Source organism: Apteryx mantelli, chromosome 2, assembly GCF_036417845.1.
Source record: "Apteryx mantelli isolate bAptMan1 chromosome 2, bAptMan1.hap1, whole genome shotgun sequence".
NCBI classification, from domain to species: Eukaryota; Metazoa; Chordata; class Aves; order Apterygiformes; family Apterygidae; genus Apteryx; species Apteryx mantelli.
In genome coordinates this window covers 25,130,597-25,194,297 of record NC_089979.1, presented here as the reverse complement: position 1 = coordinate 25,194,297, position 63,701 = coordinate 25,130,597, and the positions used below count along the sequence as shown (strand labels likewise).

General features: G+C 38.7%; 1 protein-coding gene across 2 annotated transcripts; it reads right to left on the bottom strand.

The window, feature by feature from the left end:
• Positions 1-2,958: 2,958 nt before the first annotated feature.
• On the bottom strand, positions 2,959-36,653 carry MTDH (metadherin). Of its 2 annotated transcripts, none has more exons than XM_013941895.2 (13): positions 36,013-36,653; positions 29,633-29,737; positions 25,976-26,057; positions 25,329-25,508; positions 23,660-23,728; positions 20,863-21,105; positions 18,062-18,148; positions 15,919-16,017; positions 13,496-13,623; positions 12,851-12,967; positions 10,258-10,377; positions 7,319-7,475; positions 2,959-5,631 (listed from the first exon to the last, which is right to left on the bottom strand). In XM_013941895.2, exons 1-13 carry the CDS (start codon positions 36,418-36,420, stop codon positions 5,561-5,563), a joined length of 1,866 nt encoding a protein of 621 aa, XP_013797349.2. In that variant the 5' UTR covers positions 36,421-36,653; the 3' UTR covers positions 2,959-5,560. The 2 variants fall into 2 exon arrangements, with proteins under 2 accessions (XP_013797349.2, XP_067146442.1); XM_067290341.1 differs by having other exon boundaries at positions 20,863-21,114; positions 36,013-36,651.
• Between the last annotated feature and the right edge of the window lie 27,048 nt (positions 36,654-63,701).

Genomic DNA, 63,701 nt, shown 5'->3' with positions numbered 1-63,701 from the left:
TCTTTCCTGATATGTAGATAGAAAACTGGAAGGAACGCTTTCAGGAAAAGATATGCTGGCAAAGAACTGCAAAAGTCTAACTAGTTTTGTCAATTATGTTTTGAAGCTGGGACTTTTTGAAGCTAGTGATTACACTTAGTCAGGAAGAGATTACCTTGCCATTCATGGTTTGGATGTCAAAGCAAGTGGCAGTCATCTTTCTTTTGAACAGGCAAGATGAGGAACTAAAAGATTAATCAAGAACAGAGAAAACAGGAGTTTCGGCTTGTGCTAGATACCTGAAATACCTCAGCTCACAAGGTATGGATTATTATGGATGTATGGATTTACTATTCTAAGCAGCCCTTTCTTTCCTAGACAAGCACAAAATAACAGTGGTTGATATTGGTACAGCCACACTTGGGATACTTCTGGGAGTTTTGTACATGCAGATCAATGACTAACCAGTTGAGGGTACAGAGGAAAGAATGAACTAAATACACTGAGCTCTTCCGAGCATTTTGAAAGGGATTTCTTTCAGTTTTTAAAACAATGTAGAAAAGTTTAAGGAAAGATCCAATCACAATGTTTACACACACAAACAGGAAATTCAACAAAGCTGTTCATTGGCAGACAACAAAATAGCTAAAAGTAGAAAAACTAATTAACTCAGTCTAGAAATAAGGCACTTTTAAATCAAGATGATTTAATAGTTGCAGCTAATACAGAATCTAGCCTGTACTTTTTCATAAATTCTAATGACATGCTCTCTCTCCCCCCTTTAGAAAGGCATACCTCATTCAGACAAGAAAGTTGCCTTGTTTTTAGTATCCACAGATTACAAACCAAATGGGGGCAATTAAACTGATTATGTATCTGAATGGAATGTAATCAAACAAGAACCAGATTTGGGTCAGATATGAACTTCCAGCAAAGGCAACTCCTGGAGAAAACTTACTCTGCAGTAATTTTAGGCATCTGACTGCAGACATTTTTCAAGTACAAGGCCTACATATATATAAAGGTGAAAATGAAAGGTTGCCTAGGCTTTCATAATGCTTTCAGAGACTTCTGAGAACAAAAGCAAAGTTTATGCATCTCTTTTTTGGATATACACCCAGCCTCTCAGTCCCTCAACAGCAGAAGGACCATCAGTTGATAGAGCTCCTATCCTTTTAGTTAACTGGCTAGAGCTTGGAAAGAGATTGATCTCCGGTTTAACACCACAGGACGACTTTACAAAAGACAGTTTAAAGCTTGGCTGTACAAAACAGTGAGCAAGTCCAAGTTAGAGTATCACATCAAAGGGCAGTTGTCCCCTATCCAGAGCTTCATAACTTAGGCTACATCTGCAAGTGATTTTGCTTGTTAGCTATGTAGATAAGGATCATTGAGGAAATACTATAGTTGTAAAAAAGTCATCTGCAAACAGTCCTGGTGATAGCTTTAATCAGAAAGGCCTCTGAAAACAAAGCTCTCAATGACAAAGTATTTGGTTTATACTTCATTGGACATTTGAAATGAGAAGGGATCACTAACTTCAAGTCAGATTCTACTGCTAGCTAAGTGGAAATATTCTGTGTATAAAAGACTGTACTCCTGAGCAAACGTGGACCTGCTTACACTAGTCAGCTTCATGAATTCATTGTGATGATCCAGTTCTGAGTGATCTGTAATTTATCCTCTGCCATGGATTGCTTTAGAAATATTGAGCCAAGTTAAGATGTCCCTTGATGCTACATTTCAGATCAAACATCTACTTGCCTCAAACTGCAGATGTTCTTAAGCATGTTCTTTTAAGAGCACTGTATGAAACCCTGAAACTAGTATTTTTGTATTAAGAGTTTTAAGTGTAACTTTCCACATTCTTTTACAAGATAACACCAAAATTAAAGACACCATGGTTTCAGTAAAGAAACTAAATTTTCAATGAACTAGAAATCTTCAATTTGGTACAACTAACCAGAGTTTAAAAACAGAGAAGTTCAATAATAGTTTCATAAACTGGGAAAGGGATTCTTTATGGAGACCAGATAATGTTCAATTCAACTATGCTTCAAAAAGAGCAGTCCATGAATCATTAATAGCAACATGCTGTACAGTACAGGAAACAATATCCTCCCCCATCTGACAAAATGAGAGTTCTCCCACACCCCAACTAACAGCAGTTTTAATCCTGTAGGGAACAAAATACATGGCAATACCATACTATTTTCAGGTTAAGAACTATTGGCCATGGAACCCTTTCTGGTCCTTTTTTTTTTTTTTCCCCCCTCCCCTCCCCAAATTCACTCGACTGATACCCTTAGTTCTCATCTGTAGCAATTCACTTGGAATTCTAATATTAAAATATGTAACATTATCTTTTAAAACAAAACTCCAGTTTGAAGTCTTTTCCTTCAACCTTTTCCAATACAGCAATGCAGAAATCTTTCAGTATCAGTCTGGAAAACAGAAATTCTGTACTTCAGTGGTATGCATGACTCACCAGAAGGAAACTCACAGGTACAAACAGCTGGAAAAGCCTTACAGCTTTTAACATCGAAATCTTGACCAGAGGCCTATTCAACTCATTTAAAGGCAAAACAATTTGATTAACAACATTTGGAAGACTACTTAAAACCGTGCATTCTTATGTCATCTGCACTCATCCAAAGCCTTATTTCACAGGCTAATCCCATGGCTAGGGAACCATTAATAAAGCAGTTTCCAGTGAGATACAATTCAGTTACAAACGCAACAATACTAATTGTATTTCTATAAAGTTTGAAGTGTTTTTAATATGTACATTCTTTCTTAGTAAATATTAAAGTAGTGCTTTTATCTTGCACTTTCCCTTTAGATTTCTAAAAGGAGATCAGAAATACAGTTTTAATCCCCCTCCAAACCAATGCACAGGTTAACTCATAACAAGCACATATGAATTCTGTACACCTCTCTCTCCCCACAAAGAAATAAAAATATGCCATGACTATCCAGTTACACATCATCACAAGTTTAAATTATGCATACAAATCATTTCAGAGTATTTAAAAACCCCAATATATTGGATTTATGAAACCATTCCATGCACTGAACAAAAAAAAAATTTTTTTAATTGTAGGTTTCTTTAAATGGTGTTTTCTCTTCCTATCCAAGTACCAAAGTCTGGATTCAGTGTATTATTAAGACTAACCACTGTTTTAGTCATAGAAACATGACAATACATAGATAACCAAGTTTCTGTTTATAGACAATATGCTATGTAGTTACTACCTCTTTAATGAATGTCAAATAAAGCAAGTCTAGCTTTCTAAGACATTGAAGCTGCACATAAAAAAAAAAAAAACCCACAAGAAGAGGTGCTGCTAAATAGGTAACAACATTTTGAAAGGAAGGCTATGCATTTATATGATGCTGCCTAGGAGTAACAGTTATTAGCAGGTTTCCTATGTTGTTAGCTAGTTTTTATTCAGAATGACAAGCTATTCAAGAGTTAGAGTTTACTAACCAATTACTATCACCAATTTTATCTTCAAGAGACAAAAAAAAAAAAAAAAAAAAAAAGATTTATGCAGTGAAAGCTCTTGAAGGCAGTCTTTCATACCTAAGATCTTCACATTTTCTACAAAAGAGGCTTGTAGCACAATACACAGATTGGAAACAGACATTTTGGACACACATTACAAACCTGAATTCAAAGTGTATTCGTTTTACCATTACAAAGAAAGAGATAAGTAAATAAAATGAAAGTATTATTTACAAGCAAAGGACTCTACATGATTTTGTAATATGCAATTTTTGTATTTGCGTTTAATACTCCTTGAAAACTGTACTTCAGTTCTAAATTTAGTTTACATAAATCCTGACAGGTCTCAGGCATTAATCCCTCCCAAGTAATAAATCAATACTGTCAATATGCTCGGTTTATTTTAATAAGTTGATTTAGAATGTCACTGAATTAAACAAAACTTCTGAGCATGTAAGCATATTCCTGATATACAGGGGTTAATACCTGTGCAAGTTAGTATCCATTTATTAGGAAAGCTCTCCATTAGCAAGGTGCCTTTTCAGTACAGTTAAACCCAGCTTGTTTCATTAACTATTCTTGCCTTGCAATACTGTTGAACTGCAGTCAAGTACAGTAAGACAAAAGATTTTTGATCTACAGTACCGTGTTACAGCTGTTAACAATTCTGTTTGTGCCACAAAACCAAAAGCCAACCATTAAAAAAACCATGGCTCTTCTTTAACAGAATTCACCAGGTGATGTTAATTACCATCCTTACCAAACAATTTTTTGTAAAGGCTATTTACAATGTACATGGCTGAGCATGCACCATATAGATACAAACGCACGTGCCAGTTTGATAGCATGTAATTACACAGTGCCTGAAAATGACAACACATCTTAAAACACCATTTTAATCAACAGTTTCAAGCGGGAAATGTTCTTTATTTTACAACTGCTATACTTGCATGAATGTTTATTTTTTTATAAAAACACTAACTCCTGTCCAGAGGTCTGGACACATTCTATATTCTACAGGTTAAGGCAGTTAAAAAAAAAAAAAGTGTTCCTGATAACTGGTCTAGACAATGTCAATTAAAGCTGTCTGAAGCCACTCCAGTTCTCCAACAAGTTTTTGAAATCCCATATTTGTGTGTGAGAACAGTTCATCTTGCTTTTTTTGGAGTTTTAGTAATAGAGGACAGAACAGAATTGGGTGTAGTAAATTAATAAATGTTAAGGGAAGGGGACATTTGATTTAAATTCATTCCATGAGTTTAAAAGTTAAAGGGGTACAGTTTTAGACGGGAGTCTGAATCAACCAAGATCTGTAAGGAATGAAGCAGAAAAAACTAGTTTTATGCACATTACTGCATTCTTAAAAATATAGTTATTTTCAACAATTCAAGTAAGGTAATAGACATTATCAAAAATAACTTCATGAACCATACTCAAGTTTCAAATCACATTCTCAAACGTTTAACCCAAAGCAGTTTTATTGTGTTAACTTCATATAATAAACCATGAAGGTTTGCCTGTACAAATGGTTAATGATTTGCACTTGTGATTCCTTTAATAGCTAGCAGACTTGCTAACCAACTTACTATAAAGATATGGCAGATTATGTATTTAATCAAAGCACTTTGATTTAGGCATGAAACAAATTCAAATGGTAGGCATTCTGTGCTTCTAATGTATCACTCAGAAAAGAGGCAAGAAACACCCACTATTGTACAGACAATTATTTTACAGAAAACCCTTAAAATTAATCATTTATCCGCAGCTGTAGATGAGAGTATAATCTGTTGTAAACAGGGCACTGTGTTGTAAAACCAGTTTTTAATTAAGATCTCTCTCCATAAGTTGGAAAAAACACTCTTCAGAATGTCTTTCAAATGTAGCATGTTCTGTTTTCTATATCATAAAGTTACTTTCCTTTGATTCCTTTTTAAAGATGTTTGTGTTCACAGCAGTTCTGTTTTTAAAAATTGGTTGAAATTTATATAAAATTCTGTACATGTTCACAAATTATTGCATAAACAGCATAATCTTCATGACAGTATTCAGCAACACATGTCCATCTCAGGAAATTCACGTTTCCCTTCTTGCTTTTTTCTTCTTTTTAACTTGTTTGGGGGATTCCCAGCTTTCTTCAGACTTTGCTAAAAAGGTTAAACAAACAAAACGTAACTGTAGCATTATGACTGAGGAAGTTTATGTAGAACTGACTTATAAAATACTGAAGAACACACCCTTGTTATTATGAAGCTATTCAGAAATATCAACTAGCATGATTTTTAAAAGGAGAGTGCTTTTTACCCTCTTACCCCAAACAGGATAATTTAAAATGCAGCTAAAACAAAAGCTGGTTTGCTACTTTCAAACTCCTTTTTTACACCACAAATACAAGAAGTGAGACACAAAGGAGGTCATTCATTTTCTTACTTAATGAAGACTTACAATAAGGTCATTATTATTTTTGACTAACTTGAAATTATGTACATGTAAACAATGCACATTAATTGTTTATTTTTATCAGATTATACCATTTTTAATCACTAAATGTAAGTGACCTTGTATGTCAGAAGATTAATTTTTAAAATCAGAAATTGGGTAAAGATGTGGTTATGCGGAACCCAGAATCAAATAAAGCAGCACTGTTATTTTATTAAAACAGATTACCTTAAAACATGCTGGCTACCAAAAATGGTAAGTCAGGTAAAATATATTATACGTTGAAAATAAAAGATGATGTTCTTCTTGCTGAGGCATGAATTAGTCACAAAAACCTTCACGTTTTAGAACCAGAATAAAAGCAGTAAATTGAGGCACTGACTTGAAAGATTTTGTTGTTTCAGTTTTTAATTTCTTCAGAATCAAGAAGCCAGTTAATGTAGTTGAGTGAGGTTAATATTATGAAACCATCTAGTTTCTTCTGCTGTTATTAAAAACAAATTTAGTACTTCAGCACTTAACCAGGAATTTTTTTTTTTTTAATGAAACATCGGTATTTAATAAAAAGTCTAATTTAAACTAAACTTCAATAGTATGTGTGTGGGGTGGTGGTGCTTTGTTTTGTTTATTTGTTTTTAAAGCTTTCATACTCTGACATCCCTTATACTGTCTTACTGTAGTGTTAGGTGAGTATTATGGCATAAGTATCTTTGCTGAGTGCAACAGAGGAGGTGTTTGAGACCTCTGGGCACAGCCTAATTTTAAAAAGCAACAAACCTTCAGTAGTTCAGCTTGAGGTATGCACTGTTAAGCTACAGGAGGAGAGGGAAAAAAAAAAGTGCATCACCTTGCTACTTAGCATGTATCTTCCTCCATGACTACTACATTTCACAGAAGCATTGGGTGGGGGGAGGGGAAGGGAAGATGAATTAAGTTGAGAAGCCAAAAACCAGTAGGTTGAAAAATTCAATCGCTCATACTTTTCCAAATTTCTGATTGCTAAACATCTTGTCAACTGGTATGTTAGCATCCATCTGTTCCACTGAAGACTTGCAAAGAGGACTTTAAAATCATGTTGGCAGAACTATTTAGTCACAGCACGGAACTCCAGTCCTGATGGCAAAGAGTATGTCCAAATGTCTGGTGAGGACTACACAAAGCCAGTAAACATCTCCACAGTCATTCGAGTATATGAAGCCAGTTTTCCTCACAGTGAAAGGACATTTGTTAAACTACTTCTACCAAAGTTAAAATATAGCAAGATACAAAAACAAAATACATAAATACTTGACTTGACACCCAGATCTCATGGTTAAAGCACATGTAATCAGAATGCTTATGGGAGGAAACCACACACACTGAATTAAGATGAATGAATTGTACTGAGATACTTACTCTGTGGAGGAGGCACACTGTTTTGCTTAATATTGGGACTAGAAACACCTGTCTCTTGCAGCATCTGTGGCACTTGGGAAGTGATCTTGTCAGAATCACTTTCTGATACAATTACAGATGGCTCAGTAGAAACAGCAAGCGAAGGAGCCTCCTCAGGCTATTTAAAAAAATAGAAAAAAAATTACGAAACTTTATTAAAGTCATACAACAGTAAAACATTCTTATGCAGTGTCATTTCTGGCACTACACTTGGCAGATGCTATGAAGATGGCACTGAAAAATTAATATTAAAATCCTTTAAAATTTTAATCAAAGCTGTAAGACTATGACTGCCATCTAGTGCCAAAACTTTTAGTTGTACACAACCAAAGATAAACCAAACAAGTTAACCTGTATTAAAATGCATGGTGTGTAGAGAAAGGGAGAACAATCTAAAGCCACTTAGACCCTAAAAAGATTATTACATATATGCAGAATAGATGCAAGACACAGTGACACATTGTATGCATTTTTGTTCAAGGCTAATAGGTCCAAATACGTAACTCAAAAGATCAAACTTTTATCGTATTCAGAAAGTATTTGCAGTTATTTCTATCAACTGGCCCAAACATGCCCTGTGCTTATATTACAATAACTTTAGACAGTTGCAAAAGCAGTCAAAAATTTTTTCAATGGAAACTACTGTAGGATGAATTGCTATGTAAAAGATATTCTTAGTATTTTCCAATTATCTGTTGCATTTTGAAGGTTCCCACTGCAGAGATAAAACTGTAACCATAGCTTACTGTGTATCACTGGAATTTAAGTTCAGTAAATTGATATTCCAATAGAAATATCAGAGCAAAAAAGAACATAAGAGAGCCATATGATCCCACAGCAGGTCACCTACTAGCAAAAGGCTTCAAGTAAAATTATATTAGGGAACAGTGCAGTCAAGCAAAAAACCCCCAAATTTTAGAATGTCATTAAAAAAATCATGGCTGTAGTGCCACAACAACCAGGACCTGGAACTGTCACAACAAAGCAGTGAAGTCTACATCCAGCCCCTAGTGTTCTGCAGAAGTATACAGATCCTAGATTTTAGTTATCAGTTGGTACCGTTTCCATCATTGTAACATAAAAGCATCTTGCAAAAAACAAAAAAAAAACCCAAAACAAAAAAAAACCCTAATCAAAACATACAAAAGACCAAAACCAGATATATCTATGTTTACCATATCATACTGAGCATGAAGTTGAACAGTTTTTATAGCTTACATTAAAGGTTTAAGAACTCTTTTTTTTTTTTAATGAAAGAAGTTTACTGTGCCATTATACAAGAACTGATTTTTTTTTATTAATACTATAATAAAAAAAACAAAAAACAAAAAATTTTTCATATCATCTATGTTGAGAAAGTAAACTTTCATGCTGCAGGATTTCTGGCTTGGCCAATTCTGTATTGTCTAATGATTAGCAATCATCACCTACACAAAATCATTAATTATAGAAAGATGGATGTGACCTCTAAAGCAGAAAGAGGAGTTACCTTGCACAGCTAAGAGCTCCTTCATAACTGATTCAGGTCATTGGTATCATTCAGAGTTTTGTTAATACTGAGTCACTATGCAACTGCATGTAAAGCAACTCAGTTAAGATTTAAATGGCATACAGCTGATACTGGCAGACCAGTGAACATGTCTCAGCCTGAACATTAAAGCATACAGTATTACTGCAAGGGTAACTGTACAGCTACATATAGCATTATCTGCACATCTTTTCAAATGAGGTATTTTTGTCTGACTTTTGGATGAAGGGAAGTAGTTACTGATACTGAATGCTAAAAATTTGGAACTACTCTTAGCTAAGATTTTCTGTGTTACACAATAACAAATTAGTTCCGAAAAGAAAATTGAAACAAGCAACAAGATCAGTCTGCTAATACAAGTAGTTATATGCACGATTCTAGAGAGTTTTATTAATAAAGTAGTAACTTGTGAAACTTATTACTAATGAATGATTTCTAACAGTATCTCTCAATATAAAAATCTGTGCCTGCTGATAATGCCAGAGGTTTTCCCTAACATGTTCAGCCCAATATAGGGGTGGCAAAGAAGTAGCGGGGAAAAATTTTTTCTTTGGTGATCTCCAGCCTCTGGTAAAAGATTCCATTTTAAGCCACCTGCATTTGAACCTTAAGACCTTATTATCTTAATTACTGAGCATTTGTTACATGAAAATGTAAAATTCAGTATTCTGACACATGCTCTTTGATACCGAACGCTGTCTCACTAGTATTGCCTACTCTTTATAGAAGATAAAACTAATACCACCAGAAAAATTAAATATTTTTTCCTACAATGTGATCCCTGAAGAATAATAGTACCTAAGGAACCTGCTGGCTGGAGAAAGATGAAAGAGATCTCCTATTATCTAGGATATTTTTGAACCATCAGCTGAAGCAAATGGTCAGTTTATGAATTGGTTCAGCAATAGCTTTTATTTTTCGATTGTTAACATTAAGCTCAGCATAGCTATTAAAATTCAAGCTTAGACTATGTGTAAGTGAGAATATAAAGAGTTGGGTTAACATTTCATTCTGTTGCAATGAAAAATAAAATATAGTAAAATATTAGTCTTACTCTCAAGAGCTAGTAGTTCTTAGCTCTCCAGATCTCAGAGTTTTGAAGTATTATTTATATATTCAAACAAGAAAATAAGCTGGCAGTCATGAGAAATTTAGAAAATACTGCTTTTCAGAGAGGACATGCTTTTTAAAACTCAGTGTTACTGACCTAATATCTAAAATTCAAGATCCCAATCACCTTCATATTCATAAACATGTAGCCTGAAGCAGTATCCCTCACTGTGACATTATCATATACAATGTTAGTGCTTCAACGAACCTTTAAGACTTCAAAACTGGAAATTACATAAACCCAGTTCTTCTTTATTCCTACCTTAGCTGGTTCACTAGTACTTATGGTCTTCAAAGAAAAAGCTATTTCCTGTTGTGGTTGAGCTTTTGAGGTATCCTCCTGAAATTCTTCTCCAACTTCTCTATCCAGTTCTTCAGTGTCCTACAAAAGAGGTAAAGAACAGGAGCCCATATTTGTAAAAAGTTCTGACTCTTCACCCTCCAGATCAGTTTTGATGCCATAACCTGTTTCAGTAAGAAAAACAATCTAAAAAAAACCACACACAAACAAACTCAACACGATGTAATGGGCTAACACAGTCAGCCTATGCTAACTCCCAGATTTTATACAATGTAATACAAAAATACCTGTAGAGCCCAAAGAAACCCAGAAAGCAATACTCTTCATGCTATTTCCTAACAAAAAATCCCCCTAACTATCAGAATGAACTGCACTTTACACTACGCAAAATTACAAGGGTGATAAATCAAAAAATTTACTCTAAAAGTTTTGTAAAAGTATCACTAAGGGATTTGATCTTTCTCAATTCTGTGCTTGGTTACTAATAAATTTTTTTTAATGCAACCTTTAAACTAATGTCTGTGTAGCTTTTTATCATATTAAGCCTTTACCAGTATTCTGCAATGCAATTCAGTCTTCAGTGATGCCTGTAAAACTAACTTTTCCATTTGCAAACTGAAAAGATTTCCAAAGTATCTAAGAGTCTTAATCTTTAGTCTTTAAACACTGTTACGGTGGGAAAGTTTTCATTTACACTAGGAATGACAGAGTAGATACATTAGTTTAAAGTACCAGAGGGACCCTGTGGTGGAACAGTAAACGGAACACAGATGTCTAGTTTCAGGCTGGAAGTTTCTTCTACTTCTTTCCTTTCATTATTCTCCCTGGAGCCCTGTGCAAATACAGTCCAAGTCCAAGTCTGTTGATTTCCAAGAGGAAAGACAATATCTTACCTTTTATCTAGCTGTGATAGTAGTTTCTACTCATGTTTGTGACAGACACTCAAGTCAACAAACATGAGAGCGAACACAAAAGTATAATCAATGTGTAAGATGTTATTTATATGAACATATTCAATTTTCAGAGTATAAATATACAAGTTTTAAGTGAATTTTCAAGTAGGACTGGCAAGTTAAATGAATAACTTGCTGTAACAGAAGGACAATCTAGCAGTGATGTATTAGCCATTTTGTTCCTGTCAACGAACACCTCCAATTTTCTCTAAAAATTTAAAACAAAGAAATGTTCACTTTTATGTTCAGACTGACGTATTAAGTGAAAAAGGTAACTCAAAATCAGAACCAAGGGAGACCCATGGGTAGAATAAATGAATTTGATAAATCCTGCTGTCCAAATTAATGTATTGGACACATACAGCTTAAAAGGTAGTTTATGGGCAATAAAAAAATTAATTTCAGAATTCACTTGCTAAATTGAAGACCCATACAAGATCTCTGAAAACTCTCGTTAACCATACCTATTAATCATGACTTACGTCTACAGTCATGGATGGATATAAGAACAGATGGAAATCAGTAACTGGATATCGGAACACGATAGATTTCAAAGATAAAAAGCAATTATTTGCAGTCCTAGTATCCTCTCTTCCTCTTCACCTCAAAAGAAACACTGCAAATTCACATTGACTTTATAGAGTCTCCTGGATTGAAAACATGCTAATCACAAGAAACAAATCCAAAACAAGTATGACTGAAAATAATGCTTTCCTCCTCCCTCCAATTCACCTAGTCAGATTCAACTGTGAAGCTAATGTCTTGTAAAGAATACAAGTTACAAATGGCTGCCACCTACACACAGAAATAGAGACGTATTCTGAGTGTAAACTATTAAAAGCTTTTTTCTATTAGGAAAGTACTTGTTTTAATCTATTAAAGCATGCTTCAGTTGCGAGCAAAGTGTAATCTGCTTTTGCTATGTTTACAATAAATCTGTTTCTCTCAAAGTAATTCTTCAAAAGCTACTAATCATTTAAATGACACAGAAGACACCAACCATTCTCAGTTTGCAAATAACAGATTGTTCAGATCTCCTTTACATAAAATAGCTCTGTCTGCCGAGTTACAAAGTCTTGATATTTAAAATTTCACATAAATCAAACTACAACAGTACTTCAGAAAATTGCTATATCCTAGTGGAATTGTGTTTGAGACAGCCTAAAAGAGAGCTTCAGTTTCCCTCCTTCTCCTAGCCAGCTATGCCCACCAAATAGGTGGTCTTTCAAAAGAACACGAGAGGACTTCCCATGCAGAGGAAAAAGTTGCTGCTAGCGGTATTCCTATGGTACAGAATCCTGATTTGATAGAGCATAAATAATTCAGGATAAACACTTTCCTCATATTTCATGATTTTCATAAATCCAACCACATTGTGTTCACAAGTCAGACATGGAATCACTCAAAATTAAGAAAACGCTAATGACAGTTAAGTGTTTTAAGGATTATTTTAATTTTTGCAAAACGGTAGTAGACTAATCCAATACCATAAAGAAATTAATCTTTCCACAAAAGGATTTTGCATTAAGTCAATAATAAACAAAAATAAAGTAATTTTGTGAATTCCTCACAAAATGCTTTACAGACTGTCCAGATTTTACCTTTGTAGGAGAGTTAGCCTCTTCACCCTGCTTCTTCTTTTTCTTCTTCTTTTTCTTGGATTTCCCACTTCCAGAACTCTGAAGTGGGTCTGCTTTTTCTCTTTCATTATCTGAAGTCTTCATATGGGAATATAAAGGATTTAACATTTAGAAGCGCAATGAAATTAAAGCCTAAAAATAATAGTTAAGGGATTTAATTGCATATACAATTAAGTGAATACAATTGTATCTGTTCAGTTCATTTTAGAAAGACTATATTCTTAACACACTATCTGGAAACATAGAGGAGTTAGGAATGAAACAGGTAATGGAGCTAATGTCATCGAAATAGTGTTTTTCATACAGAATAAAAATATTATTAAAGAGCAATTACGAAGAAGGACTGAAACCTCTCTTAGTACACAGTGACAAGGTAATACCTTATATTAAGATGAGACAGTAAGATTTGACATGGAACTCATTAGAAAAGAGTGGATCCTATTCTCTCAATAAGAACATTTAACATTTCCTTCTCTGTGTACACATTAACGTAATTGTGCTGCTTTTATGAATGCAACAGAAATGAGAGATGCCCTTTACTGTCATTCTTAAGTCATTTTAAGAAAAGGCAGAGTTATGGAGCTTAGGAGAAAATACTGCCTTTACCTTCTGAACATCTGATAATGTCTCTTCAGGCTGTGGAACAGAAGCAACTTTTTCTTCATCTACCCAATTCCCCCACTCTTCTGCTGGTGCGTTCCAGTCAGAGCTGGGATCAGCTGAAGAAAGTCCATCTGCAAAGATTAAAAAGATTTTCAGGAATGCCTTCTTATTCTAATGGTGCTCTTAATAGCTTAGAAAAAAAATGCTATGCAAATAACCATTTCTTGATATCAAGATATAATATACTCATTTGCCACATTTCTGAAAAATATAAAGATTTTAATAGCAAGTGGAGGACTTTGCAAGTAATAAGTAAATGTTAGCTATTTTACAAAGCAATGTGATTACAAACTAGTCACAGCAGCAACTAGCTAGACTTAATTGCTTTGAGACATTTTAATAGATTATGTAAAGAGGGACAAATTTAAGAGTTGTTCTCCATCTTAAGCCTTCTTCCCAGCTGGTGAAGAAATCAAGATGAACTGTGAATAACGTTGATCAATCTTACTTTTGGTATGAATTCTACAGAAGTGATGTATCTGAAAAGGTAAAACTTACAGGATGACTTTTGGCTTAGTATCACTGACATTCTTATATACCTTATTTTTCTCTAAGACTCTGCAAGCCCCTACTCTGTTTTGCCACTAGCGTCCACTTATGATGGCATACATTTATGTTGTCATGAATGACAGATTTAACAGGTCAATTAGTAGAAAGTTACAGAAAGCTGGTTTCAAAACTGAATACCTTATAACAGAATCATAAACACAAAATAAAGACCAACATTACAAATACTTCTTACTCTCAAACTATGCCAAATAGAGGGAAAAGATTCAAAGCTGGTTTGCAAACTGTGGCAGGATTCATTTTAAACATCTGAAAACTTAAGTCAAAAGGAAAAGCAGTAATAAACCCAATTACATTTACTAGCAAATGTTCCAAAACCAAAATTTCTATGATTACTTAGAATACTTTTCCATCTCTTCTTTTTTAAGTATTTAGGTAACATTTTTACATCTACTTTGGACAGTATATGCAAAAATTTACTGATCTGAATAATGAACTGCTGCTTAACATATCTAACAATTAATAGGCTTATCTATTGCCTTCTCACCAGTTTCTTAAAGAAAATTCTCCACTCTTTTTTAGAAAATGAAATATTGGCAGTATCTGTACATGTAAATTTCCTTGTACTCAATCTGCTACCACAGTAAGGTGCATCACAGTAGCTTGAAATTTAATTATTCCCCCATTTCTCTTTTAGCATACTTCAACTACTTGAAATCTATGACAAAATGACTTTATTAATAGAAGCCATAAACATTCCACACTCAGAAATGTGAATTAACTATGCTCTTGCTAATACAGAAAAATGATCATTTTCAGATGATTAACTGAAGTATGCTTTACTTATCCTTAACCCAGATAAGAAAAAAGGTAAGTTCTGAAATTATTTGGTATCAGAGTGGTCATGCCAGAATTGGTGGAATCAGTAATTTCGTCAAGTGCTTCCAATTCTACTTTTGCACGTTATCTTCTCTCTAAAAAGAGCTTCTTGTTTAATGACTGTAAAGCAACCTTTGTGGTCAGTTTTTTCTTTTTCTTTAAAGTTAGTCACCTGATGACAGACACTACATTACTGTTCTTAATTAAACATTCTTAGATTTGATTAAATGAAAATATCAATTACAACACAATTCAAAAGGTGAAGTTGGGCTGAAAGCTTTCTTCACAAGTAGTTTGCTAGTAAATATTTGGATATGCCTGTAACTTCATTATACTACAGCCCTGATTTTGGGAGAGACTGTGATAAGAACTACAAGCATATAATTTGAAATTAGCAGGAAGGGGAGAGTAAACACCAACTTGACTACAACTCCCAAGTAATCCCAATGACCTCTATCCAGTAATTTTATGCCTATTAAAACTTCCTAATGTTTGCTGAATGAGGAAGCAAGTTGCACTACATACAAGAGTCTTATGTCATATTTTCAGTAAGATACAATATAATACAATACATAAAAGCAAACTCAGTTGTTCAAATACAATGTAATACCAACACATCTTTTCCAGTCTTGCAGTAGATTTTTCCTAGAAGTCGCAGCAAATTAGACTATTTTAATTCATTACCAACTTTTCTAGCAAAAGCCAGAACTACCCTAAAAAACATGAGCTTTCTTTCACTTTGAGTTTTGATAACCAAGTATTTTGTCTAAAAATGTAATAATTATTTCTTATCATCCATCAAAATACTTTTCCCTCCAATCTGCTTTCTTCAAATTGATATTTAGCTTTACAAAAGTAAAACATTTAATTTTTTCTTCAGAGGCTAGCTACTGGCTAATGCAAGTAGCTAATAGAAGTAACTACACTTTAAAAAGACGGAAATTACAATTTTTGTTTATGAGCATTTTAGAGGAACATACTTAACCCAGACCATTCGTCATCAACAGGGGGTTGAGCATGACTTAAATCCCACTGAAAATCAGAAGTACCAGCCTGAGAAGCTGACTCACTGTTGGATCCTGGAAGGGAATAAATACAATTGTACTTGTTAGTTACAAACTTCATGAATTTTCTTGGGTAAAGAAATTCAAAGCAAAATAAGAAAGGAAAGACAGAATGCTCAAAGAAAAAAGTATGACTCTAAAGACTGCACAGAAGGACAGGAAATCTACTAAGCTCTTCAAAATGAGATATATTCAGAAAACAAGGGAACTGAAGATGGAAGATGCAAAGTTAAGTCAGGAAAAAACAGGAAAAGGGAAAAAAGAAAGATAAGAAAAAGGACAGATCAGGAGAAGGATAAGATAGATAAGAAGGATGAGAAAAAAAGGATAAATAATAGCATTCTATATGACTTACAGCAGTCTCCTTAAACTGGAAAGCCCAACGAATTTTTATGGGTGGTAAAATTATTTACCCTGTATCAGTAAGAATTCTTACAGAGAGTAGCTAAAAAACCCAACCAAACAAAAAACCAAAACCCAATGATCCAGAGTGCTAGGAAGAAATCTGATAAATTACACTGCATTAAATTATTCATTACTAAGGAAACATCCAATTCTCAAGTAAAACACTTCAGGAACATAAAAGCAGCATGATGCATAACAAGCAACAATAAGGCCAATACCAGTCATGATAATAGGAAGTACTAAACACCTAATATCATTATTTTAAGACCATCTGAAAAATAAGGAGTCATGAAACAAAAACAATTTTGGGAAAAAGGACAAAACCAGAAGAACTTAAGTGTGAGACCATAGTGAAAGAAATTAACATGTAACTTTAAGATGAGACTTATTTCTGAAACAAAGTTTAAATATGAATATAGTTATTTGGTTCTCTCTACTTTATAAACATCTGTGCAAAATGGCCCCTTTGCATCACAACATTGTTGGCTAATGTGCAAAGATGATGAATATACTTCGTTGTCTTTGTGCTTCTCTCTAAATTAAGGTTGCAGTGGTAATATTGAAGATGAATCCCAAACAAGTCATCCCACTTTATTTACTAAATTTTTTTTTTAAGTGTTAGCCCAGAGATTGAACTTGAATTTAAATGGCTCCCCTAGTAAACGTAACTTTCCATATTAAAACCCTTTCTATAGTTAAGACTTCTTTTTTTTCTTCCTGTTCTTTAAAACAAGCTTTCTGTCAGTCTTCAAGTGAACAGCTGTCAGTTCCTTGAAAAGTCTGATAATTATACCTTGGCGTATATAACATCTTTGCTATACTGGCACAATGTACATGTAGAAACTGAAGCACTAATGTGAGCTGTAGGACACTGAGCTCTAGTTTCAGTTAACAGACTACAGACTGCAATAACAACAAGTAAACATAGCCTTAAGTGCATAAGCACTTTGCCAGCTACTTCCAAAAAGAAGATGGCCATGCCAAGGTTGCTAGACCATGGCAGTATACAAGCAAGAGCAGAAAACTTGACATACTATTCCTTTACTAATAGATTGCTATAACACTTAGGATGTCAGTAGTTTTAACATGCAAAAGTTGTTAGGAACCCCGTTCTGTACTTTACAGCAATTTCACCCTTCGAAACAAAAAAGTACAGAGTTCAGATTTCTCACCCATTCTAAAGAGCAAAGACTCAGGAGTTCAAATCCTGCCTAAGGAACATATTTAGAAAGTAGTGCTTCAGTTTCTTGATGAAAAAACAGAAGTTCAGAGTAAATAAACTTTCCTAGAAAGCAAACTTCAGATCTCCAACTTGAGACAAAGCAATGACTGAGCATTTCCTTATGCCCATCATTTAGACTGAACACACAAACAGGAAGGATATGAAAAAGAATAGGAAGTATCACCTTCTGATTTAGCTCCTGATTATGAATTTAAAACAATGACTTTATTACATAATTTGAATGTAACTACAAAAAAAAACCCAAAACCAAAAAACCCTTTCCAAACTCTCATAAAACCTGTCTTCAATTTGTTTACAGCTAGACTATTCTTGAAGAGCAATGGGAAAGATGCAAATTAATAACACTTGGCAAATTCTATTCCTCCTGGCGGGGGAGAAGCGAGGGGAAAGTCTTTGGGAGGGTGTACATACCAGACACTCCAGGAGTTAATCCAAATGAAGAGAAAGACGTAGAATTCTGCTCAGAGGTATTAATCCTTGCATCCACATTCCAAGCAGCTGTGGGGGAAGAAAGACAAAAAAAGAAAAGGAAAAAAAGAAGAGCTAACTTCCCACTGCTGGCATTGTTGAAAATAAAGTTAGCTATTTAATGATGAGTGGGGTCAGAAAAGCAGAAGCAGCTCCAGCCATATTAACATTTCACATAACTGATGGCATTATTTCACTTACTAAGTGACAATCAGTGCTGACAGAGATACGCATGTATGAATGTTCAATTTGAAACAATTTTTCAGCTAAGGTATTTCTCCCTCTATAGCCATTTCTATATATAAACTTTTTCCAAAGGAGAAGACTGTATTTTGAGTCCCATACTGTTACATTTTTCCCCATTATTGTTATCTACGTTATTAAAAAGCATATTTATTAACTCTGTAGAGGGCGCTTGGCTTGGAGCAAATTGTAAATACGTCAAAGAACAGAACTGACTTCAGAATAGTTTATGACAAATAGGAGATACTGATTAAAAAATAAGATATACTTGAATGTTAAATAGAAGGTAGAAAAAAAATAAGCAGAAATAATCAGTGGCACAAATGTGTCCAAAGAAACAGCTGGTTAGAATGCTGCTCTAAACAAAAACTACTGGGGTTACAGTGAACTGCAAACAGAATAAATCAGCCTGGAAGGGACCTCAGGAGCTCTCTAGTACAACCTCCTGCTCAAAGCAAGGTAAGCTCTGAAGACAGACCAGGTTGCACAGAGTTTTATCAAGCTGCGTCTTGAAAACCTCCAAGGATGGAGACAGCACAAACCTCTCTGGGCAACCTGTTACAATGCCTGACAGTCCCCACGGGGAATAAGTTTCTCCCTTCTCCAGACTGAATCTCTTGTTTCAACTTGTGTCCATTGTCTCTCATCCTCCCGCTATGCACCACCGTGAAGAGCCTGGTTCTGTCTTCTGGGTAGAGCAGTACCTCACAGGTACTGGCAGGCTACTGTTTGGCCCCACTGAAGCCTTCCCTGCTCCAGGCTAAACAAGCCCCATTCTCTCAGCATCTCCTTCCTGGACAAGTGCTCCAGTCCCAACCATCGTGGTTGCCCTTTGCTGAACTTGCTCCAGCTGATCAATGCCTTACCTGTAATGGGAGGCCCTAGACTGGATGCAGTGCTCCAGATGCAGCCTAAAGAGTGTGGAGCAGAGGGGGATAATCGCTGCCTCCCATCTACTGATTCCCATTACGACAGCCCAGACCACTGCTGGTGTCCTTTGCTGCCAGGCCACGTGGTGGCTCACATTCAGCTTGCTGTCCACCAGGACCCTTTCCCAAAGGGCTGCTCCCCAGCCAGCCAGTCCCCAGGTGCGGGGTTCTTCCTTCCTGGCTGCAGGGCTTCGCACTTTTGTCCTTGTTGAATTTCCTAAAGTGCCTGTTGGCCCATTCCCCTGGCCTCTTTAGGTCCCTCTGGATGGCAGCCCTGATCTCGTGTGTATCAACTGGTCTCCCCCCTCAGTTTGATGTAATCTGCATATCTGATGTGAGTGACACTGTCACCACCTCCAGGTCATTGATAAAGATGATAAACAGGACAGGTTTAAGTACAGACACCTATGATACTCCCCTTGTTAGGAGCCTCCACAAAGTATGATACATCTACCACTACCTTCTGGCCCTGACCAGATTTTTACCCATCTAGTTTTTCAGCCATCCAGATCATAACACCCTAGTTTGGACACAAAAATATTGTGAGAGACAGTGTTGAAAATCATACTATAGTTGAGGTAAACAACAGCCATGGCTTCCCCCTCATCACCAAATCCAGGCATTTTACCAGAAGGCAATCAGCCTGGTCAAGCATGATTTACCCTTGGTAACGTAACAACCTCAAGCTGTTCACAGTCACTAAAAAAATACTGCATTAATGCAGAATAAGGTTAACAGGAATATGAAACAAACCTTTGCTCTACCCAGCAATAGTAATGCTTCTGATGGAATACCAGGTCCAGTCTCAGGCACCACATTTCAAGATATGTGGGACAAATGGAAGATATCTATATTAAAGCAACACTGCTGACTAAAAAACAAACAAACAAAAAACCCACCACACTAGAGGAAACTAGGACCACTTAGACTAGAGACTGGGCCCATAATGTAGTATTTGCTAATAAGAAGGTTGCTGCAAAGACAAAAAGCAGTCTCCTCTCCCTGTTTATTCTGGACAGTACAAGTGGCAATAGTCTAAAAACTATACTGGAAAAGACTAAAGAAAAACAATTTGTAATGGGAAAAACGGTGAAACACTTCAAGAGACTGTCATGAGAGCTGAACAATCTTCATCCATGGAGCCTAAGCAAACATCCGTCAGAAATAACAGAGATACAGTAGATCTTGTATTGGATCAACAGAACTGATTTACGACCCATGTTCTAAGAATACATTCACATAAAAAAAGTTACATTTCAAAGTTATTTAACATTTACTATCAGAATTTTAGAAATCAAGATTTTTATATCACTTTCCTCCACAGAAAGATTTTTCTTCAGATACACTGCAAAAAACCAGCTAAATCAGAGGCGCAGAAAATAAACCATTACGTCAGAACTTACAACAAACAGAAAATGCTTGAATCGCGTTTCACTAGACCATTCAAAGATTTTTCTCCTTTTTTTTTTTTTAAAAACATATAAGCATAAAGCTATTCAAGAGATTCACTACTAAGCATTTTTACAAAATTATACTTCTTAAATGAAGCAAAATTCTCTCAGAATAGCTTACCAATAGGAGTGAACAAAGAACGTTCTTTCCAGGGCCTGCCCACCAGGGTTACGCCCCAGTCTTTTCCATTGCCATTAGCATCTCCAGTATCCTGGCCCCAGGCTGATGTCTCTGTCTTCCTCTTCCCAGCTGTAGCTGAGGACACAGATGTCCATTTCTCCTCCCCTACACCAATCTGTGAGGAGATTTTTACAGGCTTCTCATTCCAGCTTCCTCCATTTACAGTATGGCTTTCATTCAATCCTGGAGAAACTTACATAAAAGCATTATGAAAGCATTATGTAAAACAAGAACCAGACGAAGAATTGAAATATTACATACATGCACATATACTTAACAATAAAAAAAAGCAAGTACAAATCAATAGCAGCTTTGCTATACAAGTGCAATATAGAAGAGAGCTGCTGCTCTCAGATGATTTTCCAGTTCAGATGATAATCACCATCTGTCTACTAACTTGATGAGTGAGGATACAACAACACCAAATTATGCTCTACTCTATGTCCTCTTCCTTATAGGGCTAGTATCTTGTGGCCACCAGTGCCTCTAGATCATAATAACAAAAAAAAAGTGTGGGGGAGACAGACTGCCAATGCTGCCAGGTCATTTCTCTTATCCAACAGGGAATAAGCAACTTAATGGTTTGTGGGAAGCCCCATGCACTGAACGGGACAATTTTTCTGCTTTGTAACTATGGTGGCATACAGAAGTTCTCCAAGCAGGAACTGAAACAAAAAAGATCAAGGAGTAGAAAATGCTTCCCAAACACTATAGGGACTTTTCAAGGAGCATAGCTATTACACTCAAGTATAGAGGCCATTAAATTTAAAGGAAAAAAACATGGTAAAGCTCTCTTAAACTTTAAGTTATAAGCAATGTATTCTATGTTACACTAATGCAAAAGACCGCAAGTTTTTATCTACAACAGTCTGTCCTACTGAGGAATTACCAGTCATAGCAAGTTTAATGAATTCTTTGAGAGAATTCAGTAGTACACTGAGTAACACAGTATAAGGATCATTATGAAATCTTTTTATGTCCTTGCAAAATGTGAAGGTCACCTGGTACACCCAGCCTGATCTACATATCGCAAACAATTCTCAACAGAGAAACTGCTGATTTAAACTGATTAAGAAATAATTGCATACTGCGAGTATAACACTTAGAGTCAACCAAGAACTGATGCATAATTCAGTCAACATCATATGCCAACAAAAGCTATGACAGCTATGATAAAAAATGACAGTCAGACTAAATATATGAATTTGAGAATTAAAATATCAGACAACATGAATCTGCTGCATCCAAGGCAGCCTTATTGCCAGGGAAATGATTAGGTGTGATATACCTAAATAGTTTGAGTAGACAAATCCTATTTCCAAACTCAGACACCCATAAAGTCATCATTTCTATACATAAAAACACTATCCTTTCTCTATACAACTTCAGAGCACTTGTATTGTTTGTGCCACTCAGTGTCCTCTACGGATACCATGATGCCTTAGGGGCAGGCAACAACAAAAATAGCAAACATACAGAAACCAAGCCGTACCTTGGTGAAAAAAAAATTCTTCTGTGACCTTCCAAGAAGACAGCTAAAGTCCTGAAGCAAGAGCTTGATTATTCTGTTTATCATACTAGTCTCTCATCACTAACATTTACTGTCTCTATAACCAGCAACATTTCACAGGATCACAGGAAACTTAAGGTTGGAAGGGACCTCTAGAAGTCACCTGCTCAAAGCAGGGCTAACTTCAAAATTATACCACATTAGTCAACTTTTGGAAATCATTACGGCTGGAGAGTCTACAGTATCTCTGGACAACACAGTGAAGAGTTCTCTTCCCACTGGCCAATCAGAATGTCCCTTGCTCAACTCGAGCAGTGCCTCCTGTCCTCTCATTACGCATCCCTGAGAAGAGTACAGCTCCTTCCTTCTGTGCTATAGTTCAAAAGGTTTTCATGTGAAGCAAAGCTCTGAAAAACTAGCAGATAGCGATTCACTTTCTGGATCTGGGTGCTCTTAATAACTCAATTGTCGACTTGCTTAATTACACAGACTACTTTTGGTTAAAGCAACACCACTAACGTTGGCTTAACATATAGCTATGAATAAGAAAGAACTATCCTGATTTCATTCTGACAAATTAATTCACTTTAAACACAGTTGGATCAGTATCTCATAAAAAATGCTAAGATTCAACACTCGCAGTCGAAAAGTGGCCAAATATTTAACAATTTTGTGTATGACATATATAATATTCTTCTTAAAACGAATATACCTACAGTATGCCTCTCAAAGGAGCATGTGAAGAACTGAATAACCCATGTGTACACAATCTGCAGCAAGCACAGATTTCATTATAACCAAGACTGATATTTTTGAACTCTAATGTAGTTATTTACACTAAGGTTTTCTTTTGGCAAACAATTAGTTAACATAAAAAGTGAGCAAGTTCATAAGGCTAGCATGATGATTCTTAACTGGAGCTTGAGAATAAGCTTCTTTGCTGTATGAGTAACAATTGGTATAACACGTAATCTGTTTGAAAATTAGAGATATCGTATCATTCTTTTCTATATTTTATACATATCTATACATGTAACAGAAACTGTTTTCAACTTATCAAGAAGCAATTGCAATTTAGAAGTATAACATTTGCATAGCCAAAAGAACCAGCTGCATAATAAAGTTCCAGATCAGTAACTGTACCACATCCTACGCTGATGATTTGTGTTTTCACTTTTGTACAACACTTCTAGTTAATTAAGATGCCTAGTAATGAAAGTCTTCTACCTTGTGGAATTGCTGACTCTCCCTTTGCAGTTTTAGAGTTGCTAACTTGTACATTCAGAAGTGTGTCACCTGATCAAGAGATGGGAGAAGACAGAGTAAGTTTTGCAGACAGCAACAGTTGTAAAAATAATATAAAAGAGTATTTATTACTGACACACGAAGGGGAAAAAAGGGGGGGGAAAGTGCAACAATATCTTAAAAGTAAATTAAGGCATTACTAGGAAACTTTAGAATAAAATTAAATGTTCTGATTTTTATTATTTGTGCTTATTTTATAGACAGACTGAGTTCAAAGCTGACTTAGGGCCTAGGAATTGAGCAAATGTGGATTTCAAATTCTAGCTAGTTTCCCAGGACTGGCAGGCAGAAACCCAAAGCAGAAGCTGCTATTTTCAAGCAAAGGAGAACTCTAAGTCTTTCAGAAATATACAGCTATTTCTAACTTTCACCTTACCATGAAAACACTAGACACAGCTGAACTCTTTTCAAATTAATCTGGTACATGGTGAGCTATAAGAACACACGATGTGTTATGGACTCTGCCTAGAGAGGTTACAGAAATCCTGGATAACCACAGAATATATAAACAGCTGCAGTTATGCATTTCTTGAAGCTGTTTGTATGTAAAAAGGCAGAGAAAAAAAACACAAAAAAAATGACTGGATTTAGTCCTCAAGGACAAGAGCCACACACTCAGTAAAGATGTCAGTGCTAATAAAAAACACCAGTGAGCTAAGGCTTGCAACTCTCAATATATTGTTACAAGGTACAAGATAGCAGTTAGGCTCAGTCTTTTTGCCACTTTGCTAGAACACTGAAGTTTCTTCTACTTAAAGTACCAAGTATATCAATACATTAAAAGTACATAAAAAAATCTAAACTGCTTGGCTGTGTCTTTAGACTCTTTTAGCTTCTTAAACTACTTCTCAATCGCAGCCAAATAAGAGTTGCTGTGCCTACATGTGGTTTAAACCAACCCAACCCATGACTTTTCTGGAACAGTAGCAGCCATAAAAGCTAAAGTTTGCAACTCCTTAGTTACTCCTTAACTATAATAATTGGTTACTAAATCTCAGTCAAATGTGCCTGATTATTATGAATAGGTTTAGCATAGGTGCTAATAAATCAGATGCTGAAGCAAAAATCTACTTGTTAAGCAGTTAGACCAGTGAATGACCTGAATGAATAGAGAACTCATGTGCATAACCTTCCTGCAAGCAAGCATTCAGAAAACAGGGAGCTGGTGCTGCCTGCAACAGTGCTGAGGGTGCCTTTGAAGCCTTTGAAGTCTCCAGAAACATAAAAGGCAGAGTCAGCAGAAGCACAAATGAAGGAGTAGGGGCACATGCCTGTGCAAGTCCAGCTACCAATATATCATGTCTCAATGGAGAGAGCACTAGTGTTGGAGGCCAGTGCTGCAGCCACTTACTTCAGAGTGTTCTCCGCAGAGCTTTACCTGAAAGCGCAGCTCAAAAAGAAAATGGAGGAGGGCATGGGGGTGGGTGGGGGGAAGTTTTACACAATGCAAAGTATCTTTAAATGACTTGAAATGATTTCTCAAGAGTACACCTTCCCTACATATCTAGGATACATCCAAACAGAGTCAATACTTTATACAATCAAAAGACATTATCTTTCTAGTATTCATCCACACCTCTCTCTACCATACCTTTATTTTTTCTGAGACCGACCGGAAGTGATGGTGTAGGCATCAGTTGTTCAATGGATACAGTAACTGCATTTTCCATTCCTTGGAGATTCAGCTCTCCTGAGCCAGTGTCAGTCAATACCTTGTCTCGCTTACGTTGCTGTCGCTTTTCTCTGTTACTGATTTTAGTTTCCCAGGTTCCTAAAATATCCCCCCAAATAAAAACATCACCAAATAAGTTAGACAGTAGAAAGGAAAGAGTTTGTTTCAGATCAAACTGAAGTCTGAATCTATGTTAAATTTATTTAAAAATTACAGACATGGTAGTCAACTTCAACATTAGTATGAAAACATGAGCAATTCATTGAAGATTAAGTTTTTCTGGATGCAATGCAACAATACTTTGCTTCACTGAGAAAAACATGAACAGCATGAGGGCCCTATTATTCATGACTTATCTCAGGTTTTGTAGGTTTAACTGTAATAAAACAGTTGAAGTGGAAAGTTCTTGTTTCAAAAGTAAGATTTCCAGGTATAACATGCAACTGTGGAGTTACGACAAAATGAGTTTCCCGTGTTTCTTTATGAAACATACAAACAAGTAACTCTTAAATAATATTTAAGCCAAAATATGTCTGATTGCATTTGTGTGTGTTTGCGTTCAGTACCTTCATCAACTTCCTTTCCATCTAGACGTGACACATCCTGAACCGTTTTAGCATCTCCCTTTGATTTCTTTTTTTTCTTTGACTAGAATAAAAATAAAACGTTATCTTAATAATTACTTACTGATTGCATACTAATTCAGAATTTCCAAAAAACAGAAGCAAATTTAAAACAGAATTCCCTGATTAACCCTCTGTACAGACAGTCACTTTAAAATGAAAGGGATATTAAACAATACTGATTCCTAAATATAAATTAGGACTACTGAAGTAACATGGAAGAATTACGCAGTATGCAAATGGCGGGTGAGGGAAACGAGTGCTTATGCTACAAAGCACAAAGATTGGTGGAGGAAGCTATACTGATGGCACCACAATCACAGAGGAATATGAACTGGTTGGCAGACAGACTCCACTCAGGCAAAATCTTTTTTGTACAGAAGGAAGTATAAAGTTATACTTTGAGGAACAAAGAATGCCAGTGATGCCTTTAAAAGAAAAAAGTTGGGGGGAGAAGGGGGAAGAGGATCCCAGCATGGAAAACTACTTTGAAACAGAACAGTGATGAGAGTTTACAGTGTAAATTCACAGTTTTTTCAAGTTATCACCAGCTACTGCTGCTTGGCTATTCAAGCAGAGATAAATGAATAGGAAGAGATGAATTTACCTCTGCAAGATGTTTTGGTGCAACAGGTAGTAATATACCATGTTAAAAAGATGAGGTTGAGAAAAAGTTGTACAAAAAATGATCCAAGGAATTGAGATGACATATATCACAGAATGCCTTTGGGTTTAATCTTTTGACAAGCTAATGTGATGGCAAATTGACTTGATTACCTCCTTAGAAAGAAAATACAATATTGAAAGACTTAAACCTAGCAAAGACAGGTGTAAGAACTACCAGATAAAACTGAATGAGAAAAACAGAAGTTTTTAAAGAAAGATGGTTATCTACTCAAATGAATTAAGGGGAAGCACTGGTTACCTGTCTCTTAATATCTTTGTAACAATACAAATATTGAAAATAAATTTGCTTTCCTAACCTGAGTTACTGGAACTTGGTACTTAACTAATTTATTCATCACCTGCCAGCCCAACTTAGTGCTGTAACAGTCACTATCTCTGTAACACAACTGATTGAAGCAGCAAAGACATTAAAGGTGAGCAAGTAAACTAGCCTATCACTTTGCAACAGCCCCATTCATTCAAACCAGCTTAAAAAGATGCCAGTGTTGGCTCTGCTACCAGCCAAAACACACGAGGAATCGGCAGTCCAGCCAGAATTTTAAAATCTATCAGATGCATGGGCCTCCACGCAGGAATAAACAATATAAGTAAGTCTTTCTTCCTCATCTTTAACAATCTGTTTATTTCTAGTATTCAAGATAATTCAGTTTTGTGTATCTGCAAACAGAATTCACAATGAAGTTTTAAGATCCTGCAATTTCATCCAGAGAACCACTTCTTAGAAGCAGTCCGATATATTAAGAAACAAAACAAACAGACAAACAAACAGAAAAATCCCCCCCCCAAACACACCCTGCACTGCTCAAGATACAAAAATGCAAAAAAGGGAAGACCCCATTCAAAATGTCAAGAGACATGATGAGATCATATATCATATGAACAGCCACAATCCTGACATTACCCAAATTTCTTTTTCCCCTCTAAGTAGAGCAAGAAGATTCGTTTATTCTAAGTTTTATGTTCTGAAAAACACATGACATTTACAACCCTGAAGCAGTGAAGAAATGCAGAAACACAAAGTGAGCACTACTTTCATTGCAAATGTATATTTAAGTGAAAAAAAAAATCATATCCTTCAGATCATAGCTATTTTTTATATACATATATATATATACACACACACACACACTACATGTATCTCCATACACACACAAACACTACTTAATCCCACCCATCAACTTATGCTCCCAAGCAATACAAAGAACAAACACCTATACAGGACCCCTTAGAACTTTAGGAGGCTCATGTTACAAATGCAATGGATGCTATGAGTGGCTTAATCAAATAGTTAATGCCTATAACGTTACCTGCACAAAGCTTAAAGAAAGTCCTTGGGGCTGTTCTTAATTGAAGCAAACATGCTCTGTCCACGCTTCCCCAAAGTGAGGTGAACATACAATCTGTCGAATGAGCATCCATACCCATGTAGCGGTACTGATTTCCTGGAGCTGCAGCTTCAACTTAGCATTTCAAAATTCAAATTACTACGTTTGCAATCTTAAGCCAAGGCTAGAGTTTAGCATTTTAACACCCTACCTACTTGGAAATCTGCTTAAGATACAGTGAAAGTTGAGAAGAAAAAAAATCAGATACTCTTCAGGATCACATTTTATTCTGTCCTTGACAAAGCACAAAGTTAATCTGGTATGTGTTTCATGGAGAACAGAGTAGAGTGCAGGATGAAAGTTTAAGGCAAAGCCATTTCACAGAAAAGTCTTTTTATTTGCCAATGTCTCGAAAAACTTCTATAGCCCTATAGCCAGCTAACAGGATATGTTGTCTGTTAGCCAACATACTAACTGCAAAAATAACTAAAGGGTAGTCAAGTAAGTTAACTGAAGTTCGAGTGAGCTACAAAAATAACAAGCTATTGGTGTCTCACTGTGTAAGGCGAATTGTTTCTTTTTCCAATACTCCTCAGTTTACTTATAGCAAATGCATTCTGTGAAGAGAATTAATCAATTCTACTAATTAACCCTCAAATACACCAAACGGTTTTAATTAATTTACTTTGTCAAAAAGAAAAAACACACATATTTAAAGGCTCTCGAAAGGCAAAAAGTTTTATCACAGCTAACAGGATAAAAACAACGCAGCAATCTTTACCAGAACATAACTGGCAGCCCAGTCTTCACTATAGCACAAACCAGAAGATGTATTATGTATTTTCAGAAATCCAGGCCAGTAGGAAAATTTCATGCATAATGTTAGCAAAAGAACCAAGACAAAAATCAGTTTTGATCACAAGCCTATCATAAATATATCTATGTTGACTAGAAGTGACAGCATTTATGATAAGGCTAGAAGAAATCAGAACTTACAGTGCAAAAATATCACATTGCCATTAATACGGTTACATTTTAGATAAAGCTATAGACCCAGCTTTAAAAAGCTTTAAATTTAGCTGTTTAATTTGCATAACAAAAAGCTGACAGAAGACTTCAAAGCTCCTGTTTGTCATCAGAAGTTAGGAACTCTAATCACTAATGGCTAGATCTGACAAAAGAAATATGCGAGAACATGGTCTTATTCTTTGAATAGCAGTCCCTCAACTGTTAGATCATTTACAAGCCCCTTAACAATACTATCATTATGTAGCATCTCCACAGAAGCAAGCAAAGATGAAACACAAACTTTATTTCTGTAGACTTAATGTGAACAGAAATTTCCGCCTTTAGCAGAGTTTTTTGTTTTGCTTCATTCAAATATTCCATGATAACGCATGATCTCAGAAGTTAAAGAAAAATACTACTTTAGCTCTTTCCAACACCAAATTAGGTTAGTACTCTTCACAATAAGAAAGATGTCTCTTCACGGAAGAAGAAAGACAATTTCAAATCACAGGTAGGGTTTTCAGATACAGAAATAACACACATTAAACTTTGACATTGTAATTTCAAATCCATAACTGACCTTCTCATTCTTCTTTTCTGCATCCAAAGGCTGCTTTATGTTTTCTCTACGAACAGTCTGCATTATTTCATCTTCAGATACGTCAAGGATAGACTGTCCATTAGGCTGTATAAACAATAAATGTGAATAATAAAAAACGTGGAGAAAGCAGATGAAGCAAAGTTCAAATTACATGATTACTGAAATGCAACTATTCATTGACTGAAAAATGCTCACAAGATTACTAAGTAAATCAGACAAAATTTTGGACAGGCAGTCAAAATACTCACTGCAATTCTATATTAACCAAATGTATGAATGAGAAAAAGAACACAGAAGTCTACTCATCTCTTACCAAGCCTATCCAACACAGGAATTACTTATCAAAACAAATTTCTGAAAGCTACCAGCTGTATGTGCCATAAGTTATCTAATTAACAGAACGCATTTAACACTTTGCAGCAGTTTGGCAACGGACTGATTTTTTAAAATAATTTCTAGCTTAAAAAAGTCTCTGCACTTTATTCTCCAAGCACCTGTGCAAATCACACACAGCTCACTTCCTTCACAAGTTAAATTTCACAGTTGAATAGAAATTAGAAATTGAACATGAAGCATGAATAAAGGACATTCTTCTGTTCTTTTCAGATGGACGGACTTGCATATACTCATTACATTTGTCCACTACTTTCGCCTCACATAATAATAATGGGAAGAAAATTACCATATGTTTCTGTGATAAAGTTAAAACTCCAGACAATCATTAAATTAGTCTTCATCTTCACCTTTGATAGCAAAGGTGCATGCCTTAGCTTATATAATACCTATACAGGACAAAACCATAATTACAGGGTTTTTTTAAAGTCATGTTTAATGCTAACTTCAGTCTAAGCTTTTTGTTATTGTGCTTAACTCCAGAACAAATGAAAATATGCTAAATATTATACTACTGTAAGACATTAATCTCACTGAGCCAAAAGCAATTGCCAAAGGCAGTAACTGACACCGGGTGCAAACAAGTTTCTGGTTATACCACATTCATAATGATTCAGATATTTAATTTTCAGTCTTAAATTTAGGATGTTAAGCATAAAGAACTAGTCTATGTAACTGCTTTAATGTCTGAGACAAATACATTTTCTGTGCAAAGATGATTTTTCATGTTTAAATAAAATTTAAACCAATACACATATTATTTTTAGTTGTTTATTTAAAAAAACGACCTTAATTCTGCATCACACCAATTTGATTGCTTTAAAATAAAACAAAGGTCATATTACAACTTAGTGAGAGCTACTCTTTTAAAGACTAAATCTGAATCCCAGTTTAACTGGTACAGGGTATTAAGTCTTGCTATGGTATATTATGCTTACAAAGCACCCTTGACATATTTCACCAGTGCAGAACATAGTATTGCTTAGTGTAGTTAGTTAGCATGCCAACTTCTTATTTCGCAACTATTAATAGAAATTGAAAGATCAGATCACCTAATCCCTCTTCTCCTGCAATGAGCATAGAGTTTTAAACTATATATTTTACATCTAAGATACACTACAACTCTCTTGGTATTCTGAGAATGGAGTATATTTTATAGACCTGCATCTCAAAACTCTGTGTAAAGTTCCTCTCAGTAATAGATTCTACAGGGATACCAAAGATCTGATGTACAGTCTTCAAAATAACTTGTTTCCAGAAGCATTTCTTGAATCTCTATTTTCTCCAGGTTCCACACGGCTGTATTATTTGTGGGTGATATCTTTTAATTCATTTTAGTACCCATGATGTTTAAGATCTCAAGTTCGAGATATAATGAAATATTATTTCTAAGCTATTTAGTAGGATATTTAGAAAAATGATTTGATGAATCAGTTTTTGGACTTACGCTAAAAAATGTCTGTAACCAACTTTTTTCTTTAATTCTGTGTCTTGTTTTACTTCACTGGTATTACATACATAGAGTTTGGCTGTTGTGAAATGATCCTGGATTACTGTACAAACTAGAAATATCTTAAGTTTGAAAACCAGTTTCTTTACCCCTCTCAAAACAATCTGTTTCTCAGAAGTCTTGTTCTAGACTAATTCATGTCCATTAAGAACCCTCAGGTTGATTCATCCACATGACTGCTTAAATCACTGTCTAATCATCTGATCATGTTGACAATGACCATTAAAAACAAATTTCAAAACTAGTACTTTCATACATTTTTCCCTGAATATTTGTAATATTTACCTCTTCAGTAGAAGGTTTCCACATTTAATTTCTGCCCACAGATGAATCATAGAATTTTAAGCAAAATTTCTGTGGACATTTTTGCATATACCAAAGATGGTAACAGACATGGGAAAGGGGAAGGGAAAAAAAACAAACCTGTTCTACAATTTTTTTTTTTAAAGACAACTACAACCAAAAAAAGATTGCAGTTTAAAACTTCACAGCAACATTAACATTCCACCAACAAAATTAATTCAGTCAAATACCACAATGTTGTTATTATATTCCATCTTTCCTCTCAATCCTTAAAGATATAGTGAAGATGGGACATGGTGAAAAAAAATAATCCTGTTAATAATAATACTCATTTCTGAATGTTTCCAATCTGTCTGCTGATTTTAAAGGTTTATTTAAATTTTTTTCCACTCTCATTCATTTTTGAAAGTGTTAAGATAGAGTGCTATGGATACTTCAGTTTTACAGTATTCTCCAAGAAACGGTAATGAAATTGCTATCATCTGCTTCTTGAAAAGCTAGACTAGTCACAGCCCTTAGTTACACATTACAAAGATGGACATACTTGGAATGTTTTGGGCTAATGAAAGAATCTGTTTATTGTTTATCACTACTATTTTCTGCAATATTTTCTTGAGTAAGAAACTAGTGCTCTCTTTGAGCACTGGACAAACCTACAGTCCTACTTCTCTAGCAATCTGACACTTAACATATACACAGGTACCTATGAAAATAGTTAAAAATTTGAAAAAGTCTTTATAAAGTCTATTTTTAAGCATAATAAGAATACAAAGAAAACTGTCGTCTGAAAAAATACATTCAAGCATGTGAAGCAGTAAGATTTTCCACATGAATGCCAACGCTTTTCCTAAAACTAAGTTTCAATGGCTAGCCTTTACTGTTAAGGTATACTTGAAATGATACGAAGTGCATTGTCACGCATTTTCTGCATTTACAAATAGACAGTATGAATGACTTTCTGAAAGCTGGAGCAGAGGAGAGAAAATGGTTACTCTTATGTTTCTACAGTGCTTTGCAGATTGTCCAGAAGTCTGGTAAGAATAAACTTTCAATAGAAAAAGGTGAAACTAAAAAGCAGCAGAGGCAGGCACAGGAATTTTTCACAAGGGAGAGGAATCAAAATCAAAGATGTTGCTTGGGAGCAAAAAAAAAAAAAAAAAAAAAATCTTAACAGGGGTCAAAGGACTCTGAGATAGGACAGGAGACAAAAAGCTTTTCCTCTGCCAGGATTTAAGAAAAGAGAGAAAGTAGTTTGAAGTTTATCACACATGTACCTAAACAGAGATACTAAAGAGAGGTCAAAAAGATACTATAGAGAGATCAAAAGTAAGGATCCCATGACACCACCTTGCTGCAAGCAGTTGGAGAAAACCAGAACCGGCTCTGTAAACTACTGTGTTTATGAACACTGAACTATTTCAGCTTCATTTTACCTCAGTCTGCCTATAGGAAGTAAATAAACAGAGCCCAACAGTTGTTAGCATATCTAGTCAACATACTGCTACTCAACTAAACTTATTTTAATAAAAGTATTAGGTAGGTTGCACACTGAATAAAGCAACTGAATAAAGCCAACTGCAAGAAACAAATCAACAGGCTTCCTCAGAAAGGGTACAGTCAAGAATATTTCTGATCCTCACTGATCAGTTATGCACCACCTGTCATATAATGAGCTCAGTAATTCTATATTGAAATAATCATATAACTTTTAATTAGGCATCTGCAGTGTGCTTTTTAATCCACGTAAACCAGTTGTTTTAAGCTTTCTGAAATGCTGGCAATGGAAATACAGACCCTGGCATAGCAAACCCTGTAGTAAATCTACTGGTAATGGGCTTACTCTTTTCCCTTCAAAGTCCTCATTATTAGCATCAGAGATGTACAAAGATATAAGCTGAAAACCACTACACAACCTACAGGAAGAGTTTTTGTTGCATCTTTAAGTTTTCAATGCTATTTCGAATGTTTTTCAGGTGAAACAAAGTCAGAAAACATTTAGGGGGAGCATGCTAATAGAGGTTCCAATTAAGTTATCTGGATTATGAGCATGAGGCAGGCCCATTTAGCTTTACCACTGATATAAACTTATTTGCTCTATAATTAATGATTTAGTTTGTGCATTTTCTTTTTGGAAAACACTTTTTTTTTTTAAACTCTGCATGGACATAATGAATGCACAGTAGTATGAAAATGACTTAAAACCCCCTCAAAATACTGAATGACAGGTTGACAGCTGAAAACTGTTTTACTCAGCTTTGACTATGAAAATACTTGGTCTTACATGGCCTTAACTTTCATAATTCTGTGCCTGAGTAAATTAGTCTTCAAACAGTACAAGTATTTAAATTCACCAAATACAATGTTGGTTAGTTAAATATGTTTACATACAATTAATACAAAGTTTCCTTTACGAAGCCCTGCACTTCAGATCATTGTCAAACTAGTAGCATCTCTTCATCCTATCTTCTGTTGAGACAGTTTTTAATGTCTTCAGTGATGACTTGCAAGAGTTTATGCTGTTTTTACACTGGAGTTAAAAAAAAAAAAAAAAGGGGGGGGGAACTAAATTATTTCTGGGATTATGCTTCCTTTAGGACAAAGACTAACAAATCTGTTAGATTTTGGAGGATCTGCCTTTCAAGACGGCAAAAAACACTGCATCTTCATGTCTTCTCTAAAATGGAGACCTATCTATACTTGAAAAATTCTGAATCAGAATGCTGCTTCTTCTTGGTGCTCAACTTTTAGTTTCTTGCAACTTGCAGAATCAACTTCAGTAGTTCACTGGTCACCAAGGACTGTTTGGTAGTGTGTGCAGACCTTCTTTTTTTGAAAAGATATTCTAGCCTTAATTTCTCATTAAAAAATTACACATACCAAAATACAAACTTATCTCAGGTCTCAGCATTACAAAAGAATCAAAGGTACAACCCACTTTCTCTCCTTTTGCAGGTTGTCAGGTAAACAACTCAGATTTTATATTGCAAGATACACACATTTAAACTACAGTTATGATACGCCAGGGGACATCTGCTGCACTTTCATTCCTATAATCCATTTGGACATAAATAGGATTACATTCATACTAACAAAAGAAAAGCTATAGAAACAATCCCTTCAGCCCCAAAACTCTGATAAGTGAAAACTTTAAAGGGACTAGTCAATAATTTCTGCATTCTATTAATTTCCTCATGAAGTACAAGCATATTAGCAAGCACATAGGGCTCCCATACCATATACTAAGATTAAAAAAAAAGGGGGGGAGGGGGGACAGGAATGATCTGTTTTTAAGGAGATACTAAGACACAGATTTTAAAGAAGATGATCCTTACTGTAACTACTAAATCAGACAAATTCCTGCTGAGGCACACTCATCAAAAGATTGATCTTAGATGGTCTGCTGAAAAGATGCAGCAAAAATCCTTCCTGAAGTTTGTATCATTACAGCATTTATGGGTCTCACAATGTCGCTTCCACTAGTCTATACCTGCCTGGACCGCAACTCTTGGCTTGAAAACCTAAACCATACTAAGGTCTCCAACACCAGTTCCTAACCGAGTAAGATTTTGACTAATAATAAATACTGCTTTCAAATACTTCATAGTTCCACTGAAAAACTTCTTTAAAAAAAAAGAGTACTTTCCTCGTTCCCCAGATTAACAAATAATTCTGTGTCTGCCACTCTTTTAGGCTTTTAAAGCAACTGAGTAACCCAGACGACATAAGTCAGCTCCACAACAGAGCCCGGCCCCCTCCCCCTCAGCACACACAGGGGAATGTCACTCAGGTAAATTGTGCGTCCGCTCTCGGGGGGGGGCTGCTGCCTCCAGACTCCGCGGAGGTCCTGCCCCTTTCTCTTCGGGGCCTATTTAACAGGTAGGCGTTTTACCGAGCACGGGGCCCCGGAGAAAAGGCCTGGGGAGAACTAGCAGCGTTGGGCTGCTCGCCCAGACGCCCTCCCACTTCTCTCCTGCCTCTTCTCCCCCTTCCCGCAGGGGACTCGCCGCTGCCAGGGGAAAAACAGCCGCCGCCTCTATCGTCCCCATCGTGCCCCGCCAAGGAGCCTTTCGTCACCCAGTCCCTCCGGCCCCCCGCGCCCACCCGGGGTCCGGGCCTCAGCCCCGTCCCTCCGCGGCGGCGTAGCCCCCCTCACCCGCGCCGCTTTCTCCACCAGCTTCTTCTTGTTGCGCTTCTTCTGCTCTTCGCCCTTCAGCAGCAGCTGCCCAGTCCCCGCGCCCGCAGCCGCCTTGCTCGGGCCCCCGCCGCCTGTCAGGCCCGGGCCGGCCGCCTCCTCGCCCTTCCGCTCCGCCGCGCTCCGAGCCCGCTTCTTGCGGAAGCCGCCTCCGCAGGCCGCGGCCAACAGCAGTCCCAGCAGCAGCAGCCCCAACGCGGCCGGGCCGACCAGGGCGAGCCAGGTCGGGAGGCCCTGCGGGTCGAGGCCCAGCTCCAGGCCCAGCTCGGTGCGCAGCAGGCCCAGGCCGCCGGACAAGACGTCCCGCACCCGGGCCGCCGCCTCCTCGGCCTGCTGGGCCGCCGCCTCCTGCCAGCTCGCCGCAGCCATCGCTGCCCCCTACCCCGAAGGGGCCGGAACCGGGCGCGGCGGCGAGGGAGCGCTCAGGCCGAGCGCATCGCGGCCCCGCGAGAGCCGCGCTCGCGTCGCCGAGCCGCGCCGGAGCCGCCGCGGGGGACGGAGCCTCTGCGGGGGGCGCCGCTCGTTCGGCCCGGAGGCGCCCGGGTCCTCTCCTCTTCCTCCCCTCCCTCCGGCCCGCGCGCAACGTCACCGCCCCGCCGCTGCCGCAGCGCGCCGCCGCCGCTGCACGCGGGCGCGGGGTGACGCCTCAAGGGCGGGCAGCCGTTGGGCGGGCGCTGGGGCAGGGCGCGCGCCGCCCCCGCCGCCCCCTCGGCGGCCGCGCGGAGCCCCGCCCCGGGCGGAGCCGGCCGCGCTCCCTCCGCGCCCGCCTGGGCGGAGCCGAGGGCTGCAGAGGGGGAGGCGCGGCGAGCAACCTCGACGTGGCAGCGGGCAACGCGGGGAGGGCGGCGGCGAGGGAAGGGCGGGGGCGGGCGATGGCCGGGCCAGCAGCGCCCTGAGGCGGCTGGGGCGGGAGGCCCCGCGGCCGGGCGGCTGGGCGGGAGGGCAGGCCAGGGGCGGGCCGCCCGGTGCCTGCGGCGGCCGTGGCCGTGCGGCCGGGGCGGCAGGGCGGCCGTGCCCGGGGCAGGCACGCTCGTAGCGGCCCCTTTTCCAGCTTCCTTGCTGTTAGCGTGGATGGTCCTCGCTGGCTCCTTCCCTTGCGTGAGCTTCCACCACGCCGCTCTGGGAGTGCGTGCGGATTGGGGCACGGCGCAGCGGAAATAAACGTCGTTTGAGTGCGCGCTTGAGCCTTGCTACACAACAGTCCGCTTCACGGAGTAAACCGCCACTGATCGTGTTCCTGCTGGGTTGAGGCAGCGGTTGAAGGAAAGCCGTGAAGCTGTCCACTTGTACTGTTGCTGGCTGCGTGAGGTTTCCAGGCTTACAAATAACGTGGGAGTGTTTTCTAACCAACAGCCATTAATCATCTTTATTTTAATTCGTAATAGCCCCAAAGAGATGGCTCGGCTCGGGTGTGGATGTTAATTGCTGGAGGCCAGATAGCACTTCTTGGCCCATCCACATCTCTCAGGCCAGCTGCAATGGGGCTGTTCCTTCTCAGGGCTTGAAAAGGGGAAAATCCTTCTCTTGGCTCTCAAGCCTGCAGCAGGACTTGTGCAGTGCTGACTATTGTGTCACCACCTGAGTGGGAGCACCCGGGTCCAGAGCATTAGCCTTCCCACACAGTATGTGCAAATAGACATGTAAGAATGGGAATCCCAGCAGCACAGTCTCCTGAACAGAAAGCAACCAAACCTGGCTGCTGGTGAATATAATGGGTTACTGCAACTTGCAGGTAGATGATGCATTCTTTCAGGCTTCAGAGGCCTCAATCTTCTTTTGCACACAAAACATTTAAAAAATGTCACAATAAAATTCGTATGCCGTAGTTCAATTTTTTTCTAAATATACTAGTCAAGTTAGTATTCTTCTTATTGGAAGATATTTACTACCATTGCATTGGTTGTTGCTCTATTCAGCCATCGTAACAGGCTGAATAAATTCTTATTCTATGAGCAGTTTCCTTGGTTAAGCTGTTACACTATATATAGAGAGGTGGCACAACAAGAATCATGTAGTTTTGGTTCAAAATACACTCCTTGAAGAAAATATGCCTATGAAACCTGAAAGCATTGCTCAGCCACAATGGATGGTTTTAAAATAAAAGCTATAGAACAATAGCTATTGTTCATTTTAAAGTTATATAGGCCAAATAACGCTGCAAGAACCTGATGAGGGCTGAATTCCAAAATAAAAGTGATCAAATTTAAGAACCACCTTAGTTAAATGCAGCCCCGTGGCACCACCGAGTGGTATCATCATGAATAGCAGTATAATCATAGGAAACAGATTTAGTAACAAAGATAGCTGATCCTCACTTGAAAATGGCCTATTTCAGTTTTCTTAGGCTGGTGAAACAGATTACTCTGGAATTAATAAAAATGTTTTTATTCTGAACTTGCATGGTACAAAAATAAATAGATGTACCATTTATAACATTGAAATAGTTCAAAGAAAGTTTGTGTTTCGGTATCTCGTTAAAAATGGCAGGAACACACACACTACTCTAACTATTCCCATCAAATAAAGCAAATATTCCATTTCACTCAAATTTTTATAATAATATAAGTTTAATATTAATCTTCAGATCTCCTACTCGCTATTTATCCTGAGATAGGTAACAACAACAAAAAATCTCGTGTCCAAAAATCACCATCCTTGGCAGTGTTAGAAAATGGCCACCAAAGGAAGGGGGGATCATACAGCATACAACATTCTGCCCTGGGAAATTATTCATCTGGGTCATGGCTGGGTGTCTTGGTTTATTCTAGCCAAGGCTGAGGATTGGGGTTAGAGTTAAGGTTATAGCTGGAATCATGAGAGACATCACACCTAGAAGTCCACTTGGAGTGGAGCTACAAAGGGTGGCCAAAGAGGGATAGGGCACAAAAAGAATTCTTCCTGGAGATCTTTTCTCCAGGAAGGCCTGGAGATATTTTCTCCAGGTGGCCATGGCTGGGGGTTTTGGGAGAGGCTGAGCTGGTGGCTCGGGTTAGAGTTAGCATTAATGTTAGATACGGGGTTGGGAGAGGGAGAAAACCTAGAGCTGCAGCTGGTGTTGGGCAGCAAAGGAGCAGCCAGAATAAGGGGAAGGCTGCAAAAATCATTTCTCCTAAGATCTTTTTCATCTGGGTGGTAGCTCAGGGTCTTGGGTTTAGGCTCAATCCATCCTTAGCATTTGGATTAAATTAGAGTTTTAAAGGGACAGAAACTAGAACTCAATTTGAAGTCAACCTGGAAATGGGTTGTCGAAGGAAGGGGTAGGCTGCAAAAGTAATTCTCCTTCAAAAACTTGATAATCTTGGCTATGGCAGTTGGTCTTGGGCTATGTCTTAGTTGATGTTGGGTATTAGAGTTGTGGCTACAGTAGGGCCTAGGGACAGGGAACAGACAAAGTGTGGATCTCTCTTTGGAGTGGGGCAAAAAAGGGGCTGCAAAAAGAATTACTCTCTCAGAAGTTTTTCATCTCAACAATGGTGGGGGTCTTGGGCTAAGTCTCAGGTTGGGAGAAGATACAAAGTCTAGAGCTCCATTTGGACTGGGATTGGAAAGGAGCTGCAAAAGGAAGGGGCAGGTGGCAAAAAGAGTTCTCCCCTGAGGACATGCTCATCTGGGCTATAGAAAAGTAATTTCGGGCTAAGGCTCAGCCAACATGTACATTGAGGGCTGGGATTAGGGTTGAGAGAGGTAAAAGCTAGAGCTCCATTTGGAGTGGGTTTGGGAAGAGGATGCTAAAGGAAGGGGTGGTCTGCAGAAAGAATTCTCCTCTGAGACCTTTTTCATCTGGGCACTGGCTGGGCATCTTTGGCTGAGCCTCAGCAGATGGCAAGGGAGATACCCTCCACCAGCGCTACCTGTTTGTGATCACAGAAGGTGGTGCAGATTCAATTCTCATTGCAGCCCAAGGGATAGCTTCCAAGGCTACTCAGCAATTTGCAAGATCAAGCTGCAAAAATAATTCTCCCTTGAGGATATATTCATCTGGGCCACGTTTTGGACTATGTCTTGGCCAATGTATAGGTTTAGGACTAGGGTTGGGAGAGAGAAAAAGCATAGAGCTCTACTTAGAGTGAGGGTGGAAAGGGGCTGTCAAAGGAAGGAAAGTGGTGCAGAAAAATTCCCCCCCAAGGATATGTTCATATGGGCTATGGTGGTCTTGTGCAAAACCTCAGCTGATATCTTGGTTTAGAGTTAGGGTTAGGGTTGAGCGAGAGACAAAGATTGGAGCTCCGGTTGTAGTGGGTCTGAAAAGGAGCTGTCAAAGGTAAGAGAGGGGTGCCAGAAGAATTACTCCCTGAGATCATGTTCACCTGGGCCAACCCTGGGATGTTTTGCAGTGTCTCAGCTGATGCGTAAGTTTTGAGTTGGGAGAGGTAGAAAGCAGGGAGCTCCATTTAGAGTGAGTTTGGAAAGGGGCTGCCAAGGGAAGGGGTGTGCTGGAAAAAGAGTTCTCCCCTGAGGACATCTGGGCTATGGCTGGGCTATGGCTTGGCATCCTGGGCTAAGTCTCATCCGATGTTTAGGGTTAGGGTTAAGGTTTGGGTTGGGTGAGAGAGAGTGGAGCTTTGGTTGCAGTGGGTCTCGAAAGGGGCTGCATACGGGAAGTGTGAAGTGGAAACAGAATTATCCTCAGATCTTTTTCATCTGGGCCATGGTGGGGGTCTGACCCCCAGCTGAAACACTGGGCTAGGGTTAGGATTAGGGTTAGGGTTAGGATTGGGAGAGAAAGAAGAAGTGGCGCTCCATTCGGAGTGGATCTGGAGCTGGACTCCTAAAGGAAGAGCGAGGTTCCAGAAGAATCCTTTCATAACATTCTTCTTATCTGGGACAGGGCAAGGATGTTTTGGGCTAAGTCTCAGCCAATGCCTAGTTTACAGTTAGGGTTAAGTTTAAGGTTGGGAGAGAGAGTTGGTGTGGAAAAGGGCTGTCAAAGGGAGGAGTGAGGGGCAAAAAGAATTCTCCCCTGAGATCTCTTTTATCTAGGCTATGGCTGGGCATCTTGAGCTAAGGCTTAGCCAATGCCTAGGGTTTGTGTAAGAGTTAGGGTTAGGAAAGAAAGTGGAAATCTCCATTTGGAGTGGGGCTCTAAAGGAGCTGCCAAGGGAGGGGTGAGCTGGAAAAAGGATTCTTCTGTGAGGACATATTTGTCTGGGCCATGGCTAGGATATTTTGGGCTGTCTCATCCAATGCATGGGTTTAGGGTTAGGCTTAGGGTTAGGATTGGTAGAGAGACAAATCTTAAAGCTGCAGTTGGAGTGGGTTTTGAAAGGGATTGCTAAAGAGGAAGGACTGGGGTGCAGAAAAAATTATCCCCTGAGAACATGTTCATCTGGATAAGGCTTTGTGGTCTCGTGCTAAGTTTCAGCTGTTGCATAGGTTTAGGGTTAGAGTTAGAGTTGGTGTTGGAAAAGAGAAAGCTGGGACCTCCATTTGGAGTGGGGCTAGAAAGGGGCTGCCAAGGGAGGAGGTGAACTGGAAAAAGTATTCTCTTCTGAGAACACATCTGGGCCATGGCTGAGGCGTTTTGGGCTAAATCTCAGCCAATGCCTAGGTCTAGAGTTAGTATTAGGGTAAGGATTGGGAGAAAGACAGAGTAGAACTGCATTTGAAGTGGGACTGGAAAAGGGCTGTCCAAGAAAAGAGTGGCATGCAGAAAGCATTCTTCTCTGAGATCTTTTTCATCTGGGCCCAGCCATAACTGGGGTCTTGGGCTAAATCTCAGCCAATATTTTAGGTTTGTGTAAGGGTTAAGGTTAGAGTTGGAAAAGAAAGAAAGTGGGGAGCTTTATTTGGAATGGGGTGGTATAGGGGCTTTCAAAGGGAAAAGGGCAGTGCAAACAGAATTATCCACTGAGGACATATGAATCTGGGCCATGGCTGGGGTGTCTTGGGCTAAGACTCTGCCAACACACAGTTTTATGGTTAGAGTTAGGTTTAGGGTCAGGAGAGAATCAAAGCTTAGAGCTCCATTTGGAGACAGGCTCAAAAGGTGCTGCTAAAGTATTGTGGGTTGCAGAAAAAATTGTCCCCAGAGAACATGTTCATCTGGGCAATGCTTGGTGGTCTTTAGCTAACTCTCAGACATTGCATACATATAGGGTTAGGGTAAGGGTTGAGACACAGAGAAAGTGGGGAGCTGTATTTTTGGAGGAGCTCAAAAGGGGCTGCCAAGGGAAGGTGTCAGGTGCAAAACAAATTGTCACCTGAGAACATGTTCATCTGGGCTACAGCTAGGGGACTTGGGCTAACACTCAGTGACCTCCTTTCCTCAGAGAGAGTAGTGAAGGATTTCACCAAATCTTGAAACAATTCCATTTTTTCTGATGCAGTGCTTCAGGAAGGATTCCTGAAGATAAATCACCCATGTCCAGCTTTGACCTCGGAAATTTACCATATTTATTTTCCTTATTGACATGTTCATTTTTTTGACTTGGCACAGAATCCTGAATCAAAAATTCACTGTTAAGAAATACTGTATTCTTCAAAGTGTTTATTAATTTTACATTATTTTTCATTATAACTCACATTATTGTATATAACCATATTATGCAAATATAGAAATGTTATGACAAAAATCATAAAATTTATTCCCTTTTCAAAGGATAAGTCTGTTCTCGTTAAATCTTTGACATCAATAGTATTTAGTCATGAAAGCTAAATTGTCATTATGACTGATATAGCCCATGAGTATCTTGGGAGGTGAAGAACACTTTGGCAGACTCTTCACATTCAGAATTCTGTCAGCCCTAAGGACTTAGAAAAATAAATATGCAAAGACTCACTACACAGCTGGAAAAAAGACCTTTGAATTAACAGATGGCAAACACAGAATTTTAGGCCTATTAACTCGTATCTCTGGTTATACAAAATTGTTTTCTGTATTTTTTCAAGTGTACATTAAATATCCCCTGTAATAGGTCTTCTACCATTTATCTTTGGGAGTTTTCACAGCTACATTTTATATTCAAGACAGTTTTCCTAATATAGCATTTTAATCAAGAGGTGGTTGCTGTTCATACAAATGGAGCCAAGTTAGCTCAAAAACATGTGGTTTATTTGATAAGAATATAATTACAGAATCAAAGTGTGCAGGCTCTTTTGTGTATTTAGCCTCTTGCACTGCAGTGTACGTTGCTGTCAATACCTGAGCTAGCTAGTAAAAGGCAGCAGGGACATCAGTGTAGACATATTCGAGCTCTTTCGGTTGTTCCTCTATGTTCTGCCCTAAATAATTATGCTATAGTCTTGGGCTAGTTTCTGCAATTTTCACCTAGAGATCAGTGCGAATATTCCAACAGTACCAAATGTTATCAGAAGACTCTGGTTCAAGGAAACAGAAGTCACTGAGGAAAATGTCTCTATTTCAGTGAGCTTTTGATGACCTGCACCCAGGGCTCCCATTGGAAGCCTAGTTCTGTTCTCCTGATGGTTCATGTAGCAGGGTGCTGTGAAGCCTGAGCACCCTTGGCTGTGACGACTACGAGAGGGAAGACCTATTCTGTTTCTCAGTGTGACCATGTGCTCCTTCCCCCCCATGATGTGCCCTCTCCCCCTCAACCTGACCTCCCTGAAAACAGCACATAGGCAGGGGCTAATTGAGCATGCGCCAACTAGGGTCCATCTAGTATGCAAATATGACTAGGAGTCAATTCTTCTCCCCCCCCCCCCCCCATAAATAGGGGGCAGCCCAGAGCCCATGGAGATCTCCTGCACGGCAGCGGGCTGCACTGCAGCACCTCCTCTTGAGCAGGGACGCCTCTCAAGGTTACTCCTTGAGGTTGAGAGATTGCTTACCCACGATAGATCCTCGGTAAGTGATTAACAGCATGATGAAACTTTGCAAAACTTCGTGAAACTTTGCTAAATTATATCTCTGATTGATTGTGCACATAATCCCTTAGACGTAAACTGTTGACCAAGTCTGGGACTAAGATTGGATCCAGCCGCAACCAGGCTTCTCTGAGGAGGAGTTTGGAAAGGAAGGGGGTCCTTTCTGAACCTTGTGACTCAACGGGAGGGTCTCCTTTGCACTTGCATCTGACCCTGTCCTCCACGCAGTAAATAACCGAGAGAACCTTGCCAATTGAACCTTGTTAAATCATTCTTATTTAAGATTGAATTTTGTTAAGTCGCTATCTTACCGCGACAAACATAGTGCTGCTTCCCTCTTACGAGTGAAGTGCATCACTCATCCGTGACACTCAGTCCCTTTTCTAGTAGATGAAAAGCCTTTTAGTCCCATGAGAGGAAAAAAAAAAATCAGTAAGTCATGAAACTATGAGTAATAAATACAGCATATGTGAATTAAATCTGCACTGTCAATGCTAAATCTATCATTTCCTGACTTTTGAGTACTTGATTTGGCATTCTTAGATTTGAATGTTAATCTTAATGTAAGAATTCACCAACTAACTAGATTTTTTAGAAAATCAAATAGGAAAAAAAATCTACACAATTTTAAAATCTACTTCAGATTGAAATCATTCCTATGCAGAGGCCTTACAAAAACCCTAGGCTTCATTTAAAACTCACTGAAGCCAGACTCCCTGAAAGATCACAACAAAGGTTATGTCTATACTGCTAAATAAGGGAGTTCCGGGGATTGCTTCAGTTCCTGGCCTTGAAGTGGCGCACACTGACCCTCACCCATGCTGCTGAGGGCTCTCCTATACCTGATGGGCCGTGTCCATACTGAGCAGGATTCTGGGTTTTGTGGGCACCATGGGATGTCCCTAGGACTCTGCGCCATAACTGCTATTTTTTGTGGGGGATTTTGGGTTCAAACTGCTTGAAGCAATGTGAAGGTTGTGTTGCAGCCTACCAGAGTGAGGTTTTTACAGAATGAAATTGAGGGATGTGTGGTATGTTCTGCTGTGCATTGTAAGTATCTGTGAAGATGTTTGAGGGTGCAAAGGCTATGCAAATAGTGTTGGAAGACTGTGTAGGTCAGAGGGAGCCAAACCTTGTCCTTATTATCCTTTTGGCAACAGTGCTTGCACTAAGCTATCCTGAGCACTCTGCACTCTGCCTGGATTTTGTTTGGACAGTTAGTTTGAGTGGTCCAAAACAAACCCGGGATGCAAGCTAAAGGTTAAGGACTGTGAGCTCTCAGAGCAGAACATTCAAATTTACTCTCTCTCCTCTTTTATCTATCTGCACAGGCCTACCTAAAATGTCCAACATGAGCATTGAAAGGAGCGTTCACTTTTGAAAATTTCCTCTTCGACATTAGCCAAGCTCACTCTAAAAGTCTAAAGTAGAGCATGAAAGAGAGCACCTGTATTCCTATGAAGTTCTACACATTAACTGCCAGACCAAGGCTTCTAATCAGTCATATAGTTGTTACTTAATCCGTCCATGTATGGTTTTGATCTGCATCAGAGTACTACTATACAAAACATTCACATTTAGATTTATGAAGTAAGTTAGGTTGGAATGGACCTCTGGAGGTCATCTACTTCCACCTCTGCTGAAAGCAAAGTTTGATCAGGCTGCTCAGGGCCTTGTCCAGTCAGTGTTTGAAAATCTCCAAGGATGGAGATTTTTCAGGTTGTCATGGCAACCTCTTTCTGTCTGTGGCCCCCCTTAATGTGAAAAATATTAACCTTATAGCCAACCTGAATTTATTTCTCTTGTTGCAGCTTGCAACCATTGTCTTTTGTCTTTTTGCTGTATACATCTGAGAAGAGTCTATCTCTGTTTCCTCTATAACTTTCCTTTAGTTAGCTAAAGATGGCAGTTAAATCCCCCTTAGCTTTTTCTTCTGCAGGCTAACCAAAACCATCTCCCTTCAGCCTCTCCTTGTATATCATATGCTCCAGCCTTCTAAGTATTAAATTATGCTGAGAAAATAGGAGTTACAGAGCCTGAAAATTAGTATTATAAATAAAAAGAAAGCTGAGACATAAGTAGATACTTCAGTTTGAGAGCTAAACCAAAACAACGGGAACAATGGGAAAAATTCTATTTAGAAAAGGCAGAAACACAGTTTTGGCCAATCATACATGTGAAACACTAATTTTTTTGCTTCATTTCCAGTTACCTCTTTTGCTTATTTTTGTCTTATTTTAACATGGGGTGGTTTTTTAAATGATAATGATCTTTGTAACAAAACTTTGTATTTTAAAGTTTTGGCATTTCTGAACAAAAATATGTTATTGCAAAGAAGCTGAAATGTTTCAACCTGTATGAATTTTCTGCCAATCTTCTAGCTAAAACTGCTGGCCAGCAGTTTGACTTAAATTCACAAATACTTTCAATCCTCCTTTAGCTCCATTTTTACCAAATTCATCATTAATTGATTCTTCTGTTTGTCCAACTTTAAGAAGCATTTTATAGCTTCCAAAAGGTGAACAGACGTAAGCAGTTAATTCAAAAAAGTAGAACCTAAAAAGTCACAGATGGTTAATTCCACAAATTTTTCAAGGCATATCCATGAGCATCAATCAAGGGGCAAGATACAAATGCTGCAGACTGCACAGCAAGTTTCTGAACAACATTGGAGCTTTTTACCTGCAGTTGTGCAGTCTTTGTGCTGTCAGTATATCTTAGCGGCCTTTGGTCTTTGACTTAAAGAAAATTTTGCATGTCTTCTTCTGTTCTTTTTTCCATTTTGTTTTTAAAGTCCCTTTGAAATTAAACCAAATATTCAGTCTCTTAATCTAAAGACTAGCTTTTATGATACTTACTTTTATTACATGTCATTTATGGAGACTGTTTGACAATTGCTGCTCCATTTTTACCATGTCTAAAATAGATATTCTATTTCCTGTATTATAATCATATGCTGAAATCCTCTCATGATGTGTGGGATATTCTTTGGGGAATTCTAGTAAACAGTAATAAGAAAATACTCTCAGGATATCAGCAGTGCATGTGTGTGAAGAAAGAAATAACAGATTCTTAAAAAATATTTACAAGACCATGGACCCCTATTAAAATCCAAGGTGATACAATTATGCAGATGCCAAAGCGCCTCTAACAGTTACATAGAATTTCTAATGCTGATGTCTGGATAATCATTTAAAGTATTTTTATTCATGGCAACCGTTTTTTCCCCAATATTATTTCGGTTAAAACCTTCTGAAATACTGCATTTCTTGCAGTAGCACTCACACAGCAATGAAGAGAGGAGATTTTTAAAAAGGCCAGTAGCTGGTTCAACAGGGCACAAATGACGTACTATGTGCTCCACAATGGACACTAGGTGTTTTTCCCTATTTGTTGGCCCTATTCCTTGTACTACCTTTTCTGCAACATCATTTATCTGCCCTCTGACCTACCTTCCTTCTATCCCTTCCTATTCTCCTGGATTCTTCCACATTTTTCATTTCAGTGTTATCCCTCCAGTCTTGCCTTTTCCTAATTCCATATTCCTATAACTCATTCTCTAATTTTTTTTCATTAAACATATCCCAGTACAATAGATAGGATAACTGAAAAAGAAACAGACTAAAATATGTAGTTAAAAAAATGTTTGCTAGCCTTTACTCCAGTTACTCTATGTGTATATTGCATCTTGCTTTTATCCTGTCTGTGTTACAGTGCAAACTCTTCAGGGCAAAACAATGCCTTTTTCCATCTGTCATTATCATTTGTTTGTGGCATTCAGTACACTGGAGTCCTGTTCATGATGTGCCTTTGGACACCTCTGCAATATTGCTTTTAGTTACTGTTGTAATGATCTAAATACCTGAATAGATCAGTTTGGCTGGGAAAAACATGAAAAAGGCTCCAACTGCTACAGGTTTTAGAGAAGAACAACATCCTGAGATAAAGAAAGAAAATTTGACTTGGTGTACTCTGCTTTTGGCCTGGAAATCTCACATCCTTCCAGGCTAAGGAGCACCTGGCACATTTTCAACATGATGCAATTGTATAAGTAAGTTGATAACTATCCAGGCCTAAAAGAATTATAGCAGAAATCGAAAGAGCTTTTGGAACTGTCTTCTTCTAAACAAGGTGAAAACTGGAGTAGTTAATTCTCTGGAAAGAGAAGATGCTGCAGTGCTGGAGAAGGGAAGATTAGGAGAATGAAGGGTAGTCAGAGACTTACAATACCAGGAAATTGTCTGTGATGACTTAAAAAACCTTTCAGTTTGTCCACCAGGACCCCTAGGTCCTTCTCTGCAAAGCTACTCTCCAGCTGGTTGGTCCTCAGCCTGTACTGGTGCATGGGGTTATTCCTCCCCAGGGGCAGGACTTGGCACTTCCCTTTGTTGAATTTTATAAGGTTCCTCTCTGTCCATTCCTCAAGCCTGTTGAGGTCCCTCTGAATAGCAGCACAACTGTCTGGTGTGACTAGTCCTCTCAACTAAAAGCCACCAAAAAGAATAGGGAGACTTCACACTGCTTTCTGCTTTCTAAGGAGCATGCAGATAATGCTTTTGCTTTTACTCAGTATTAGCAATACTGACTGTTTTGGAAACATGTATTTTCTTCCCTTCAGCTTATCTTTAGACATACACATTCACATTAGGCATACACATCTGGAACCACATTCAGCAGATGTTGCTGAATGCTCCATGCAGGTGCAGAAATGCCAAAGCAACAAAAATTGGGCTGGGATTTAACTGCTTAAATGTTCCTTAGATAGCTCAACTTCTTAGCCTGCTTATAATTTCTATCGTACAGCGAGTCTCCATCGTGGACTAGGAACCAACTGAGATCTGTAGTGTACAAACAGAACAAAAAGATAGTCCCTGTCCCTGAGACCTTATATTCTTCATCATAAATCTTGTAATAGGAGGATACCTCCTATCCCCTCTACTTGGTTTGAAAATATTTATTGAACTTGTAATCCTTGGTCACAGACACAATATGCAGAAACTGGAATCCTGTGCAGCCAGTCCTCTCACCCAGGTATTCAGGGTCCTCTTTCAGAAATGTTTGCCATATGCCTGCCCCTTTTGTGCCTCTCTCCTAGCTTTGGCACTTTGGCAGCTTTGGAAATTTGAATTTATGATAACAAGTGGGAGAAGTTTTAAACAAAAAGAACTACCAGAGACCAAGGAATTGAAGTATTTCCTAACGGAGGGTCTTAAAGACTTGCCAAAACCATGAAATCATGTCAAGAAGAAAAGTGTCACAAATGGTCCCACTGAGCTCAATATGGGGCTTTGTATTGGCATGTGCCTGTGAATTGAAGCTCAGACATCCAGAAACTGGGTTACAGAGAGGCAGGAGCAAGTTCCAAGAGAGTCTCAAAAGATTTTTTTTAGCTCTGCTTTAAAGTTGCCAGCTAAGAGGAGGAGGGATAAATTTTGTGCATGAGCAATAAAAATACATCACCCCGCATTTTAAGTATATTTACATTGTTTGGATTATGTCTTCCTGACACCAGCTCAGAAAAGTGAAACCATTTTGTGATCCTAAAATAAAAATGAAGAATATTTTGAATATGTCATTTTTTTTCTTTCTGATTTTGTTCTGCCTGACACTAATTAGCTGCAACACATAAGACAGAGCAGCAATTGCACAGCATTGCTTTTTTGGGGCACTAGGCAACAATACCACAGAACTCTTTTTGCACTCACATGAACCCAAGACAGGAACAGGCAGGGATGGACTGAAAAAGATGAAAGAAAATAGCTTAGAATTTAGAGGAGGTTGAAAAAACCCTGTTTTTGACCACTCAGGAAATGTTTGGTGCCTGGGAACCTTTGCCACCAGAGAGCAATGGAAGCCTTTAAGCATACACATCACCCACTTAGTTTAAAAGACTTCGTTGTCTATCAGTGAATAACATGGGTTGTTCTTTCATTTTTGTTCTAAACCCAGTCTCAAAGAAACTAAAGATCAGTTGTGGAATCTTTAGAAAGGCACTCTTAAATTTATACCCCAGATAAACATGAAATATTTTAAATACTTGGTTTTTTTTTTTGCTAGTTAGTAAAATGCATGTTTTTACAGGATGTTACAAAATTTCTGTGCAATTTTTCAGGGGTCAGGGAGTCAGTATATATTCTAAATCTACTCATCTATAATGTTACACACCTGACATTGTTTCTTCTAGTCTGGTATGTATTTTATATTTTCTTGTGCTCTCATGGAAGTTGGCATTTTCACTACTGTCTTCTGTAGGTAGGGAGAAAGCTTCCTTTTGTCTTAGCACTCCCCTGCTCCTCAATTTCATGAAAAGATGGTAGCCTGTTTATTGCAGAAGTCACAAAATAATTCCTATTTTAGCCATGATTGTGACAATCCAAACATAAAAGGTTACTAACTGTCCATCAGTAGAGTGCCCCTGAGACCAATGTAATGTTCTGCAAAGTTATGAGCAAACTGGTGGGGAATTCCTCAAGATTTGGTCTCTCAACAAAATTAGTGTAGGCCCAGGGATGCAGTGGGATCTTCACATGACCCAGTGTAAGAAATACAGCAATCCCTTTCCAGCCAACCGTTGGTGCTTGCTGCCAGCTGCCCACAGCCCTGCCCAGGTGTCTTGGCTTCTCCAGCCTGTGGTTCCCAATGCACTGACACCCTGAACATACGCTTATGCTTTTCAGTTCTCTTTATACCAGAAGAAGCGTGAAAATACTTGAAGTTCATTTTTAAAGCTGCATGAATGAAAGACGCAACTTTAAAATGTGTTACGGTGTTGGGTCACTGTGTTTCCCACTTGACACCTGCCCTCCCATTCTGTGAAGAAACAATAGTCTAAGAGAGATAGACGCGCATACACACACACACACACACACACACACACACAGACTGTCTGAAGGAAGTGCTAAAAAGAAGTCGAAACATATTGCCTTAGGCAAATGGTACATTTAGTGTAACGAAATATTTCAGCCATCTCCACTCACAACCTATCTTGGGCAGCAAATGACAGTTTCCTTTACTACACTAGTAAATGCATTGCCAGAGCATATCCATGCTGTTCAGTGAATGAAGGGGGAGGAAGGGGTCTATGTGGAAAAGATGGTTGGTATATAATCATTTGATCTGGGAATGCCCAGCCTACAGCTCATGGGTCATACATAGTCCACCATGACATACATCATCTATTGCCCAAGGAGTCTTGAAATAAGTGGTGTCTGGGAATACTCAGTCTGACAGATTTCTCCTGCCAGTACTAATCTCAGATCCAACTAAATCCCAGCTGTGCTCCTACCCCATTTCCTTGACCAGCTGCTTTGCCAGACATCTCCTTGACAAGCCACATTCTTCAGCTCACTTTTCCACACTCACCTTACCCACCCAGTTTCTTCTCTCCTATCTCCTCATCTAGTCTTTCTTCCTCAGCTTCCCCATTCATGATGACTTCCAGTCCTCCACTTTAAATTCTTCATCCAGTCTCAGCTCAGTTCTGGTGCCTTTTCCTAGACATTTCCCACCATTTCCACCATATCTGATCAGTCTGTAAATCCATGTCCCTTTCACACCTCCTTCCTACAGACCTATTTGTTTAGTCTTAGACTTCCCTAGGTTTTCATCTCAATTCCCTCTCAAACTAGAACCTAAACTACCCACCTTGGCCTTTCCTTGCCTCTCAAATATTCCCATCCCACTATCAACTCAACACTCTGGCAGCCAGTTCCAGCTTTCCTTTCCCATACTGCAGTCTCCATACCATACCACCCACACTCACCACAGAATTCTTGTCCCAAGCAGCTCCCTTTTCTTTATCCCATACCACCAAGACCTGGTGTTGTGACTGTCGAAAGTATGTCCTTGCCCTCAGATCACATGCCTAGACTTTATCCAGCAACAACAACAGCTCAGAGCCAGAAATGCGGGGAAAGTCCTGTGCAGCCTGAGGCTGCAGCCGGCCCTGCTAGATGGAATCTTGGAGAGTTTAATTCCAGAACTGAGAGTCTCTGCTGAAAACATCTGGTATGCACAGACTCCAAGTTTTATAACGTGGCCAAATTTTGGTGAAATTTCATGAGGATAGCAAGAAGTTCATCTTTGATACGTAGGCCACCCAGCTTGCAGACAGGAAGTCCCTGTACCAAAGGATGAGTGCATTAAAGCTATTCAAAGAAAAGAGTGCCAGAATTCTTTTACATGGTCAAAACAATGTATTTTTTTCTTAGTTGTGTTTTCAGAAACAGCTGAAAGCTTTTGATTTAAGTTTTCAAGAAGATTGTCCCGAGGCAAACACTCAGCATGGAAAATTCCAGACTGAACAATTCATGTGTGGCAAAATTATGTGCAACTGATAACAGGCCTGTGGGTTAGGAAGTGTTGATAATTGTCATAATAGTTAATGCTACCAGTCCAGCTACAGCACACTAATGTGTTAAGCAAATTGTGTAGCATATTACTTCTCACCAAACAGAAACAAAGGCAATATGCAATTTCTTTTAGCTCAGAGGTGATTATAGCAATTCTCTCCATTCCTTCACATCATGGAAATATGAATTTGAAGCCTAACTGGAATACTTTCAAAGGTGTTATGAAGCACAGCCAAATAGTACTCTTCTTTCAAGTTCGCAAAAAAATATAATGAGGAAGTCTATCTATATGCAACATATATGTGTTTAATATTAGCCACCTGTATTCATAATATGATTACAGGAACACTGGGTTTGATTCCCGTTTTAAAATGGATTAGCGCCAAGGTAACTCCTTTAACTTAAATGCTTTACTTCTCATGTAAAATAAGGAGAGGAGAACTCAGGCCCTTTTCTGTTGAAATGTGCAATATTATTGTATGGTGTTAACATTTTTTCTGGCATATAGCTGCATGGTGGATAAGATTGCTCTGTCAAAATGCTATGAATATAAACACCTATTTTTAGTGGGTTTACACGCTAAAAATGAGAGCAGGGTGGGATACTGCACAGAACAGTGGACTATGACTCAGACCAAGGCCCTAGTCCTCTTCCACTGGCTTTCTGTGTAAATCTTTTCTCTTCTGTGCTTCATTTCTCCCCTAGTAAGTAGCAAAGATCTCTACTATGTCACAGGCTAAGTTTCTGTTTCTAAAGTCTTCCAGAATCCTGTTAGTTCAGTCTTCCTGTATGTCTGGTCATCTGACCAAATAACGCCAGCCTCATCAGTGCTAGAAAATAAACTTCCAGCAGGTGGCAGATACTGCTTATCCAATATAATCCTGTCACTCAATTCAGTAAGTCAGCTGTGGGACATGTAACATCAATAAAAGCAGGAACTAAAACCTGAATAACAGATCTTCAAGATCTATGTGTTTCAAAAAAATCATAAGTAGCATGATTAAAGTTTGCCTTATTCCATACATATTTAGTTAGATACAGAATTCTGTTTCAGCTTTTATTAAAGCCTTTTTGGAAAAATATTTAAGTGAAGTAATGATAAGTGATCTAGCTGATTAAAAGCAAGGAGAAATTTTCTCATTTGGGAATGTGTTTATGGCATTCGAGTACTTACATTTCCTGTTACTGAATCACCTGAATTGCTACTGATAATGTGAATTAATGAGTCTGAATTCTTTCAGACCAGAAGTCAACTGAGCTTTTTTTAACAGGAACAACTCATACAAGCCTGGCCAATATATAGCAGATGTCCTATGTCCTATATAGCAGAAGTCCTGATGTACTTTGCAGTAAGTCTTGAAATCTACTCTGTTTTTACTGCCATTCTTCCTAAACTGAACTCTTTAGTTCCCTCTATCCTTTATATGGAAGTGCACAGAAGTCAGTGGAGGTAAAATAAAGGTAGAAGTTCATGTCATGGTGTAAGAAGTGTAAAATATACTGGCTTGAAGAGAGATCTGATTTCACTGCTATATGCTTTATTCTGTCGTTAAGACAGTAGATTTGTCTATTGCATAAGAAAAATGCTCCAACTGGGGAAAGACAAGGCAAAGGAAATAGTAGGACTTAATATTTACAAACACTCACAATCCTGTGAGCTCTCTTGCAGACTGTGAATTATTTTCCAGGTCTGAGCTGTAGGGATTATATCAAATTTGCTTTTCATACTAATTTTTTTGACATTTTCTGAATCAAAGCTCCGAAGGTCCTGTGGGAGATGTTGTGATGTCTAGGCATTCATTCATGAGCCATTCAGCTGAGAAGACTAAAACTAATCTTGATTGGTAACCTAAATATGGCATATAAAAGAAACAACATGAGTTTCGTGACATTTTTTTTGCTTGGGAGTTGGGAGGTTTTTTCTTTGCTGGCTGGTTTGTTTTTTGTTTTTTGTTTTTTTTGGTTATATGGTATTCTAGAGGCCATTTCTTTCCAGGATTTTATTTTAAGTTTTCTTCATTACTATTTCTGATCCAGTGAAACACTCTGTAGAGAATGATCAGGTCGTGATCTCACAAGAATCATTCCCAGGCAGCATCTCCACACTTAATGGGAAATGTTGTTACACTACTGTTTAGTATGTTTCTGTGAATATAAAATAAAATGACCCATGAACACCTAGAAATAAACAGGTCTTGAAGTAAAGTTCTTTATTCTGATAGCAAGTTGCTTCGCAAAACTAGGTAATGCCAGATGACACCTTATTGATATTACTACAGAATATCTATGTGGTAGAAATTTTACCCACACTTAATGTTCAAGCTATTCCGTACACCATAAGGCCTCACAAAGAGATTATAAGCCCAGTTTTTCCCTGGTTATCCAGCATCAACTTGAGTGACGCACCAACTACTTATTTTGAAGGCAGTTTAATCTGAATAAGCGTTGCAGAATTTGTTTCTGAAAGACGGGAATTTACTACAAGGTGTATGCCAAAAACTAAGCATTGAAATTGTTCATTAGCAAGTCCTCTGGTCTGCTGCTTGGTAACTAACAGGGATAAGTATGTCCAGGAGAAAATGTAACACTTTGCAAAGTCTAGCTCTCATGGCGATGTGAAATATGGCATGAAGTGTTTATTAGCACCTACATCAGTGTGTAACTTTGGACTGTTAGTCTTCAAAGATGAGTAAGAAGAAAAGTCTTTCTAAACTATCTGTGCAATTACTTGTAGTCAGATGGGGGATTTCAGTGGCAGTGAATGTACTGTGGGTCTTCTTACATGATACATGCATAATAAAATTTCTACCAAGAACTGGGAACATATGATGATTTATCATATATAAGTATCTTAGGAGCATATATCCTTATCTGCAAAATATTATCATTCATTCTTCTAAAAATACTGTGCTGCTGTATTATTGCTCTGATAAGGATCAGGAGATTTCTTTGATTTTTAGTGTGTTTTGTTAAGATCTAATTATCATATTCTCTTTTCATGTATCTGGAAGGAGAGAAAGATGAAAGTGGGGAAAAAGACAAAGCCTGAGTGACTAAACACTTCTGCTTGTCTTTCTTTCTTCCCTGTTCATTGCAATAGGCACTGGGGGTCTGAAACAAAAATGTTTTTATGCATCAAGTGAAACAACAATCTTCTCCTTAGGATCTCAACCTTAAGAGATAATTTTTTTCATCCTTTGAGTCAAAATGTGTAAGCCAGATGTGACATAAATAGTGGTGCAGGTAACAGATGTATCACTACACCTCTATTCATCTATACAAACCAAGGCATTTTAGAAGCAATAAAGCAGGAAAATAGCAGTCAGTAAGAGAAACTATTGAGATTTACATCTGATTTAGCATTGCTTGCAGTTCCACTCTGTGGCAATTTAATCAACATTACTTTATGTCATTTGTTTATTGTCGGAGGACGCCGGAGTGGGAGGCGGGCCCGGAGTAACGACGGAGTCTCAATATGAGTATGATCGTTCTCCTTTATTCTAACTTTTACAGAGTATATATAGACAAGCAACAAGCAGGTGTCAGCAATAGTTACATGATTGGCCTACAGCTTCTGTCCATGCGCATAAAGCAGATACATGATTGGTGCAAGGTTGCTGTCCACGAGGTGTCCACGAGGACGAGGAGGGGTCCGCTTTCATATATGGAACCTAGTTCCGAGACTTGTTTACCAGTTTCGTGAATACCTTCTTTTGTAGTGCTCAAGGCTGCTATACGGCCGCTTTCAGCCGGCTCGCTTGCCTTGGCCTAGATAAGGCCGCTTTCAGCAGGCTCGCTTGCCTTGGCCTAGATTCCTTCCTCTACCCTGAAGAGGGGATTGCTCACCCCAATCAAAGCATGCCCTCTCTCGCTTAACCATTCCCCTAACCATTCCTCCATCAGTTTATACTGTTAGATATATAGAAATAACTTGGAATTTGCTTGTGTCCTAGAGACTTAGGCATGGGTCCTCACATGCACAAAGTTTCTACATCTCCATATTGCTAGAAGTTAATGTACATTATTTCCCAGGTAGTGTACACAGAAGCAAGGAAGGCTGGAGGACTTACAGTCTGAACCCACTCATGACTTAACACATTGTATGAACAATACATTTTAAATCCAGTTGAATGCTAGCAGGAAGGATGCCACTCTTTTCAGAATATCTGAGGGTGCTAAGAGGCAGACTCAATTTTTTCAGCCAAGCTATGAGGCATTCAGATCCTCAGATACCTACATTCCCTTTCATTGGGAGCTCCCACGGGACATATCTACCTAAAAACTTTAAAGTTCTAGGTCTACTGTATCAGTATCTCAGTTTCTCACATGTATTGAGGATAACAGCATTTTCCTACTTAACAGAGGTGTGAGTATAACTGTGAGGCACTCTGGCTTCACAATACAAGAGGTTGTTTAAAGAACATAGTTTTCATTCATTATGGTTTTCTTTTACATCAAAGTAGAACAGTTAGAACCAAACTAGGTGAGGGGCGAGTGAAGAGTTAACAGGACTGAAGTTTGTCAATTGATATGCAAAAGAACTGATAGCACAAGAGCTGATGTGCGCAAAGCTGTTGAACAGAGGACTTAACAGGACTAAAGTCGTCTACCAACCGATATGCGCAAGGATTGACACGCGCAAGGCTGCGGAATGGCAGCATTAACGAGACTGAAGAGGTCTGCCACCTGGAATCTGCACGGACCCCCGGGGAGGGGAGAAGCAACACGGAGGTGTTGTGGTCTTGCCTCGCTAGCAGGGTCCCCCCAAGCAGGCAAACAAACAGTCCTGCGATTGTGAAACTCGCAAAAAGTCGGCAAAAGCAGTGTTTGCCCAGAGCCCCAGCCGTATTAAAAGAGGCTTGGCAGCTAGGAGAGTTTGAGCAGGGACGGGAACGTGACCTGACCATCCTCTCCGGCTGGACCGTGAGTATCCCCCCCCTCCCCTTTTCCTGGGACGCTGGGTTAAGGTAACTCCTCGAGGTTGAGAGCCCTCTCACTAGGAGAGTGAACAAGCTAGCTTTCAAGCAGGGATAAGCAGTCCTTCCAATTAATAGTGCAGTAATCGACGGTTTCAGGTTATCCTTTCTAAATTAGTAACTGATGGTTTTGTGTTATACTTTCGAAATTAGTAATCGCATTATTTTAATGGATGTTACTAATCCAAGAACTTGTGTGAAGAAATAAACATCTTTTTTTATTATTATTATATTACTGTCTCAGTCGTTGCTATTGAACCTTCATAGCGTGACAGTGTGACACTAGGTGAATTAATTTGTACTGCAACTGCTATAATTGAAATAGATGCTTTAATCGGTCCTGAATATAAATGCAGAGCGGGAAAACAGATTTGTAAAACTTGTTCTCGTTCAGTTTCACTGCATGTAAGTTTTTGTGAAGGCACTTCATAACTCTGAGTCTCCCATTAGCACTGCTGTTCCTTCAGCCATCCACTCTGTCATTGTTGCCCATTTGTCATGTGCCCCTTAAGGGTGGGATGTCTTTTCTAAATTGATTCCCTAGAAACTACTCTTCCCCTTTAAACTCTCAGGGAGCATCTCTGTGGGACAGATGGGGATGATACAAATTTATAGAACCATGGAACTGCATTAAACAATCTCCCCAAGCAATCTTTCCCAGGTTTTTGTGGCCCATACTGTTACAAAATTTTTTTATTGATGTTTAATCTTGCTTGAATCTGTATGAATTTAGCAGCTTGCAGGTACCATGTTTTGCAAGAAACTGAATAAATATTTGCTCTTATTATTTAATGTCTTTCCTTTTTCCCCTTCCATTCGGTCTTCTCCCAATTTAGATTTTAAGTCTCTTAGAGAAGGACAGCAATCTAGCTGTTTCTATGCAGTGCTTGCTACAACCATATAGATAAGTTTGTATATCTGTGTATTACATGACTCAAGACCTCTTAAGTGTCTGGATCTACATATACCCCCAGTGAGCAGTTGCTTTCTCTGTGCAAGAACTTACAACATGTCCAGTCTTTTAAATGAACCATTTCAGCTCCTTACCTAGTGAAAAGAGAGATGCCCTCAGAAAGATCCTGAAGCACAAGTAGAATAGCAGCATAACTCAGCTGATGATGCAACTCAGCTTATCATAGTGTTGCTATGCTTGTGTAGTGAGCCCAAATGTCAGTTTTTGTCCTGAACCTTCATAAAGGTGGCTTTCATCTTCGCTTGAACCAGCAAAGCTCCACGCTGCTGTCATAGCAGACAAAAGCAGAGTACTTCTTAATACTGTTGCTGGGAAACTCTTCCTGACCCTGCTAAATTATCTGGGGGAGAACTATGAACTCTACCCATCTCTATGCCCCTCTGTGTCTCAGAACTTAGACATTTTCTTTTATTTCCTGAATAACAGAAATAGAGGATAGGAGAAAGACTAGAAGCAAGAACTAGCAAAATCTGCAGGAAAGCTAGGCAGCTTCACACCCAAAATCTGTGCTAACATGCTTATAAGTATTTTTGGTGTGGATCAAGGACACTCCAGGGCTTCCTGTGCAGGAGGAATTGCTGGCTAAAGGTGCTAAGCACATTCTGTCACCGAGAGCCCATTTTTCCTATATACAGGAATCTTAACTTCCTGTCCTCACCAGTCTCCCCCTCAAACTGGACAGCATGAATACCTCCCCCCATTGTATACAGTATAAGCAAAACTCAATTTGTACCTCAGATGCAACGCACCTTGACAAAAATAGATACCAACTGCTTTCTCTTGCATCTGCTGTACATAGAGCTGATTTAAGAATCCATTGCTTTTTTTATCTGTGCTTGTTACAGGATGAGAGTTAGGTCAAACTAGCACTTGAACTCTGTTCCTTGGTGGGAAAAAAGCTCCGGGGATGGTTCCTGTAGCTGATGGAGTGGTAGTGGCTAATACTTGAAGCCATGTTTATCTTTTGTGGCTGAATCACTAGTAATTATGACTAGATCTTTCACCTTCAAACAATAAACATGATGGGAATGGGCATTTCCAGAAGGCCACGATGGACATTACTCCCTGAAATGAGCTGAGACAAGGTAAAAGAATTGGTGACTGAAGTATCACAGCAAAAGGGACTGAATGAACCTGAAGTCAGCTGAAACCACATTTGCTTCTCCCCTCCTTAGACTTCTTCCAAAGAGTACAGAGTCACTCTAATCCCCCAGGGTCCTCTCCACTTCTGTGCGACCAGTGTCTGGCAGAGCTTTCTAACATCCCAGCTCTCTGGAACTGGTGTGCTCATGCAATCTCTGCCAGCGGCCTTATTGCACCTTCAGAGCCAAACACTGCACTCCTGACACCCACAGCTCTGTTTTCATTTCTGGGAAACTACAGAGATCTGTGTTCAGCACTCAGCATTTCTCTACTAATCAGATTGCCTGGATGGCCACAAATCTATACATCCATATTATTACTGCTTCACCTTCTTAACCTACTGACAACGTTTATTCTTTCATTCATTTCCAAGATTCTCCCACAACTCCTGTGTCCTTTAACATTTTCTTGTCCCTCACTACCTGTTACTTCTTGATCCCAGTACTCCAACTTCTTATGCAATTGAGAAGAATAAAGTTATAAAATGAAGATATTTGTTTTTATGTAACCATATCAACTACCTTTCTAAAGAAAACAGTCATTGTGTTTAGCGCAGGAAAAACTTGAATACTGTAAACTATTACACCATTTAAAATTTTTCAGTGCTTAACATTAAATCCACTTTTATTTAAACTTAGGAAATATGTACGAGGGAGGAACTATATTCTTGTATATAGAATTCTTAATGTAAACAAAGAGAATTTAACACCATCAGGACAAACACAAACCATGTTACAGTGCAAAGCAATCCCACTTTGTACTCCATTTTTATCTTTCATCTTGTTTCTAAATTCACATCTTGAGTCTGCAAGCAGACACTTACGTTTCTAGTAGCTTTACACATGGAAGACATCCCATAGAATCATGTGATCTTAAGTACAATAGGATGACTCTATTTTTAAGTGACTAAGTGGATGCCGAGGCCATGGTGCTGTAAGATCTACACACACATACTTAGCTTTGGGTATTGCAAGAGGTACCCCTCATCTATGTAAAGTGCATTTTTACAGTGCACTGTGACCCTAAAATATAAGAGCTTCAGAACAGGGCACATGTGTTCTGTTTGTTTTGAAAATGCTATGGTGTTGTGCAGCTAAATAGAAGTGATTTGTGATAGTGGTCATAGCATTGCTATTTGTGAAGTAATCATGATCATGTTGTTCTTGTGAAACTGCATTTAACCAATATCTCTCATTAAATTATGGCATAACTTCTTGTTATATTTTGAAAGTAATACCCCACATGAGAAGTGTTCAGTGTCTCTTTCTCATTCCTTACAAAACGGCGGTGAATTTGGACAACAGGCTTAAGGGTAGAAGTGATATCTAGAAGTATCAGAAAGCCCAGAGCTACCTACATAAACATGCTGTTAAACGAAGGCTGCTTTTTCTTTGTTCTGAAAGTTATGAGCTCATATGTCAACATGGGAAAACAGATGTTTAGAAGAAAAAAAATAAAGAAAAGACAGAGTAAGGACTGCATCCAAGTTCCTTTGGCTATTATTCAGGTGTTCCACTGACTGAGCTAATGGGGATCATGTGGAATGGTTGATTATCATTAGAGTCAGATGGTCTTTTTGTAACTGGAAAAAGAAAAAGAAGTGATTTTACTATGCATACACACTCTTTGATTTACTACTGTGCTTAGTTAAAATAGTCTTTCATTGCTTATTATGAGAAGGATAGACACTAATTGACAGAATGCATTTAGTCTTTCTCTGTGGAAGAAAAGTTGTGTCATGACATTAGTAGAAAATCATTTTCTGTTCCTCTTCTGTAAATATCAAGATGAAATACCTGACTGGCTAGTGTTTTGCTCCTCAGGTAGTCATCTATGCAAAACAGCAGCACTGTTTTACACATTTTAATGCAGACATAAGATTCAGCTCAATGTGTAAAGCACTGGAAAATCGTTAGATACCTTGTGTATTCATGAATCCCTTCTAGACCCAGATCTTACTCAGCCTTGACTGAAGTGTTGCAATGCTTTTTTGCTTCAAGAGATGTGCCCCCAGTCTTTTTTGCCTTCATTTCCTCCATGTACTCCTGTGGGCTGACTAGTCACTTCCTGTGGCCTGTGATTTGATTTGCTGTGCCTCTGGCTAGGAAACTCATCTATTCCTAAGGAATCACTTTTTATAGGGATGTTATTTTCTTCTTCCCATGGACTTTTTTTCTTTTCTGTTTCATGCCTCATGCTGTTATCTTGCAGGATGATTCACATACTTGCTTCCTCTGATGGGAGCTTAAAATACCCCACCTGTTCCAATTGGTTAGATATCAAATATTGTTTTTCTTCTCTTACTGTCAGCTTCAAAGAATAAACAGAACTTCCTATCTCAAAGAATCATTTTTATTATGACTTTGGGACCCCATTTTGTCAGATGCAGTACAATCTTGAGTGTGGTCTCCTGGTCCTCCTACACCTCTCCCAAACAACAACTTTCAGATGGTATCTCAGGGCACAATGTTCCATGGAACATTTTGTTAGAAAAGTATATTAAAGCAATCAGTTATATCACAGTCTTTAGACTGGAGAGTATCATGCAAAAAAACCTTGCTGTGTTTTTTGAAAGATGAATCTGCGACCTATGAGGGACTGTTGTGTGCCTGTGCTATCTTAAAGTTTATGATGAGGAATGGCTTAGGTATATTTACAAAAAAAAAAATTATAGAATAATCTGATCCAAAACCTCTTTTGTTGAACTGGTTGCCAAAAGATGTGTTTATAGTATTACTTTAACATTCTTTCATTTCATTAATTTCATCATTAAGTCATTTTTGCCCAAGACAATTCATACTGACCTTAAAATGAAATGGAAACAAATGTTGCCAGAAGTAAAAGTCAACAAGGGAAGGGATGATAAATGGATGAAAGCCAGAGAAACAAGATTAAGGGCTAGATTGTCAGCTGTGCTAAGACTGTGCTCAACCCATCTGAGAAGGGAGGCAGGGGGCATGGCTGTACAGTGTTCTTCTTCCTGGGAAAAAGCAGTTTCCAAGATAACTTGGAACTAACATATATTATACCAGTCCCACACTACCATGCCACTTTCTTCACTTTTAGGGATCATGTTCTCCTGCTCAAATTAGTTTCAAGAAGAGTGAACAGTCTTTCCAAATTTTACCCTGAGTTTTCCAGTTCTTCCTTCTCTTGCTTCTCTCTGTGTTGGACTAAATGAGGCAACACTCTAGTCTTCTGAACTTCCTGACTTCTAGTTCCTGGTTTATGTCCCCAACTCCAAAGCCTTCCTTTCCCTTTCCCTTTTCCCACCACCTCCTGACCCCAGCTGCCACCAGCTTGTGGAAGGTGTCAGCAGCAGGATTGCCGTCTCCACAGGAACTGGGGTAGAAGGTCAGAAGCAAACAAGGATGTACTTGGTCTAAAGTGGGTGTAACAGTACCTGATTTGTCACCAACTACATCCAGAATGTTTCAGGCCCATCTCTGCATGTTCTCTTTATTTCTGCGGCTGCCCAAAGCCTCCTAGAGAGGCTGGTCCCAACCAGCACACAACTGTTTTAAAATTCATTACCTATTTCTGTTGGGCATTTGAAGTTTGCCAGTCAGTATTCATCACAATTAGCCCAATGCCACCACCCAGAAAGCAGTTGAAACCACATCGCAATACCTATTTGGAGAGGTGATACTGTTAGAAACCCACACAGTGTTTGACTCTCTGGCCAGTCTTGGGATGTGTGCTGGACGGGTGTTTCCTTTTAGTCCATACCCAGAGTGTAGTTGCTGCAGGGATGGGGAATGGCAGAACTATTAGATGCCAAAGCTGCAAGAAATCTCTTCTTCACCTTCTTGTCAGGGAATAAACACTGGCCAACCGAGTGCTCCATCCCTGGTTATGCAGCCTGCCAGGAAAGAAGTTCTTCCTCTCATACTGTCACAGATAATCCAGCACACAAAACTGTACATTGAGGTTGTGATTAGTCCTTAAATGCTCAGAGATGTAAAGCGCTGAAAAGCTACTCAAAAGCCAGTGTGAAAGGTTTTATATTCCCAGATGGCAGAGAATTAATAAATAAAGTACAAGTCATCAGCTAAGGATGAAATCCATCTTCTCTCAAGAGGAAAGAGTGAAGAACTTTGGTGGGGGAAATATCCAAGAATAATCCATGCCTCTCCTACTCGAAGGGCAGTTGTGTACTGATTTACAGCATAGTCAGAGCTCATACCTATAGAAAATGCCTTCATGTGACATGGCTGTAGGATTCAAAAGGAAATTGTGGATTTCTCCATGCTACCTTACTGTTTTTCAGTTCTTCCCATTCTAAAATACTATTTCTACTGCTTCTGGAGAGTCTCTGGCCACAGGATGAATGCGGGTTGTGTTTCAACTTAAATGATCTCATATAATAAAAGACTAAAA

Bases quoted from the DNA above. Each gene is read 5' to 3' on its own strand.
- MTDH (XM_067290341.1), bottom strand. From the start codon at position 36,420: ATGGCTGCGGCGAGCTGGCAGGAGGCGGCGGCCCAGCAGGCCGAGGAG. The intron at 26,058-29,632 runs GTCAGTTATGGA...TTTTTATTCTAG, and splicing joins CAGAAAAGAAGAATGAGAAG to TCAAAGAAAAAAAAGAAATC. The intron at 13,624-15,918 runs GTATGTTCCTCT...TAATCTTTGCAG, and splicing joins TGACGAATGGTCTGGGTTAA to ATGGACTTTCTTCAGCTGAT.